This window comes from Salmo salar, chromosome ssa04 (genome assembly GCF_905237065.1).
Source record: "Salmo salar chromosome ssa04, Ssal_v3.1, whole genome shotgun sequence".
Classification (NCBI taxonomy): domain Eukaryota; kingdom Metazoa; phylum Chordata; class Actinopteri; order Salmoniformes; family Salmonidae; genus Salmo; species Salmo salar.
In genome coordinates, this window is record NC_059445.1 from 34,232,655 (window position 1) to 34,304,743 (window position 72,089).

Sequence of the window (72,089 nt, forward strand, 5' to 3'; positions counted from 1 at the left end):
TTACTATTATAAAAGTTTGATTACCTTTTGTTGTCTTCGTCAGAATGCACTCCCAGGACTGCTACTTCAATAACAAATGTTGGTTTGGTCCAAAATAATCCATCGTTATATCCGAATAGCGGCGTTTTGTTAGTGCGTTCCAGACACTAGCCGAAATGGTAAAGAAGGGTCGTGCGCATGGCGCAATTCGTGACAAAAAATTCTAAATATTCCATTACCGTACTTCGAAGCATGTCAACCGCTGTTTAAAATCAATTTTTATGCCATTTTTCTCGTAGAAAAGTGATAATATTCCGACCGGGAATCTCCTTTTCGGCAAACAGAGGAAAAAATCACAAAGACGGGGGCGGTCAGGTCACGCGCCTAAGCCCAGAGTCCCTTTATCGGCCACTTGAGAAAGGCGATAATGTGTTTGAGCCTGGGGCTGGGATGACGACATTCAGGTTTTTCCCGGGCTCTGAGTGCCTATGGACGACGTAGGAAGTGTCACGTTAGAGCAGAGATCCTTAGTAAAAGATAGAGATGGCAAAGAAGTTCCAGAAATGGTCAGACAGGCCACTTCCTGTAAAGGAATCTCTCAGGTTTTGACCTGCCATTTGAGTTCTGTTATACTCACAGACACCATTCAAACAGTTTTAGAAACTTTAGGGTGTTTTCTATCCATATGTAATAAGTATATGCATATTCTAGTTACTGGGTAGGAGTGGTAACCAGATTAAATCGGGTACGTTTTTTATCCAGCCGTGTCAATACTGCCCCCTAGCCCTAACAGGATAACTACCAAATTTAAGTATGTTATTGTTTCTCAATAGATAAGTGTATAAGTAAATGTACAGATTATAGAGTTTGTGCAAGCCTACTCAAACACTTTTTATAGCTACTGTTTACAGGCCTCCTGGCCCGTATAAAGCATTCCTCACTGTACTTAGAATATTGCAAAATGTGCTTTCACCAAAAAGCTATTTTAAAACCGGACATATCGAGTGCATAGAGGAGTTCTGTATCTATAATTCTTTAAATAATTGTTATGCTTTTTGTGAACGTTTATCGTGAGTAATTTAGTAAATTCTTAGTGAATTCGCCGGAAGTTTGCGGGGGGTATGCTAGTTCTGAACGTCACATGCTAATGTAAAAAGCTGTTTTTTGATATAAATATGAACTTGATTGAACAAAACATGCATGTATTGTATAACATAATGTCCTAGGGTTGTCATCTGATGAAGATCATCAAAGGTTAGTGCTGCATTTAGCTGTCTTCTGGGTTTTTGTGACATTATATGCTAGCTTGAAAAATGGGTGTCTGATTATTTCTGGCTTGGTACTCTGCTGACATAATGTAATGTTTTGCTTTCGTTGTAAAGCCTTTTTGAAATCGGACAGTGTGGTTAGATAAAGGAGAGTCTTATCTTTAAAATGCTGTGAAATAGTCATATGTTTGAAAAATAGAAGTTTTTGTATTTTTGAGGAATTTGTAATTCGCGCCACACCTATCATTGGATATTGGAGCAGGTGTTCTGCTAGCGGAACGTCTAGATGTAAGAGGTTAAACAGCTCTTTCTTGTCGGGACAGAGTATTTGTCACGTCCTGACCAGCAGATGGAGCTGTTGTAGTAGTTTTGGGGTCAGGACGTGGCAGTCTTGTGTGTGTGAATGTTCTGTGTTGGTCTTGTGACTCCTGATCAGGAACAGCTGGGGATCGTTGTTCCTGATTGGGAGTCATATATGTAGGAGTATGTTTGTCACTTGGTTTTGTGGGTAGTTGTTCTTGCACTGCGTTTTTGTATGCCTGTGAGACTGTTCCTGTCGTGAGTATCATTTAGTGTATTGTTTTTCCAGTGGATGCCTTACTCCTCTTTTTTTGAATTAAAAGAAAATGAGTATCCACAACTCTGCTGCATTTTGGTCCTCTCTACAACACCACAACATAATCTGTGACAGAACTACCCACCAAACCAGGACCAAGCAGCAGAGGAACGAGGAGGAAGGATGGACGTGGGCAGAGCTAAGGAGGAGCGTTTCCAGGGCGATGGAAGAGTTTAGGAAACTCGAGAGGCCGCCCCAATAATTATTTTTGGGGGGGGGGGCACAAGGGCAGTTTTGCGGGGCAAGAATGGAGCCCCAGGCCAGCTCCCCGCACTAGCATGGAGGTACGTGTTCCCAGTCTGGTACGTCCAGTACCAGCACCACGCACCAGGCTTCAAGTGCGTCAGCCCAGCCTCGCCAGTCAACAGTCACCAGAGCTGCCCGCCAGTCAACAGTCACCAGAGCTGCCCGCCAGTCGAAGGTCACCAGAGCTGCCCGCCAGTCGAAGGTCACCAGAGCTGCCCGCCAGTCGAAGGTCACCAGAGCTGCCCGCCAGTCGAAGGTCACCAGAGCTGCCCGCCAGTCGAAGGTCACCAGAGCTGCCCGCCAGTCGAAGGTCGCCAGAGCTGCCCGCCAGTCGAAGGTCGCCAGAGCTGCCCGCCAGTCGAAGGTCGCCAGAGCCGCCCGCCAGTCGAAGGTCGCCAGAGCCGCCCCGCCAGTCGAAGGTCGCCAGAGCCGCCCGCCAGTCGAAGGTCGCCAGAGCCGCCCGCCAGTCGAAGGTCGCCAGAGCCGCCCGCCAGTCGAAGGTCGCCAGAGCCGCCCGCCAGTCGAAGGTCGCCAGAGCCGCCCGCCAGTCGAAGGTCGCCAGAGCCGCCCGCCAGTCAGGAGCCGCCAGAGCCGCCCGCCAGTCAGGAGCCGCCAGAGCCGCCCGCCAGTCAGGAGCCGCCAGAGCCGCCCGCCAGTCAGGAGCCGCCAGAGCCGCCCGCCAGTCAGGAGCCGCCAGAGCCGCCCGCCAGTCAGGAGCCGCCAGAGCCGCCCGCCAGTCAGGAGCCGCCAGAGCCGCCCGCCAGTCAGGAGATGCCAGAGCCGCCAGACTGCCCGGAGCTGCCAGAGCCGCCAGACTGCCCGGAGCTGCCAGAGCCGCCAGACTGCCCGGAGCTGCCAGAGCCGCCAGACTGCCCGGAGCTGCCAGAGCGGCCAGACTGCCCGGAGCTGCCAGAGCGGCCAGACTGCCCGGAGCTGCCAGAGCGGCCAGACTGCCCGGAGCTGCCAGAGCGGCCAGACTGCCCGGAGCTGCCAGAGCGGCCAGACTGCCCGGAGCTGCCACAGTGGCCAGACTGCCCGGAGCTGCCAGACTGCCCGGAGCTGCCAGAGTGGCCAGACTGCCCGGAGATGCCAGAGTGGCCCTCCTGTCCTCCGGCCCAGCCCGAGGGGCCCTCCTGTCCTCCGGCCCAGCCCGAGGGGCCCTCCTGTCCTCCGGCCCAGCCCGAGGGGCCCTCCTGTCCTCCGGTCCAGCTCGAGTGGCCCGTCTGCCTGGCGCAGCTATCGGCGCCACCGAAGTGGGCGACGCGGAGGGTGGAGCAAGGTCCACGTCCTGCACCTGAGCCACCTCCAGGATAGGTGGGTTGGGGAGGGAGGGTGTAGCACAGTGCCGTCGTTGACGGCAGCCACCCTCCCTTCCCTCCCTTATTGTTTAGGGGTTATTGTTTATGGGTTTTGTTGGGGATTTTGTTTGTTGGTGTTTTCTGTTAGGTGCATTCCGGGTTCTGCACCTTGAGGGGGGGGGGTACTGTCACTTCCTGACCAGCAGATGGAGCTGTTGTAGTAGTTTTGGGGTCAGGACGTGGCAGTCTTGTGTGTGTGAATGTTCTGTGTTGGTCTTGTGACTCCTGATCAGGAACAGCTGGGGATCGTTGTTCCTGATTCAGAGTCATATATGTAGGAGTATGTTTGTCACTTGGTTTTGTGGGTAGTTGTTCTTGCACTGCGTTTTTGTATGCCTGTGAGCCTGTTCCTGTCGTGAGTATCATTTAGTGTATTGTTTTTCCAGTGGATGCCTTACTCCTCTTTTTTTTAATTAAAAGAAAATGAGTATCCACAACTCTGCTGCATTTTGGTCCTCTCTACAACACCACGACATAATCTATGACAGTATTGCCGCAGAGTCAATTAAACATTCTTTAATGAATTCGCCCTCAGCGAATGGCTTGCTATGTTTAGCAATTTTAGCTAGCTTTCACAATTCCGTCGTTTGCTGAATGCAGTTTTGGGAAAAGTCCTTGCTACTTTTGCAACTGAGAAAGCAACTCTTTCGATGCACTTGCCCTCTGCTCAGAAGACATATTCCTATATTTCTCTGCATGCTTCGTCTAGAAGTGTCGGGACAAGTTGTAGTCTTTCAAGACAGCGATGCTCTCTTTGCACACTAAGCACACAGCTTTCCCTGATACCTCAATAAAGAAATATTTCAATGTCCACTCTTGCTGGAACACCCTACATTCATTGTCTACTTTCCTTTTCTTTGAAATCTTTGAAAAACAAATTTTTGTGCAATTTCTAGCTAGCTACTTTTTGTAACTGTGACGTGTGTGTCAGCCTGTCAGTCACTGTCTGTCTTCGTGCAGTTATTATTTATACGTGCTTTCAAAATAAATGTCCCACAAGCGGTGGGAGTTAAATCATTACACAAAGGCAAATATTCATTTGGCTTTTAATTTGTATAGTAAATATGTTTTTCAAAACTTTACAATTGCAAATTCTTTATGTGATCTGAGCATGATTCTGCAGGCCGTATTGAATCAGGTCGCGGGCAGCATACGGCCCCCGGGCCGGCCTTTGCCCAGGGCTGAATTAGTGCCGCTTTTGACATGATCGATCACCACATTCTTTTGGAGAGATTGGAAACCCTAATTGGTCTACATGGACAAGTTCTTGCCTGGTTTAGATCTTATCTGTGGGAAATATATCAATTAGTCTCTGTGGATGGTTTGTCCTCTGACAAATCAATGGTAAGTGTCTGTTTTACTCAAGGTTCTGTCTTAGGACCCCTATTGTTTCACTATATATACACTGCTCAACAAAAATAAAGGGAACACTTAAACAACACAATGTAACTCCAAGTCAATCACACTTCTGTGAAATCAAACTGCCCACTTAGGAAGCAACACTGATTGACAATACATTTCACATGCTGTTGTGCAAATGGAATAGACAACAGGTGGAAATTATAGGCAATTAGCAAGACACCCCCAATAAAGGAGTGGTTCTGCAGGTGGGGACCACAGACCACTTCTCAGTTCCTATGCTTCCTGGCTGATGTTTTGGTCACTTTTGAATGCTGGCGGTGCTTTCACTCTAGTGGTAGCATGAGACGGAGTCTACAACCCACACAAGTGGCTCAGGTAGTGCAGCTCATCCAGGATGGCACATCAATGCGAGCTGTGGCAAGAAGGTTTGCTGTGTCTGTCAGCGTAGTGTCCAGAGCATGGAGGCGCTACCAGGAGACAGGCCAGTACATCAGGAGACGTGGAGGAGGCCATAGGAGGGCAACAACCCAGCAGCAGGACCGCTACCTCCGCCTTTGTGCAAGGAGGAGCAGGAGAAGCACTGCCAGAGCTCTGCAAAATGACCTCCAGCAGGCCACAAATGTGCATGTGTCTGCTCAAACGGTCAGAAACAGACTCCATGAGGGTGGTATGAGGGCCCGACGTCCACAGGTGGGGGTTGTGCTTACAGCCCAACACCGTGCAGGACGTTTGGCATTTGCCAGAGAACACCAAGATTGGCAAATTCGCCACTGGCGCCCTGTGCTCTTCACAGATGAAAGCAGGTTCACACTGAGCACATGTGACAGACGTGACAGAGTCTGGAGACGCCGTGGAGAACGTTCTGCTGCCTGCAACATCCTCCAGCATGACCGGTTTGGCGGTGGGTCAGTCATGGTGTGGGGTGGCATTTCTTTGGGGGGCCGCACAGCCCTCCATGTGCTTGCAAGAGGTAGCCTGACTGCCATTAGGTACCGAGATGAGATCCTCAGACCCCTTGTGAGACCATATGCTGGTGCGGTTGGCCCTGGGTTCCTCCTAATGCAAGATAATGCTAGACCTCATGTGGCTGGAGTGTGTCAGCAGTTCCTGCAAGAGGAAGGCATTGATGCTATGGACTGGCCCGCCCATTCCCCAGACCTGAATCCAATTGAGCACATCTGGGACATCATGTCTCGCTCCATCCACCAACGCCACATTGCACCACAGACTGTCCAGGAGTTGGCGGATGATTTAGTCCAGGTCTGGGAGGAGATCCCTCAGGAGACCATCCGCCACCTCATCAGGAGCATGCCCAGGCGTTGTAGGGAGGTCATACAGGCACGTGGAGGCCACGCACACTACTGAGCCTCACTTTGACTTGTTTTAAGGACATTACATCAAAATTGGATCAGCCTGTAGTGTGGTTTCCACTTTAATTTTGAGTGTGACTCCAAATCCAGACCTCCATGGGTTGATAAATTGGATTTCCATGGATTATTTTTGTGTGATTTTGTTGTCAGCACATTGAACTATGTAAAGAAAAAAATATTTAATAGGATTAGTTCTTTCATTCAAATCTAGGATGTGTTGTTTAACCTCTTACATCTAGACGTTCCGCTAGCGGAACACCTGCTCCAATATCCAATGATGGGCGTGGCGCGAAATACAAATTCCTCTAAAATCCGAAAACTTCAATTTTTCAAACATATGACTATTTCACAGCATTTTAAAGACAAGACTCTCGTTAATCTAACCAGAGTGTCCGATTTCAAAAAGGCTTTACAGCGAAAGCAAAACATTAGATTATGTCAGCAGAGTACCCAGCCAGAAATAATCAGACACCCATTTTTCAAGCTAGCATATAATGTCACAAAAACCCAGAAGACAGCTAAATGCAGCACTAACCTTTGATGATCTTCATCAGATGACACACCTAGGACATTATGTTATACAATACATGCATGTTTTGTTCAATCAAGTTCATATTAATATCAAAAAACAGCTTTTTACATTAGCATGTGACGTTCAGAACTAGCATACCCCCCGCAAACTTCCGGGGAATTTACTAACAATTTACTAAATTACTCACGATAAACGTTCACAAAAAGCATAACAATTATTTTAAGAATTATAGATACAGAACTCCTCTACTCACTCGATATGTCCGATTTTAAAATAGCTTTTTGGTGAAAGCACATTTTGCAATATTCTAAGTACATAGCCCAGCCATCACGGGCTAGCTATTTAGACACCCGGCAAGTTTAGCCTTCACCAAAATCAGATTTACTATTACAAAAGTTTGATTACCTTTTGTTGTCTTCATCAGAATGCACTCCCAGGACTGCTACTTCAATAACAAATGTTGGTTTGGTCCAAAATAATCCATCGTTATATCTGAATAGCGGCGTTTTGTTCGTGCGTTCCAGAAACTATCCGAAATGGTAAATCAGGGTCGTGCGCATGGCGCAATTCGTGACAAAAAAATTCTAAATATTCCATTACCGTACTTCGAAGCATGTCAACCGCTGTTTAAAATCAATTTCTATGCAATTTATCTCGTAAAAAAGCGATAATATTCCGACCGGGAATCTCCTTTTCGGCAAACAGAGGAAAAAACACAAAGACGGGGGCGGCCAGTGCACGCGCCTAAGCCCACAGTCCCTTGATCGGCCACTTGAGAAAGGCGATAATGTGTTTCAGCCTGGGGCTGGAATGACGACATTCAGGTTTTTCCCGGGCTCTGAGAGCCTATGGAAGACGTAGGAAGTGTCACGTTAGAGCAGAGATCCTTTGTAATAGATAGAGATGGAAAAGAGTTCAAGAAATGGTCAGACATGGTACTTCCTGTACAGAATCTTCTCACGTTTTGGCCTGCCAAATGAGTTCTGTTATACTCACAGACACCATTCAAATAGTTTTAGAAACTTTGGAGTGTTTTCTATCCAAAGCCAATAATTATATGCATATTCTAGTTTCTGGGCAGGACTAATAATCAGATTAAATCGGGAACGTTTTTTTATCCAGCCGTGAAAATACTGCCCCCTAGCCATAACAGGTTAGGTGTTCCCTTTATTTTTTTTAACAGTATACTATATTACTATATATTTCTAAGCAAACAGATGGAGGCAGGGCTTTGTCCTATAGAGCAATTTTTTTATGGAATGGTCTGCCTATCCATGTGAGAGACGCAGACTCGGTCTTGACCTTGACGTTTTTACTGAAGAATCATCTCGACACTCAATCATTGGACATACTGTAGTCTGGCCCACGGGTGCGAAGGTGAACGGCAAGGCACTGAAGTGACGAACCGGCCTCGCTGTCTCTGCTTGGCCGGCTCTCCTCTCTCTACTGGGATCCTCTGCCTCTGACCCTATTACGGGGGCTCAGTCACTGGCTCACTAGTGCTCTTCCATGATGTCCCTAGGAGGGGTGCGTCACGTCGTGCCAGGCTTTTTCACTCTACTGTGTCCCCCGACCCCCCCTGTCTCAGCCTCCAGTATCTATGCTGCAATAGTCTATGTGCTGGGGGGATAGGGTCAGTCTGTCATATCTGGTGAAATTCTTCTGTCTTATCGAGCGTGAACTTATGTATGTTCCCTTTAATTCGCCCATCTCGCTCTTTCTCTCTCTCCCCTCCGGAAGGACCTGAGCTTTAGGACCATGCCTCAGGACTACCTGGCCTGATGACTACTGGCTGACCCCGTCTTCAGTCCACTTGGTTGTGCTGTTGATCCAGTGCTGCTGATCCAGTTTCTGCTATTTTGTGGCTATGGAACCCTGACCTGTTCACCAGACGTGATACGTTGTTGTGCTGCTGCTCCATTTTTAACTGTTTTGCCTGCGGCTATGGAGCCCTGACCTGTTCACCAGATGTGCTACCTTGTCCCAGACCTTTTCGACCCTCTCCCTCTCTACCGCACCTGCTGTCTCGACCTCTGAAATCTCGGCTATGAAAAGCCAACTGACATTTACTCCTGAGGTACTGACCTGTTGCACCCTCTACAACCACTGTGCATATTATTTGACCCTGCAGGTTGTCTATGCATGTTTGTGCATCTTGAAGAACGATCTGGTCTTAATGGCCATGTACTCTTACAATCTCCACCCGGCACAGCCAGAAGAGGATTGGCCACCCCTCAAAGCCAGGTTCCTCTCTAGGCTTCTTCCTAGGTTCCTACCTTTCGAAGGAATTTTTCCTAGCCACCGTGCTTCTACATCCGCATTGCTTGCTGTTTGGGGTTTTAGGCTGCGTTTCTGTATAAGCACTTTGTGACATCAGCTGATGTAAAAAGGACTTTATAAATAAATGTGATTTGATAGGCATTTACAAAATGTACAGATTACAGAATAGATAGGCAATCACAAAATGTACAGCTACATAGATGGGCAATCACAAAATGTACAGATTCATGCACTGGCGTAACGCAGTCCAACCCCCTATGCGGCAGCCTATCGAATGGTTGATAGGCTTTCTGTGGTGCTAGGGCATGTAGCCTATAGCTTTGCTTTAACTAATGGATAAATGTTTATTGGTAGACCTATTTGGTCATACTTTTCTCTTGTGAAGCCTAATATTTCACAAAGCTTTACACAGTGTCTGCTGACTGGCGGCAATAATGTGTCTGCTGGCCAGCTGGCGGCAATAATGTAATTACTTATTCAGTAATTAAAGTTGGAAATTGCAGATTGTAAATTACATTTTCGATGAAACAGCATACTAATCAGCTACCAATTTATTTTTGGGAATACGCAACGGTCCTGTATAGCCTGCCTGAACCTGCATAACATGAGCCGTCCTCGCGCTCTCTCCCAGCTTAGATATAAAGTTGCAATGCGTAAAACCAGTCTATTAATGCCAAATAATACAGTCAGTCCACACTCAAAACACTAGCTTACTAGGGATTAATTCATTGTGCAGTGTTCATTGCTAAACTACTACATTTATACTGTTTATAGATAAACTTTTTATAAAAATTACACATCAAATAGCCTAACAATGACGAAAAAAGTAATCGGCTTGAGGATAAATAAAACCACTATTTATTGTCGATCTCAGCAGATTTTCTCTGGCATACACAAATGAGGCCGGAAATTTAAGGAGAATGAGAGGCTCTGTTAAATATGTTACAGAACTGCTGTATTTGAAGCATCGCTCCTTTGTGCCCACTACCTGATGTTGCTACGGAAATCAAGCATTATTTACCATCCCTGTAACTGTCACTTCTGCAGAAAGATTGTTTTCTAAACTAAAACTCATAAAGAACTATAGAAGCATTAGGTTCTCGGTCTGATATGCACTTTTGAACACCTGAGTAAGCTCCACTCATTGCATTAGCGCCATCGTAGCCTTGACCCCGGCATTTGTTCACCGATATCCTCTTACTTTCATTTACTTTCTTCCAAGGTCTCGAGGCACTTTTTCTGTCACATTCTTGAAGCACAAGAAACAAACAAAGTACATAAGGAAATTAAAAAGGTTTATGAATGACTTTTTGGAGGGTTACTGTCAAAATGATTGATTAAATAAAATAAAAAATAGACATGGTTGTAGGCCATTTGGAAGCTGTGGGGGTATCCAGTACACCAGTGGATTCATGGATGGACAGTCACAAAATGTACAAATAGAATAGATGTGCATGATTGGTGTCACAACGTCTACAGAAGGTGGTGCCTCTCCCCGTTCGGGCGGCGCTCGGCGGTCGTCATCGCCGGCCTACTAGCTGCCACCGATCTCCTTTTCATTTTCATTTGGTGATGTCTGTTTTATGTTAGCACCGGTTTTGAGTTAGTTTGTTAGTGGGGGTATTTAGTCTGTCTGTTTGGGATTGTGTGGGATTATTTGCGTCTACGTTTGTAAGGCTGGGGATTGGGTTTTCCTCTGCCGTTTATCTATTTTGGCATACGGGTTTCCTGGGCTGCGTCCCGACTCAGTTTGAGGGCTCTTGCCTATTACTGGATGTATTGTACCCTGCCTTGTATTTTGGCATTTTTTTGGACTGGTGTCTATTAAACGTTTTTTCACGTACCTTGGTCTCCTGCGCCTGACTTCACCCCTCCTGCATGTTAGAGAATCGTGACAATTGGAAGCCAAGTTTACAGACTGTTGATAGAAATGGAACAAATGTACAGTTGATTAGGGGGGAAAGTAAGATGGTGTGGAGTAATAAATAGTGGGGTACTTCCCGGTACCGAGACTCATGCGGACAGCAGTGAATGTGTAAATTCGGGTTACAAGAATGTCACTTATTCATAACACTTTTCGGTGTTTTGTAACTGATGTCTCTTTGCATTTATCAAATGGCGGGTGCACAGCGCACTGAATGGATGTGATAATTATTTTAGAGTGGAGTAACATGCACAGGTATCCTACAGCAGCCTTTTGAAGTAATTGTTTGACATTCCGATGGAATCATCATGACTGGTTGTGTTTATGCCGAATTAAAAGGTACCCTGTCAAAAAATGTCCCTACAAATTTACAGAATAATACGGTCACCAGAGTTGCCAGCTTCATACTGTAATTTTTCTTTACAGCAGAGATGCTGTAATATATTTTACAGAACTATTTTCTTACTGCATACATTACAGCATCCCTGCTGTAAATGTACAGTGATTCTGTAATGTTTTACAGTAAAGAAAATAGTACTGTAAAATACAAACAATGATATATGTCACACCGCTGAGAGCCAAGTGAACTGAATCACACAGGGTTGTGACAGCTAAGGAGGACACTGTGTCCCGGAGTTGTTGCCATTCATGCTCTCCCCATTGAGTAGACTATATCAAGGTGACATCTAGATGGCTACCAATATTAGTTATTTCTTGTGTAGGCTGCTATCCTACTTGAAATATAATCCTGGAAGGGAAATAAAATTGGCCACCGCAGGCGACACTGTGAAAAAATAGCTACTGCCGGCGACACTGTGAAAGGCTACACTGCACCTTAGGTCGGCAGTTACCTCGTTACAACACTGGTGCACCCATCATTCGCATCGGCTTTAGCGGTGCCCTCAATGTGGTTTATGTGTAAAATGCGGCTCGTCAATCCCCCCAAAAAACTTTTTGCTGGTATTAGGCGTATTAGAAACAAGCAATTTTCTCACGTAGTAATGTTGAAAAAAACGGTCATGAATCTGCACTCAGTGTATCCTCTATGGCATTCAGAGGCTGCGGTACACCGAAGCCTATCATCATTACAGCAATTATTGTCTGGGTGATGTTTTTCTATGTTGCACAGCAAGATATTTAAGAGCAATTTAGAGCAGACCGAAATGGCTTGTCCCAATTTGACCTATCTAACTAACTAGAGCTTCTTCGGGATCGGTGTCCCTTTCATGGGACGGTTGGGCAAACGTAGGCTAATGCGATTAGCATGAGGTTGTAAGTAACAAGAACATTTCCCAGGACATAGACATATCTGATATTGGCAGAAAGCTTAAATTCTTGTTAATCTAACTGCACTGTCCAATTCACAGTAGCTATTACAGTGAAAGAATACCATGCTATTGTTTGAGGAGAGTGCACAATTGTGAACATAAGTTATTAATAAACAAATTAGGCACATTTGGGCAATCTTGATACAAAATTTTGAACAGAAATGTAATGGTTCATTGGATCAGTGTAAAACTTTTCACATACACTGCTGCCATCTAGTGGCCAAAATTGGGCTGGAATAATACATTATGGCCTTTCTCTTGCATTTCAAAGATGATGGTACTTACTAAAGATGATGTATTATCTTTTACCAGATCTATTATGTTAAAAGTGTTTCCTTTCAAATGGTACCAATAATATGCATATCCTTGCTTCAGGGCCTGAGCTACAGGCAGTTAGATTTGGGTATGTCATTTTAGGCGAAAATTGACAAAAAAGGGCGGATCCTTAAAAGGCTCTAGCTAGCTAGCAAACATTACCCAGCTAGCTGGTTAACTAAGAAAACATGCAGTAATTCACCGTTGGCTTGCAATAAAAAATACTTAAACAAGTCAAAGTACCTACTCAGCAATAGTCTGAGCTTCATGTGTCTCACCTGACAGCATGAGGTTGACACCTGAAATTGATCATTTGAATATACAGTAGAAATACAGTACGTTAGAGTAATTTTTAAAGGAGGATTCCAATTCCAGTTAACAGTATTTTCAGCTTTTACCCATAATGCAGTGCAATCTACAACATTAATGCTGTAAAACACATTTATGGTATTTTACTGTGCATTCCACATGGTTTTACTGTTGAAATTACAGAAAAGTCTTAAAACAAGCTAAACAACAAATCTTTACTATCTTCACACGCAAGCACGTGCACACATTGGAGGTCCCCGCACTGGGAAGAAATTAAATCTACTTTCACCCCTGCAGTTGATATAATGACTACTCTACATGACAGTGTTAAGTGTCTGTTCCCAAGGAACACCTTGTTCTCATCATTATTGTTGTTACGAAGTTCACAATATTGCCCCCATGTGTCCCTGTAGATCTCGTTCCAATTCCTAATTTAGGTTGTGAAAAACACACGGACCTGGTCTTCTTGGATGAACTCCTCACACCCTGACAAAGGATCCCGTCTGTTGAGGGGTCTGAGAGGTTTCCCCTTCAAGTAAACCTGGATGGTTCTCTGTAGGAAAAAGAAACACAATTAAATAACACTGCAGTTCAAAATCAGAGTACAGTATCACCACTCTGGCACCAGTAACACTGTACCATGGAGTAATATAGCTCACCTAAGGCAAATACACACATATTGGTCACTCTCAGTGTTGCTGTGGTTGGGTACGGCTCAATGTTGGCGGTGAGGTAGGACCCCATATTTATTGTTTTGATGTCAAATCTGAGGACAAGAGTACAAAAGTAAATGACTATTCGTCATGATGCCAGAAAAAAAAAATGCAAAGCTTAATTTGAAATGATGACAACATACAATATCAGTCAAAGGTTTGGACACACCTACTCATTCAAGGGTATTTCTTTATTTTTACTATTTTCTACATTGTATAATAATAGTAAAGACATCAAAACTATGAAATAATACATATGGAATCATATAGTAACCAAACAGGTGTTAAACAAATCAAAATATATTTTATATTTGAGATTCTACAAAGTAGCCACCCTTTGCCTTGATGATAGCTTTGCACACTCTTGGCATTTTCTCAACCAGCTTCACCTGGAATACTTTTCCAACAGTCTTGAAGGAGTTCTTACATATGCTGAGCACTTGTTGGCTGCTTTTCCTTCACTCTGTGGTCCAACTCATCTCAATTGGGTTGAGGTTGGGTGATTGTGGAGGCCAGGTCATCTGATGCAGCACTCTATCACTCTCCTTGAGAAAAGCCCTTACACAGCCTGGAGGTGTGTTTTGGGTCATTGTCCTGTTGAAAAACAAATGATAGTCTCACTAAGCGCAAACCAGCTGGGATATCACTGCAGAATTAATTTCTTACCTGTATTTAACTAGGCAAGTCAGTTAAGAACAAATTCTTATTTCCAATGACAGCCTAGGAACAGTGCCTTGTTCAGGGGAAGAACAACAGATTTTTACCTTGTCAGCTCAGGGATTTGATCTTGCAACCTTTCGGTTACTAGTCCAATGCTCTAACCACTAAGCTACCTGCCACCCAGAATGCTGTGGTAGTAATGCTGGTTATGTGTGCCTTGAATTCTAAATAAATCACAGTCAGTGTCACCAGCAAAGCACCCCCACACATCACACCTCCTCCATGCTTCACGGTGGGAACCACACATGCGGAAATCATCCGTTCACCTACTCTGCGTGTTACAGACACATCGGTTGTAACCAAAAATCTCAAATTTGGACTCATCAGACCAAAGGACAGAATGTATTTGTTTAACACTTTTTTTGGTTCCTACATGATTCCATATGTGTAATTTTATAGTTTTGTAGAGAATAGTAAAAATAAATAAAAACCCTGGAATGAGTAGGTGTGTCCAAACTTTTGACTGGTACTGTATGTGTCCTGGCGGAATGACAGGATTACACCCTGATGTAGTATGCAGTTCACTGCCAAGCTATTGGACGGGTCCACAATCTCAGAAGATAAGTTTTTCCTCTCTCCCATAAATGATGAAAACACTGGTTTCAGGCCAAATTGAGTAGCCAGCCGAGCCACTCATTCCCTCATAAATGCATCGTATGGTATACCTTTGACCCTGCCACACGTATATTACAGGTTAGAGGCCTGTTTTCACTATGAGGTGTATGAACAATCTTCTGTGCGATATGAAGTCTGGAGACATCAGTCAGCATTTGCTCTTTGGGATTTCTCAAGTCTGTTGAAATGTAAATTAATAGTGAGGAACTTTTTTTAGTCTCTCTTTGTCTCCATCTCTCTTTCTTTCTCTCTTTCTCTCCTTCTCTAACTCTCTTTTTTCCAATTGTGCTTGTCACATAAGCCCTTTTTGGGGCCAGGAAAAACCCTGAATGTGACCTTTGTGTTAACCCAACAAAGACTGCCCTCTAGTGCACAACAACAGTGATATTACAAGTCAGGGGATGGCCCTTACAAGTGCCACCAGTGATTGTATTATACAGTTGAAGTCGGAAGTTTACATACACCTTAGCCAAATACATTTAAACTCAGCTTTTCACAATTCCTGACATATAATCCTAGTAAAAAATCCCTGTTTTAGGTCAGTTAGGATAACCACTTTATTTTAAGAATGTGAAATGTCAGAATAATAGAAGATAATTATTTCTTTCAGCTTTTATTTCTTTCATCACATTCCCAGTGGGTCAGAAGTTTACATACACTCAATAAGTGTTTGGTAGCATTGCCTTTAAATTGCTTAACTTGGGTCAAACGTTTTGGGTAGCCTTCCACAAGCTTCCCACAATAAGTTGGGTGAATTTTGGCCCATTCCTCCTGACAGAGCTGGTGTAACTGAATCAGGTTCGGAGGCCTCCTTGCTCGCACACGCTATTTCAATTCCGCCCACAAATTTTCTATAGGATTGAGGTGAGGGCTTTGTGATGGCCACTCCAATACCTTGACTTTGTTGTCCTTAAGCCATTTTGCCACAACTTTGGAAGTATGCTTGGGGTCATTGTCCATGTGGAAGACCCATTTGCAACCAAGCTTTAACTTCCTGACTGATGTCTTGAGATTTTGCTTCAAAATATCCACATCATTTTCCTACCTCATGATGCCATCTATTTTGTGAAGTGCACAAGTCCCTCCTGCATCAAAGCACCCCCACAACATGATGCTGCCATCCCCGGGCTTCACGGTTGGGATGGTGTTCTTCGGCTTGCAAGCCTCCCCCTTTTTCCTCCAAACATAACGATGGTCATTATGGCCAAACAGTTATATTTTGTTTCATCAGACCAGAGGACATTTCTCCAAAAAGTATGATCTTTGTCCCCATGTGCAGTTGCAAACCGTAGTCTGGCTTTTTTATGGCGGTTTTGGAGCAGTGGCTTCTTCCTTGCAGAGCGGCCTTTCAGGTTATGTCGATATAGGACTCGTTTTACTGTGGATGTAGATACTTTTGTACCTGTTTCCTCCAGCATCTTCACAAGGTCCTTTGCTGTTGTTCTGGGATTGATTCGCACAAAAGTACGTCCATCTCTAGTAGGCAGAACTCGTCTCCCTCCTGAGCGGTATGACAGCTGCGTGGTCCCATGGTGTTTATACTTGCGTACTTTTGTTTGTACAGATGAACGTGGTACCTTCAGGCGTTTGGAAATGCTCCCAAGGATGAACCAGACTTGTGGAGGTCTACCATTTTTTTTCTGAGGTCTTGTCTGATTTCTTTTGATTTCCCATGATGTCAAGCAAAGAGGCACTGAGTTTGAAGGTAGGCCTTGAAATACATTCACAGGTACACCTCCAATTGACTCAAATGATGTCAATTAGCCTATCAGAAGCTTCTAAAGCCATGACTTCATTTTCTGGAATTTTCCAAGGTGTTTAAAGGCACAGTCAACTTAGTGGATGTAAACTTCTGACCCACTGGAATTGTGATACAGTGAATTATAAGTGAAATAATCTGTCTGTAAACAATTGTTGGAAAAATTACTTGTGTCATGCACAAAGTAGCTGGGCTAACCGACTTGCCAAAACTATAGTTTGTTAACAAGAAATGTGTGGAGTGGTTGAATAACGAATTTTAATGACTTCAACCTAAGTGTATGTAAACTTCCGACTTCAACTGTATATTAAAACAATTATTTTTCTGCCAGGTAAATCCCTGAGTGTTAAAACATTATTTATTTATTTAATTGAAGATGCTGTTGGTGACAGAATCAAAGGGGGGAGTTAGCTTTGTTTTCAGATTTCAAAGTAGATGTCCTAACTGTCCTGCCAAAACTATAGTTTGTTAACAAGAAATTTCTGGAGTGTTTGAAAAACGAGTTTTAATGACTCCAACCTAAGTGTATGTCAACTTCCGACTTCAACTGTAGATGGTTATATGGGTACTTATCAAGGCTTTGTCTCTGTCTGAGCTCTTGTTCAGACACCAGTGTTACTGCCCCAGATGGCCGATACACTGCAGCATATCCAGGAAGACCAGGCTGAGGTTTTTCAGTATCTCTGTCGCTATAGGTCAAAATGGTGGCAACAGAGTCCAGAACACCCAGTCTTGCAACCATGCTTTTCTCCATTTTGTCCCCGTTCTTGTGGGCAAACTTTGCTGACTTTAGGTATTAGAGATAAATACTTACGATGATGATACCTCTCAAAGCAGTTGCGGTTGCCAATCATTTGTTATCCAAGCACCTCTATCTGTTCCCCTATACAGTGCATTCGGAAAGTATTCAGACCACTTGACTTTTCCACATTTTGTTAAGTTGCAGACTTATTCTAAAATGTATTGAGTTGTTTATTTCCCTCATCAATTTACACTCAATACCCCATAATGAAGGAGCAAAAACATTATTTAAAAAAAACTGAAATCACAATTACATAAGTATACATTTACATAAGTTTATCTGATCAGTACTTTGTTGATGCACCTTTGGCAGCGATTACAGCCTCGAGTCCTCTTGGGTATGACACTACAAGCTTGGCACACCTGTATTTTGGGAGTTTCTCCTATTCTTCTCTGTAGATCCTCTCAAGCTCTGTCAGGTTGGATGGCGAGCATCGCTGCACAGCTATTTTCAGGTCTCTCCAGAGATGTTCGATCGGGTTCAAGTCCGGGCTCTGGCTGGGCCACTCAAGGACATTCAGAGACTTATGCCGAAGCCACTCCTGCATTGTCTTGGCTGTGTGCTTAGGGTCGTTGTCCTGTTGGAAGGTGAACCTTCGCCCCAGACCTGAGGTCCTGATCACTCTGGAGCAGGTTTTCATCAAGGATCTCTCTGTACTTTGCTCCGTTCATCTTTCCCTCGATCCTGAGTAGTCTCCCAGTCCCTGCAGCTGAAAAACATTCCCACAGCATTATGCTGCCACCACCATGCTTCACCGTAGGGATGGTGCCAGGTATCCTCCAGATGTGACACTTGGCATTCAGGCCAAAAGCAGAGGTCTCCTCAATGAACATGCTGCTTGGCTCACTAAATGCTTAGGCAGAATGATGGTAGTACCCTATAATTTGGTCAGCTTCAACAGGGACAGTGTTCCTGACAACAGCATTGGGCATGATGCTCTCAATCACATCAGAGTTGAAGATAAAAGATAAATCAATAACAGTGAGGTATTATAACACCTCAAACTAATTTAATCTGCAAAAACATTGAACCAACCTACTGCTGCACTGGTATTCTACTGCGGAAAGCACCATGGTTCCTAATCTCTGGACCCCGGAAAAAGAGCCGTCGTCTAAGGACTAGGTTTTGGGCATTGTAATCAAAAGCAATCGGCTCAATCCTTGCCAGACATTCAGGACGTTGAAGGCTCACTTTAAGGAAATCTTGTGGAGTAATTTTCCCCACATTGGTGATGATGGACTGGATTCCTAATAGCTGGCTGTCATGTAAGAGTTGAGAATTCAATGAATCCTTGTGGCACTCACTAACTGGGACAAATGTATTCTGAAATGTTTTCATTGTTTTCCAGTATCTTCCCAACTAACCTTTCCACATCAAAGTAGTAGAATGTGGCAGGTGCGGCTGTGGCTGAAAATGGGACAGTTGTCTCCTCATTTAAAAAAAAATGATTTACTGTAATTTACACAAACGTTTTAGTTCAGTGTTATTCAAGAATTTAAATAGTCACACTTTAACTGTGATTTATTTGGAAGCTGTGTGCATGCCCCAAGAACAGTAAATCATGATTATATATACCGAACAAAAATATAAACAAAACATTGTATGGTTCATATAAGGAAATCAGTCAATTAGACCCTAATCTATGGATTTCACATGACTGGGAATACAGATGTGCAAAAACTGGGCCTCACAATGGGCCTCAGGATCTCGTCACTGTATCTGTGCATTCAAATTGCCATCGATAAAATAGAATTGTGTTCATTGTTCGTAGCTTATGCCTGCCCATACCATAACCCCCCCGCCACGATGGGGCACTCTGTTCAGCACGGTGACATCAGCAAATCGCTTGCCCACATTTTTACATTTACATTTACATTTAAGTCATTTAGCAGACGCTCTTATCCAGAGCGACTTACAAAATGGTGCCTTCACCTTATGATATCCAGTGGAACAACCACTTTACAATAGTGCATCTTAATCTTTTAAGGGGGGGGTTAGAAGGATTACTTTATCCTATCCTAGGTATTCCTTAAAGAGGTGGGGTTTCAGGTGTCTCCGGAAGGTGGTGATTGACTCCGCTGTCCTGGCGTCGTGAGGGAGCTTGTTCCACCATTGGGGTGCCAGAGCAGCGAACAGTTTTGACTGGGCTGAGCGGGAACTGTGCTTCCTCAGAGGTAGGGGGGCCAGCAGGCCAGTGGTGGATGAACGCAGTGCCCTTGTTTGGGTGTAGGGCCTGATCAGAGCCTGAAGGTATGGAGGTGCCGTTCCCTTCACAGCTCCGTAGGCAATCACCATGGTCTTGTAGCGGATGCGAGCTTCAACTGGAAGCCAGTGGAGAGAGCGGAGGAGCGGGGTGACGTGAGAGAACTTGGGAAGGTTGAACACCAGACGGGCTGCGGCGTTCTGGATGAGTTGTAGGGGTTTAATGGCACAGGCAGGGAGCCCAGCCAACAGCGAGTTGCAGTAATCCAGACGGGAGATGACAAGTGCCTGGATTAGGACCTGCGCCGCTTCCTGTGTGAGGCAGGGTCGTACTCTGTGAATGTTGTAGAGCATGAACCTACAGGATCGGGTCACCGCCTTGATGTTAGTGGAGAACGACAGGGTGTTGTCCAGGATCACGCCAAGGTTCTTAGCACTCTGGGAGGAGGACACAAGGGAGTTGTCAACCGTGATGGCGAGATCATGGAACGGGCAGTCCTTCCCCGGGAGGAAGAGCAGCTCCGTCTTGCCGAGGTTCAGCTTGAGCTGGTGATCCGTCATCCCACACTGATATGTCTGACAGACATGCAGAGATGCGATTCGCCGATTCACATGACACCATGCACGTGCAGTTGTGAGGCCTGTTGGGCGTACTGCTAAATTCTCTAAAACAACGCTTATGGTAGAGCAATGAACATTCAATTCCCTGGCAGCAGTAACTATACCAATTGTACGCTCCCTCAAAACTTGAGAGATCTGTGGCATTGTTTTGTTTTGACAAAACTGCTCATTTTAGAGTTGACTTTTATTTTCCCCAGCACAAGGTGCACCTGTGGAACAATCATGTTGTTTAATGAGCTTCTTGATATGCCACACCTGTCGGGTGGATGGATTATCTTGGCAAAGGAGAAATGATCACTAAGAAGGATGTAAACAAATTTGTGCACAACATTTTTAAGAAATATGATTTTTGTGCATATGGAACATTTCTGGAATCTTTTATTTCAGCTCATGAAACATGGTACCAACACTTTACATGTTGCATTTATATTTTTGTCCGGTGTATATAAACTCTTTGCAGACACTTTTATCCAAAGCGACTTACAGTACAGTGTATGCATATTCAATACACACACTGAACGCACTGACACTTGATGGAACATCCTCCTTTTTGAAGGTGTCATGTCTCAATATCTCCAGTAAGCTCGAAAAAGTGGCCTCTGGCAATCCTGATGTTTCAAAGAAGACACTTAATGTTGCCTCGTGAATGACTTCGATGGATAGGGTGCTGGCTAATAACACACAAACGTTTGGTTCTTCTGTCCTCGAGGGGACCTACATTTAATTTCCATTAAAAATCCTATTTTTGCTAACCCCTAACAAAAAACCCTTACCATAACCCTAACCCAAACATAACTCCTAAACCTAAACCTAACCACTAATCCATTACCCTTATCATAACCCTAATTGTAACTCTAAACCTAACCCCTAAGCTTAAAATAGTCTTTGTTCTCATGGGGACATGGGAAGTGTCCCCCCTCAAATGACTGCCTCGTCTGGTTCACCAACTACTTCTCAGACAGAGTTCAGTGTGTCAAATTGGAGGGCCTGTTGTCCGGACCTCTGGCAGTCTCTATGGGGGTACCACAGAGTTCAATTCTCTGGTCGACTCTTTTCTCTGTATATATCAACGATGTCGCTCTTGCTGCTGGTGATTCCCTGATCCACCTCTACGCAGACGACACCATTCTGTATACATCTGGCCCTTCTTTGGACACTGTGTTAACTAACCTCCAAACGAGCTTCAATGCCATACAACACTCCTTCCGTGCATGCTCTTCAACCGTTCGCTGCCCGCACCCGCCCTCCCGACTAGCATTACTACTCTGGACAGTTCTAACTTAGAATTTGTGGACAACTACAAATACCTAGGTGTCTGGCTAGACTGCAAACTCTTCTTCCAGACTCATATTAAACATCTCCAATCCAAAATTAAATCTAGAATCGGCTTCCTATTTCGCAAACAAAGCCTCCTTCACTCATGCCGCCAAACATACCCTTGTAAAACTGACTATCCTACCGATCCTCGACTTCAGCGATGTCATTTACAAAATAGCTTCCAATACTCTACTCAGCAAACTGGATGCAGTCTATCACAGTGCCATCTGTTTTGTTACCAAAGCCCCTTCTACCACCCACCACTGCGACCTGTATGCTCTAGTCGGCTGGCCCTCGCTACATATTCGTCGCCAGACCCACTGGCTCCAGGTCATCTGTAAGTCGATGCTAGGTAAAGCTCCGCCTTATCTCAGCTCACTGGTCACGATAACAACACCCACGCATAGCACGCGCTCCAGCAGGTATATCTCACTGGTCATCCCCAAAGCTAACACCTCCTTTGGCCACCTTTCCTTCCAGTTCTCTGCTGCCAACGACTGGAACGAATTGCAAAAATCGCTGAAGCTGGAGACTTATTTTTCCCTCACAAACTTTAAACATCAGCTATCTGAGCAGCTAACCGATCGCTGCAGCTGTACATAACCCATCTGTAAATAGCCCACCCAATCTACCTACCTCATTCCCATATTGTTTTTATTTACCTTTCTGCTCTTTTGCACACCAATATTTCTCCTTGCGCACCATCATCTGCTCATCTATCACTCCAGTGTTCATTTGCTAAATTGTAATTACTTCGCTACTGTGGCCTATTTATTGCCTTACCTCCTCACGCCATTTGCACACACTGTATATAGACTTTACTTTTTTTCTATTGTGTTATTGACTGTGCGCTTGTTTATTCCATGTGTAACTCTGTATTGTTGTTTGTGTCACACTGCTGTGCTTTATCTTGGCCAGGTCGCAGTTATAAATGAGAACTTGTTAAAATAAATAAAAAATAACGCAAAACAAAGTCATAGAATAAAAAAGAAAGCAGAGGGTGAATTTAACCTTCCAGACTTGGAATTGTATTAACTCGCCACCCAGGGTTTTTACTTGCGACATATGCACCAAAGGGGAACAATGGGTTGTATTGAAGATGCTCATCCCCAGAATCTTTTAACGTTTTCATTTTTTAAGAATAGAGCTAAGAACCTTAACAATGTCATAGTTAAGAACACTATAACAATATGGAAGAAAATGAAACGTAATCTACAAGAACATATATCACTCCATAAAAACACAACCCTATGGAACAATCTTTGGATAGCTTTTCAGAATTCACAGCTAAAGTGATATACATGGAAGACTAAAGGCATAGAAACCCTAAATAACTTGGTGATAGGAAATAAATGTAATTCCATGACAGAATTAAAAATCCATTTTGGACTGACCTATGTAGATATTTTTTAATACGTCCAACTTAAAAGTTTCAGATCAAGAAATGTCTATTTGAAATCTTTTGGACATCAGAGCAATCTCTATTTGCGTCAGAAAAGGATATTCATATGATAGGTAAGATATACAAAACCTTGCAGAGAGCCTATCCAACTTGGAAACAAGACTTAAAGAACTGATATTGGCACAAGATGGAGGGAATGTTGAAACTAACTAAATTACAGTTAACTTAAATGTACGCTTAATCCAGTATAAATTAATGTACAGAATTTATAACACGAGACAACATTCACAAATTCTACAGCACAACGACAGAGTAAAACTAACAATGACTCAATAATCCATTCCTTCATGGAATGCTATAAAGTCTATAAAGTTGGCTTTCAGAAGTTTTACAATGTAAATTAACTTTTAATCTGTCTGTCTGCATATTTCAAGACATGGCATATGAGGGTGCAGTGAGATAACCGATGGGTTGGACGATACTTTTGTTGTCAATTATCTTTAAAAAACGTGTACCTAAAAACTGGAAATCAACCAATCCTCCATCGTTAACATAATGGAAAGGTCAAATGCTTTATTATCTAAATGTTGAAAGTGCGTGGGCAATGGAGAGAAACAAAATGGTGCAGTTGGATACTGGAAACAGGAGACACAGGACTGTGAGACATGAGTTTGATCTTAGACACATGAAAAGTGGGATGTATACGGAGGGTACGAGGCAACAGAAGACAAATAGCAGAGGGGCCAATGATCTTGGAGATGGGGAAAGGGATGATAAACCCGGGGGGAAAGTTTGCGGGACTCCACCCAAAGGGGCAGATCTCAGGTGGACAGCCATACCTTCTGCCTGAGACAATACCGGGGTGCCGGGGTCCGGTGGCAGTCCGCTTGTCGTCGATACCTGGAGGTGGTCTTGAGAAAAGCCGACCGGGCTCTCTTCCAGGTACGTCGACAGCGGCGGACGAGCATCTTGGCCGAGGGTATGCCAACCTCTTCCTCTTGCTCCGGGAAGAGCAGGGGCTGTTAACCCAGGGAACGCTCAAAGGGCAAGAGACCAGGGGCGCTAATGTTTCATCCCTTCTCGACTGAGGTGAATTAATAAGTTATGCTAATTAGTAGCTACCACAGCCAGGTCAGCTCTAGCCTCTAGTTATCTGGCTATTATTACTATCTAACAGCAGTTGTTTGTATGGAAATTTGTTCTAGCCATTGTTTTGTTACGTTTCAGAAGTACATTTGCTGGAAGAAGAAGAAACTGTGTGACCTAGCATTTACTGTATAGGGGCGGGGGGGGCTAATAAATGCATTGCCATTAATTAGAAGGTACGGAAGAAATGTCAAGTTATGTACAGTATCACTAGATTTGTTTTAAGATTAAGGGTATACTGTGCAACTTTCATAAGGTCTGGATGCCTTATATGGAATACTGTATAACAAAAGGCGTCTGTATTGAAAACATGCCCGAGGAGATACTTATTTTATTTTTTTATATAACTAGGGAAGTCAGTTAAGAACAAATTCTTATTTACAATGACGGCCTACACCGGCCAAACCCGGACGACGCTGGGCCAATTGTGCACTGCCCTATGGCACTCCCAAACACGGCCTGTTGAGATACAGTCTGGATTTGAACCAGGGTGTCTGTAGTGACGCCTCTAGCACTGAGTGCCTTAGAACGCTGCACCACTCGGGAGGCAATCCCTAGCTGCTGGGCTGCTCAGTCCTGGACCTGGGGATTTGCTGTACTGTTGTCACTCTGGCCTTGGCCTAACAACCCAGAAACCCATAATGAATGTTTCGCTAAGATCCTAAAGCTGAGTGGGGTGTGTTGGGTTAGGGCACTACAGGGCAGTGGACCCCTATGGTCAGGGCAGGGTGACCCAGATATATTGTGTGCAAGTAAAAATAGCTCTACAGTGCTATTAGGCCTATGATATGAATTATATGGTGGGTGTACTGTTTCCGTGGGCTAATGTGTAGGTGTATGTGTGTTTTCATTCAACTTTTATTTTCCAAACCTTTCCCTTGAGACATTAAGAAAGATGGGTAGGAAGTTGTGTTGGGGAGAGATTTGACTAGACTGGTGGGGGTCGGGCGTGTAGGCGGCTCTGGTTGGCTGGGTGGTCTGGCTGAAATTTGATATAGAGGATGTCTTAAAGACAATCAAAAGTTGTCTTTGTACTTTATTTGTAAGAGTTGTTCATTTGTTAGGCTATTGGTTAAAGGTGCAACACAATATTGATTATTTAATTATCATGGATGTAGTTCAGTCTTATCATTCACTTAAATATATTTAATAATCTCTTACCTAGGTTGATGACTGTGGGCATTTTTGCTTACTTTTTGTCGTTGTAAATAGAGAGGGCTAGAAGGGCCATGGGTCATATTAGATTGTGTAGAAATGCAGGAAATGTGCTTAACATGCCCCAAAAAATGGGAGGGCCCCCAGACCCCTGCCAAGTTATGTCCCGATCTGCAAATAGCACTGCTGGGTGATTTAATAAGTCATAGTCAATCGATCGATAATATAATAATAATCTTAGCAAAAATGTTTATTTTTAATGTGCAATATGTAGAATCTATAAGAATAGAAAGGTCCAGAACTTTTGTGAAACATCACAGCACAGTTGAAAAATATATGGAAAATAGAAATCTAAACTGGATGGTGTTCAGAGATAGATGGAAGTGGTTGAGTGGAGCTGAAAGATGGGACTAAAAACAAACAAAAGATAACTCTTGTAAAATATTCTGTGTCCATAAAATGGATATAAACTCAGCAAAAAAAAGAAACATCCCTTTTTCAGGACCCTGTCTTTCAAAGATAATTCATACAAATCCAAATAACTTCACAGATCTTCATTGTAAAGGGTTTAAACACTGTTTCCCATGCTTGTTCAATGAACCATAAACACTTAATGAACATGCACCTAGGCAATTAAAGGCACAGTTATGAAAACTTATGACACTAAAGAGGCCTTTCTACTGACTCTGAAAAACACCAAGAGAAAGATGTCTAGGGCACCTGCTCATCTGCGTGAACATGCCTTAGGCATGCTGCAAGGAGGCATGAGGACTGCAGATGTGGCCAGGGCAATAAATTGCAATGTCTGTACTGTGAGACGCCTAAGAAAGCACTACAGGGAAACAGGATGGACAGCTGATCCTCCTCGCAATGGCAGACCACGTGTAGCAACACCTGCACAGGATCGGCACATCTGAACATCACACCTGTAGGACAGGTACAGGAGGGCAACAACAACTTCCCGAGTTACATCGGGAACGCACAATCCCTCCATCAGTGCTCAGACTGTCCACAATAGGCTGAGAGAGGCTGGACTGAGGGCTTGTAGGCCTGTTGTAAGGAAAGTCCTCACCAGACATCACCAGCAACAACGTCGCCTATGGGCAGCCACCGTCGCTGGACCAGACAGGACTGGCAAAAATTGCTCATTACTGACGAGTCGCGGTTTTGTCTCACCAGGGGTGATGGTCGGATTTGCGTTTATTGACGAAGGAATGAGCGTTACACCGAGGCCGGGACTCTGGAGCGGGATTGATTTGGAGGTGGGGGTCCGTCATGGTCTGGAGGGGTGTGTCACAGCATCATCGGACTGAGCTTGTTGTCATTGCAGGCAATCTCAACGCTGTGCGTTACAGTGAAGACATCCTCCTCCCTCACGTGGTACCCTTCTTGCAGGCTCATCCTGACATGACCCTCCAGCATGACAATGCCACCAGACATACTGCTCGTTTTGTGCTTGATTTCCTGCAAGACAGGAATGTCAATGTCAGCCATGGCCAGCAAAAAGCCCGGATCTCAATCCCATTGAGCACGTCTGGGACCTGTTGGATCGGAGGGCTAGGGCCATTCCCCCCAGAAATGTCTGGGAACTTGCAGGTGCCTTGGTGGAAGAGTGGGGTAACATCTCACCGCAAGAACTGGCAAATCTGGTGCAGTCCATGAGAAGGCGATGCACTGCAGTACTTATTCTTAGGGCTAGGCCTTTTTTTTCTCCACTTCCTGCCTGAATGACGTGCCCAATGTAACCTGCCGTAGCTCAGGCCCTGAAGCCAGTATATGCATATAATTGGTACCATTTGAAAGAAAACACCTTGTCGTTTGTAGAAATGTAAAAAATTATGTTGGAGAATATAACACAATAGATATGGTACGAGAAAATCCAAAGAAAAACCAACCAGATTTTTTGTTGTTGAGAGAGACCATCCTCTTAGAAATGCAAGAGAAATGTCATATTGAGAATTAGCTCCCTGGATGCAATTCCTATGGCTTCCAGAGAGTGTCAGCAGTCTATGTTCCAAGTTTCAGGCGTGTAACTTCAAAAACGAATAAGAAATATCAGTTTAGCAGAAGGACACAGTCTTGGAAATTCGTGTTTGCGTGCATCATGAAGACATTACGCATCTCCTAAAATCGGTTTCCTATTGAACATACTTCTTTCCATAAAAAATATTCTAGTTTGATTACATTTTAGCGTATCTGAGGAGTAAATAGAAACTCATTTTGACTTGTTGAAACAAGGTTTAAGGGTAGATTTTCAGATTCTTTCTCTGCACATCGATTACTTAAATCGATGGCGCCAACTAAACTGACTTTTTGGGATATAAAGAAGGATTTTATCTAACAAAAAGACACTACATGTTATAGCTCGGACCAATTGGATGACAAATCAGAGGTAGATTTTCAAAAAGTAAGTGAATATTATATATACTGCTCAAAAAATAAAGGGAACACTTAAACAACACATCCTAGATCTGAATGAAAGAAATAATCTTATTAAATACTTTTTTCTTTACATAGTTGAATGTGCTGACAACAAAATCATACAAAAATAATCAATGGAAATCCAATTTATCAACCCATGGAGGTCTGGATTTGGAGTCACACTCAAAATTAAAGTGGAAAACCACACTACAGGCTGATCCAACTTTGATGTAATGTCCTTAAAACAAGTCAAAATGAGGCTCAGTAGTGTGTGTGGCCTCCACGTGCCTGTATGACCTCCCTACAATACCTGGGCATGCTCCTGATGAGGTGGCGGATGGTCTCCTGAGGGATCTCCTCCCAGACCTGGACTAAAGCATCCGCCAACTCCTGGACAGTCTGTGGTGCAACGTGGCGTTGGTGGATGGAGCGAGACATGATGTCCCAGATGTGCTCAATTGGATTCAGGTCTGGGGAACGGGTGGGCCAGTCCATAGCATCAATGTCTTCCTCTTGCAGGAACTGCTGACACACTCCAGCCACATGTGGTCTAGCATTGTCTTGCATTAGGAGGAACCCAGGGCCAACCGCACCAGCATATGGTCTCACAAGGGGTCTGAGGATCTCATCTCGGTACCTAATGGCATTCAGGCTACCTCTGGCGAGCACATGGAGGGCTGTGCGGCCCCCCCAAAAAATGCCACCCCACACCATGACTGACCCACCGCCAAACCGGTCATGCTGGAGGATGTTGCAGGCAGCAGAACGTTCTCCACGGCGTCTCCAGACTCTGTCATGTCTGTCACATGTGCTCAGTGTGAATCTGCTTTCACCTGTGAAGAGCACAGGGTGCCAGTGTCGAATTTGCCAATCTTGGTGTTCTCTGGCAAATGCCAAACGTCCTGCACGGTGTTGGGCTGTAAGCACAACCCCCACCTGTGGACGTCGGGCCCTCATACCACCCTCATGGAGTCTGTTTCTGACCATTTGAGCAGACACATGCACATTTGTGGCCTGCTGGAGGTCATTTTGCAGGGCTCTGGCAGTGCTCCTCCTGCTCCTCCTTGCACAAAGGCGGAGGTAGCGGTCCTGCTGCTGGGTTGTTGCCCTCCTACAACCTCCTCCACGTCTCCTGATGTACTGGCCTGTCTCCTGATAGTGCATCCATGCTCTGGACACTACACTGACAGACACAGCAAACCTTCTTGCCACAGCTCGCATTGATGTGCCATCCTGGATGAGCTGCACTACCTGAGCCACTTGTGTGGGTTGTAGACTCCGTCTCATGCTACCACTAGAGTGAAAGCACCACCAGCATTCAAAAGTGACCAAAACATCAGCCAGGAAGCATAGGAACTGAGAAGTGGTCTGTGGTCCCCACCTGCAGAACCACTCCTTTATTGGGGGTGTCTTGCTAATTGCCTATAATTTCCACCTGTTGTTTATTCCATTTGCACAACAGCATGTCAAATGTATTGTCAATCAGTGTTGCTTCCTAAGTGGACAGTTTGATTTCACAGAAGTGTGATTGACTTGGAGTTACATTGTGTTGTTTAAGTGTTCCCTTTATTTTTTTGAGCAGTGTATTATATATGCATATATATATATATATATATATATATATGTGAATTTATGAAACCTGTGCCGGTGGAAAAATATTTTGATGTGGGGCGCCATCCTCAAACAATCGCATGGCATGTTTTCGCTGTAATAGCTACTGTAAATCAGACAGTGCATTTAGATTAACAAGAATTTAAACTTTCAGCCGATATAAGACACTTATATGTACCTAAATGTTTAAAATCCATAATATTTATGATTATTTATTTGAATTGCTTGCCTCCAGTTTCACCGGAAGTTGTCCCGCTAGCGGGACCACACCAGATACTGACTGTTACTTTTGATGACTGTTACCCCCCTTTGTTCAGGGACACATTATTGCATTTCTGTTAGTCACATGTCTGTGGAACTTGTTCAGTTTATGTCTCAGTTGGTGAATCTTTTTATGTTCATATAAATATTTATACATGTTAAGTTTGCTGAAAATAAACGCAGTTGACAGTGTGAGGATGTTTCTTTTTTGCTGAGATTAGTACTGTATGTATAAGAAGGATGTAGAAGCCTACAGTTTGTTGTCCATTAGTTTACTCCAATTAGGGGAGGGATGGTAGAGTTAGGGGAAAATAATAAAGGAAAATATATTTTTTTTAACTTATACAGTATACACTACCGTTCAAAAGTTTGGGGTCACTTAGAAATGTCCTTGTTTTTGAAAGAAAAACACATTTTTTGTCCATTAAAATAACATAACATTGATCAGAAATATAGTGTAGACATTGTTAATGTTGTAAATGACTATTGTATCTGGAAATGGCAGATTTTTTAAAATGGAATATCTACATAGGTGTACAGAGGCCCATTATCAGCAACCATCACTCCTGTGTACCAATGGCAAGTTGTGTTAGCTAATCCAAGTTTATAATTTTAAAAGGCTAATTGATCATTGGAAAACACTTTAGCAATTATGTTAGCACAGCTGAAAACTGTTGTTCTCATTAAGAAGCAAACATTAGATTATGTCAGCAGAGTACCCAGCCAGAAATAATCAGACACCCATTTTTCAAGCTAGCATATAATGTCACAAAAACCCAGAAGACAGCTAAATGCAGCACTAACCTTTGATGATCTTCATCAGATGACAACCCTAGGACATTATGTTATACAATACATGCATGTTTTGTTCAATCAAGTTCATATTTATATCAAAAAACAGTTTTTTACATTAGCATGTGACGTTCAGAACTAGCATACCCCCCGCAAACCTCCGGTGAATTTACTAAATTACTCACGATAAACGTTCACAAAAAACATAACAATTATTTGAAGAATTATAGATACAGAACTCCTTTGTGCAATCAAGGTGTCCGATTTTAAAATAGCTTTTCAGTGAAAGCACATTTTGCAATATTCTGAGTACATAGCCCAGCCATCACGGCTAGCTATTTAGACACCCACCAAGTTTAGCCCTGACCAAACTCCGATTTACTATTAGAAAAGTTTGATTACCTTTGGTGTTCTTCGTCAGAATGCACTCCCAGGACTGCTACATAAATAACAAATGTTGGTTTGGTCCAAAATAATCCATCGTTATATCCAAATAGCGCCGTTTTGTTTGTGCGTTCAAGACACTATCCGAAGTGTAAATAAGGGTCACGAGCATGGCGCATTTTGTGATAAAAAAATTCTAAATATTCCATTATCGTACTTCGAAGCATGTCAACCGCTGTTTAAAATCAATTTTTATGCCATTTTTCTCGTAAAAAAGCGATAATATTACGACCGGGAATCTGCGTTTAGGTAAACAGACGAAAGAAAACAAAGTATGAGGTTGACTCAGGCACGCGCCTGAGTCTCACAGTACTGTAACCAGCCACTACCCAAATGCGCTACTTTTTTTCAGCCAGAGCCTGCAAAGCCACGATTCAGCTTTTTGCCGCCTTCTGAGAGCCCATGGGAGCCGTAGGAAGTGTCACGTAACAGCAGAGATCCTCTGTAATGGATAGAGATAATCAAGAAGGGCAAGAAATTGTCAGACAGGGCACTTCCTGCATGGAATCTTCTCAGGTTTTGGCCTGCCAAATGAGTTCTGTTATACTCACAGACACCATTCAAACTGTTTTAGAAACTTTGGAGTGTTTTCTATCCAAAGCTAATAATTATATGCATATTCTAGTTTCTGGGCAGGAGTAGTAACCAGATTAAATCGGGTATGTTTTTTATCCGGCCGTGTCAATACTGCCCCCTAGCCCTAACAGGTTTTAATGAACCACTGGTGCTGTAAATGGTTAGTTAACTGATATCCTAGCTACCTAGTTAAACATTGGTAATCTGAGCATTTTAGACCATATCATTTCTGAAGAGGTACCATTTCAGAATGAGGCGTGCTGTAGCTCTGCTGGTGTTGCTATTCTGTCTGTCGAGGGCATGTGCTCAGGAAAGGAGGAGAGTGGAGGAGTCAGAGAATGACATCACAGAGTGACAGTAAAGAGGTAGAGAGCAGGGTGAGAGTTTCAGATTAAGAGCCAAAGGCCTGAGGCTATAGAAACAACCCACAAATGACTGGCCAGGCCACCACACACACACATGCAATACACTCATCCCCCCCCTACATGCCACTTACTCATTCACATTTAGGGAAGATCTAGGCCTGTGTTCACAAAGTGTCTCAGGGTAGCAATGATGATCTAGGATTACTAGTCAGGTTCCCCTTGTCCATTTAATCAGCAGATGCAGCTGCTATCTCAGCACTGTTCAGCACTGACCGGTCCCCTGATTGAGTTATCATTATAGGAAAAGGCACATTTAACAAATTATTGTGTAGATGATTTCTCTTTATATTGCGTTGTTGTGTCCATGTTTGACGTTTTGTTACAGGGAAAATCATGGAACGTAGCCTATATTTAATGTTGTACAACATTTGCAACCACAGTGTTTTCATGAGACAAGTGCACGTGTCTCTCCCCTCTATTCTATCAAGGGACACATCCTGTCATCCTGATTCAGACTCTTCACACCTTTTTCTTTATACCACAGTGCACAAAATTATTCTAGAAATGTCCAATATTTTTCATGCCCTAACCTATGCACACCTAAAACTCAGATATCAGATATGTGCTTTAATGGGTAGAAACAATGATTTTGGGGGGTTCTTATCAATAATTTCAGAAAAAGGCCTATTTATTCCATTTCAATTGTATGTAGTAGCCTGTTAAATTCCACTAGATGGCAGTAAGGAGCAGCAATTAACCCTGGAGTTTAGTTTAGCTGGTAGTTTAGCTTTATTTTTTATTTTATTTATTTCACCTTTATTTAACCAGGTAGGCAAGTTGAGAACAAGTTCTCATTTACAATTGCGACCTAGCCAAAGATAAAGCAAAGCAAATTTATGGTTATGTTGGTAGCTTGAATATGTTACATTCAATACAATGATAAGTAGGAGTGACACACAAGGAGTGACACACAAGTCCAATCCTGGAGTGTCTTAACAAAATTAAACCAATGTATTTGTATAATACCATTTTTTTGAAATATTGTATTAAAATATGCAAATGAGGCAAAATCTCATTATACAAATACATTCTTCTGGACACTGGATGAAGTCAACCTAAAAATGTTGGTTTAATTTTTTTAAGACACTCCAGGATTGGACTTGTCCACAGCAGATTGTGGGTAAATACTTTTTTCATCTTTCTATCTGTAAAATACAGTACTAAAGACATGTACAGAAAATGTATTTTTGCCGCATTTTTCTAAAGAAAATGTAATCTAGAAAAAAACTATTACAACATATCAACAATTCCCTCTAGGCAAGTCTGGAGAATATATCCAAAGATAACCACACGTAATTTAGTGAATGAAGAAAAATATTTTTCCGTGTGGGAATATAGTCCAATTTGTAACACTCTATGAAATTAGCTTTTAAATTATGTGTAATTTAATGTAGTCAGCTTTACAATTATTGATGTATGTTCATTTTAAAGTGGTTAAAAATCATTAAAAAGTTGATGACGGTAATATGATAAACTAAAGAATATATACAAGTGTTTTACATTTTTATGTTTACTTTTTGAAAACACTAATACTCCCAAGGTTATGAGACTCTAAATTGAGCTCAGGTGCAACCTGTTTCCATTGATCATCCTTGAGATGTTTTTCTACAACTTGATTGGAGTCCACATGTGGTAAATTTAATTGATTGGACATGATTTGGAAAGGCACACACCTACAGTTGAAGTCGGAAGTTTACATACACCTTAGCCAAATACATTTAAACTCAGTTTTTCACAATTCCTGACATTTAATCCTAGTAAAAATTCCCTGTCTTAGGTCAGTTAGAATCACCACTTTATTTTAAGAATGTGAAATGTCAGAATAATAGTAGAGAGAATGATTTATTTCAGCTTTTATTTCTTTCATCACATTCCCAGTGGGGCAGAACTTTACATATACTCAATTAGTATTTGGAAATTTTCTATAGGATTGAGGTCAGGGCTTTGTGATGGTTTTGGAGCAGTGGCTTCTTCCTTGCTGAGTGGCCTTTCAGGTTATGTCGATATAGGACTCATTTTACTGTGGATATATCAACTTTTGTACCTGTTTCCTCCAGCATCTTCACAAGGTCCTTTGCTGTTGTTCTGGGATTGATTTGGACTTTTCGCACCAAAGTACGTTCATCACTAGGAGACAGAACTCGTCTCCTTCCTGAGCGGTATGACAGCTGCCTGGTCCCATGGTGTTTATACTTGCATACTATTGTTTGTACAGATGAACGTGGTACCTTCAAGCGCTTGGGAATTGCTCCCAAGGATGAACCAAACTTGTGGAGGTCTACACTTATTTTCTGAGGTCTTGGCTGATTTCCTTTGATTTTCCCATGATGTCAAGCAAAGAGGCACTGAGTTTGAAGGTAGGCCTTGAAATACAGCCACAGGTACACCTCCAATTGACTCAAATCATGTCAATTAGCCTATCAGAAGCTTCTAAAGCCATGACATAATTTTCTGGAATTTTCCAAGCTGTTTATAGGCACAGTCAACTTAGTGTATGTAAACTTCTGACCCACTAGAATTGTGATACAGTGAATTATAAGTGAAATAATCTGCCTGTAAACAATCGTTGGAAAAATTACTTGTGTCATGCACAAAGGAGCTGTCCTAACCGACTTGCCAAAACTATAGTTTGTTAACAAGAAATTTGTGGAGTGGTTGAAAAACGAGTTTTAATGACTCCAACCTAAGTGTATGTAAACTTCCGACTTCAACTGTATATAAGGTTCCACTGTTGACACTGCATGTCAGAGCAAAAAGCAAGCAATGAGGTCAAAGGAATTGTCCTTAGAACTCCGAGACAGGATTGTGTCGAGGTACAGATCTGGGGAAGGGTACCAAAGAATGTCTGCAGCATTGAAGGTCCCCAAGAACACAGTGGCCTCCATCATTCTTAAATGGACAAAGTTTGGAACCACCAAGACTCTTCCTAGAGCTGGCCGACCGGCCAAACTGAGCAATCAGGGGAGAAGGGCCTTTGTCAGGGAGGTGACCAAGAACCAGATGGTCACTCTGACAGACTTCCAGAGTTCCTCTGTGGAGATGGGAGAACCTTCCAGAAGGACAACCATCTCTGCAGCACTTCACCAATCAGACCTTTATGGTAGAGTGGCCAAACGGAAGTCACTCCTCAGTAAAATGCACATGACAGCCCACTTGGATTCTCTGGTCTGATGAAACCAAGATTGAACTCTTTGGCCTGAATTCCAAGCGTCGCGTCTGGAGGAAATCTGTCACCATCCCTATGGTGAAGCATGGTGGTGGCAGCATCATGCTGTGGGTAGGGCTGTTGTGGTGACCATATTACTGCCACACCGGCGGTCACGAGTCATGAAGGCCGTCAAATTCTACGTGACCGTTTTAGGCTTCTCCAAGCTCTGATGCTGCTAATAGTAAATAGTAGCCTACAAAACTTGCTAACTGCCTGGTACTCAGCACTCTATTGTCCCTCTAATCACTCTGACATCAATGCAAATGTATTCAAAAATCTAATCAAACACTTCATGAGAGCTCATGTTGCACAACATTTCTATAGGCTATGCATTTGCGTGAGAAAACGGAGTGATGGCCTCTACTAAAAAGAGGATGATCCCATCAGCTTTCTATAGGCTAGGCCTACTAAATTTATTTCTCAACATTCATACTATTAAGCACATTGCTTATATTTACAACAGGAATATAGCCTACCTGGCTGGCATGAAAATGAACCACGCGAAAAGTGTCCTCCATTTGCTGTTTAAGTGCATAGATTACATGTATTTTTTCATGCAGCCCCTGTTTCGATACAGGTGCATGATAATGGTCCATTCTATATCAAAACACATTTCACACATATATATTATTTAGTATATGTAAAGACAAGATTAAATCAAGAATAGTCTGATGGATGACAATATTAGCCTATCACTTTTGAATGATATATTATTATATTATCACTTGTGAATAATGCCCAGCATAAGAAAGATGCCTGTTTTTTGCTACTTTTTCAAATCATTGTCACACACCTCATGTAGCCTAGCCCATAGGCCTATATGTTTTGTATCACAACTAAAGTGGCCAAATAAATTCTTAAAATGCAAAACATTAATCCGCTTTACAAGGGTTATTAATTTTTCATTTAACTAGGCTGTCACGTCCTGACCATATGTTATTTTCTATGGTAGAGTAGGTCAGGGTGTGACAGATTTTTTTCCCCCTATGTTTTCTATTTCTATGTTTAGGTTCTAGTTTTGTATTTCTATGTTGGGGTTTTGTTTGGGATGATCTCCAATCAGAGGCAGCTGGTCCTCATTGTCTCTAATTGGAGATCATACTTAAGTAGGGGTTTTTCAACCAGGGTTTTGTGAGTGATTAATTTTGAGTTGTGTATGTGTCTCATTTTTTTTTTTTCATTGTGTATTTATGTATTGCATAGTTTCACAGTATAAATAAAATGTGGAATGACACACACACTGCACTTTGGTCCTCTTCTCCCTTCGACATCCGTGACATAGGCAAGTCAGTTAAGAACAAATTCCTATTTACAATGATGGCCTACCCTAGCCGAACCCAGACGACGCTGCAGCCCTATGGGACTCCCAATCACAGCCGGATGTGATACAGCCTGGACTCAAACCAGGGACTGTAGTGACGCCTCTTGCACTGAGATGCTGTGCCTTAGACCCATGTGCCACTCGGGAGCCCATAAACTGCGCATGAGTTTCAAGTTTGGGGAAAATCATTTTCACCATAATTTAATTTTTTATTTTTATTTCACCTTTATTTAACCAGGTAGGCAAGTTGAGAACAAGTTCTCGTTTACAACTGCGACCTGGCCAAGATAAAGCAAAGCAGTTCGACACATATAACAACACAGAGTTACACATGGAGTAAAACAAACATACAGTCAATAATACAGTAGAAAAATAAGTCTATATACAATGTGAGCAAATGAGGTGAGATAAGGGAGGTAAAGGCAATAAATAGGCCATGGTGGCGAAGTAAATACAATATAGCAATTAAAACAATGGAATGGTAGATTGACAGTAGATGAGTGTGCAAAGTAGAAATACTGGGGTGCAAAGAGCAAAATAAATAAATAAATAAATACAGTAGGGGAAGAGGTAGTTGTTTGGGCTATTTATAGGGCTATGTACAGGTGCAGTGATCTGTAAGCTGCTCTGACAGCTGGTGCTTAAGGCTAGTGAGAGAGATAAGTGTTTCCAGTTTTCAGAGATTTTTGTAGTTCTTTCCAGTCTTTGGCAGCAGAGAACTGGAAGGAGAGGCGGCCAAAGGAGGAATTGGCTTTGGGGGTGACAAGTGAGATATACCTGCTGGAACGCATGCTACGGGTGGGTGCAGCTATGGTGACCAGCGAGCAGAGATAAGGCGGGACTTTACCTAGCAGGATCTTGTAGATGATCTGGAGCCAGTGGGTTTGACGACGAGCATGAAGCGAGGGCCAGCCAACGAGAGCGTACAGGTCGCAGTGGTGGGTAGTTTATGGGGCTTTGGTGACAAAATGGATGGCACTGTGATAGACTGCTTCCAATTTGTTGAGTAGGGTGTTGGAGGCTATTTTGTAAATGGCATCGCCAAAGTCGAGGATCGGTAAGATGGTCAGTTTTACGAGGGTATGTTTGGCAGCATGAGTGAAGGATGCTTTGTTGCGAAATAGGAAGCCAATTCTAGATTTAACTTTGGATTGGAGATGTTTAATGTGAGTCTGGAAGGAGAGTTTACATTCTAACCAGACACCTAGGTATTTGTAGTTGTCCACATATTCTAAGTCAGAACCGTCCAGAGTAGTGATGCTGGATGGGCGGGCAGGTGCAGGCAGCGATCGGTTGAAAAGCATGCATTTAGTTTTACTTGTATTTAAGAGCAGTTGGAGGCCACGGAAGGAGAGTTGCATGGCATTGAAGCTCGTCTGGAGGGTTGTTAACACAGTGACCAAAGAAGGGCCAGAAGTATACAGAATGGTGTCGTCTGCGTAGAGTTGGATCAGAGACTCACCAGCAGCAAGAGTGACATCATTGACATATACAGAGAAGAGAGTCGGCCCAAGAATTGAACCCTGTCGCACCCCCATAGAGACTGTCAGAGGCCCGGACACCAGGCCCTCAGATTTGACACACTGAACTCTGTCGAAGAAGTAGTTGGTGAACCAGTCGAGGCAATCATTTGAGAAACCAAGGCTGTTGAGTCTGCTGATGAGGATGTGGTGATTGACAGAGTCGAAAGCCTTGGCCAGGTCAATGAATACGGCTGCACAGTACTGTTTCTTATCGATGGCGGTTAAGATATTGTTTAGGACCTTGAGTGTGGCTGAGGTGCACCCATGACCAGCTCTGAAACCAGATTGCATAGCGGAGAAGGTACGGTGGGAGTCGAAATGGTCAGTGATCTGTTTGTTAACTTGGCTTTCGAAGACCTTAGAAAGGCAGGGTAGGATAGATATAGGTCTGTAGCAGTTTGGGTCAAGAGTGTCCCCCCCTTTGAAGAGGGGATGACCGCGGCAGCTGTTTTCCAATCTTTGGGAATCTCAGACGACACGAAAGAGAGGTTGAACAGGCTAGTAATAGGGGTTGCAACAATTTCGGCAGATCATTTTAGAAAGAGAGGGTCCAGATTGTCTAGCCCGGCTGATTTGTGGGGGTCCAGATTTTGCAGCTCTTTCAGAACATCAGCTGACTGGATTTGGGAGAAGGAGAAATGGGGAAGGCTTGGGCGAGTTGCTGTGGGGGGTACAGTGCTGTTGACCGGGGTAGGGGTGGCCAGGTGGAAAGCATGGCAAGCCGTAGAAAAATGCTTATTGAAATTCTCAATTTTGGTGGATTTATCGGTGGTGACAGAGTTTCCTATCCTCAGTGCAGTGGGCAGCTGGGAGGAGGTGCTCTTATTCTCCATGGACTTTACAATGTCCCAGAGCTTTTTTGAGTTTGTGTTGCAGGAAGCAAATTTCTGCTTGAAAAAGCTAGCCTTGGCTTTTCTAACTGCCTGTGTGTATTGGTTTCTAACTTCCCTAAAAAGTTGCATTTCACGGGGGCTGTTCGATGCTAATGCAGAACGCCACAGGATGTTTTTGTGTTGGTTAAGGGCAGTCAGGTCTGGAGAGAACCAAGGGCTATATCTATTCCTGGTTCTAAATTTCTTGAATGGGGCATGATTATTTAAGATGGTGAGGAAGGCATTTAAAAAAAATAACCAGGCATCCTCTACTGACGGGATGAGGTCGATATCCTTCCAGGATACCCGGGCCAGGTAGATTAGAAAGGCCTGCTCGCTGAAGTGTTTCAGGGAGTGTTTGATAGTGATGAGTGGAGGTCGTTCAACCGCTGACCCATTACAGATGCAGGCAATGAGGCAGTGATCGCTGAGATCTTGGCTGAAAACAGCAGAGGTGTATTTAGAGGGCAAGTTGGTTAGGATGATATCTATGAGGGTGCCTGTGTTTACGGCATTGGGGTTGTACCTGGTAGGTTCATTGATAATTTGTGTGAGATTGAGGGCATCAAGCTTAGATTGTAGGATGGCCGGGGTGTTAAGTATGTCACAGTTTAGGTCACCTAGCAGCACGAGCTCTGAAGATAGATGGGAGGCAATCAGTTCACATATGGTATCCAGAGCACAGCTGGGGGCAGAGGGTGGTCTATAGCAGGCGGCAACGGTGAGAGACTTGTTTTTAGAGAGGTGGATTTTTAAAAGTAGAAGTTCAAATTGTTTGGGTGCAGACCTGGATAGTAGGACAGAACTCTGCAGCCTATCTCTGCAGTAGATTGCAACCCTGCCCCCTTTGGCCGTTCTATCTTGTCTGAAAATGTTGTACTTAAGGATGGAGATTTCAGAGTTATTGGTGGTCTTCCTAAGCCAGGATTCAGACACGTCTAAGACACCCAGGTTGGCAGAGTGTGCTAAAGCAGTGAATAAAACAAACTTAGGGAGGAGGCTTCTAATGTTAACATGCATGAAACCAAGGCTTTTACGATTACAGAAGTCATCAAAAGAGAGCGCCTGGGGAATAGGAGTGGAGCTAGGCACTACAGGGCCTGGATTCACCTCTACATCACCAGAGGAACAGAGGAGGAGTAGAATAAGAGTACGGCTAAAAGCCATGAGAATTGGACGTCTAGGACGTCCGGAACAGAGAGTAAAAAGAACAGGTTTCTGGGGGCGATAAATAGATTCAAGGTATAGTGTACAGACAAAGGTATGGTAGGATGTGAATACAGTGGAAATAAACCTAGGCATTGAGTGATGATGAAAGAGATATTGTCTCTAGAAACATAATTGAAACCAGGTGATGTCATCACATATGTGGGTGGTGGAACTGAAGGGTTGGATAAGGTATAATGAGCAGGGCTAGAGGCTCTACAGTGAAATAAGCCAATAAACACTAACCAGAACAGCAATGGACAAGGTATATTGACATTAAGGAGAGGCATGCTTAGCCGAGTGATCATAAGGGTCCAGTGAGTAGTGAGGTTGGTTGGGGTCACGGCGATTCAGACAGCTAGCCGAGCCATGGGTAGCAAGCTAGCAGAAGATGGAGGTCTGTTTTTAGCCACCCCGTGTGTTTCCGTCGGTAGATTAGTGGGTTCTGTGTGGTAGAGGGAACCTATCCAATTGTCAAAATAGTTATAGTTATAGTGGCCCAAGAAGATTGTTCGATAGACCTGTTCAGATAGCAGCCAATATGCTCAAGACAGCTAACAATTAGCGGGCTCCGCATTGGCAGTAAAACGGGTCCAGATAGGTGATTGTAGCCCAGGAGTGGCTGATGGAACTTTTCAGCTGGCTAACTCCGGGATAATTGGTGTTTGCTCCGGAATCGACGTTAGCCAATAGTCACTCGGATAGCAGCTAGTTAGCTGCAAGATCCAGGTGTAAATGTGCAGAGCTTGCGGTAGAAATTCGGGGATATGGAGAGAAAATTGGTCCGGTATGCTCTGGTCTGAGTCGCGTTGTACAAAACTGCCGATAGCTTTACGAGGTGAATAATACTTTAAAAACATTTTTTTTATCAGCACCACATTTGTTGAGGCGGGTTGCAGGAGAGTATTTTGAAGTTGAGTTTCTAGAAAAAATATACAAAAAGATATGCGAAGAAAAAGACTAAAATACATAAAATACATACACACGGGACAAGACGAGGACAAAGGATGTCTGACTGCTACGCCATCTTGGAAACCTTGAAGAAGCTATAGAAATAGAATATAAACGCAATAGAAGCGTTGTTTCTTGTACTATTGTCTCTTGTGTCTTTAGAGATAAAAAAAATGCACGTTTAAAATGAAAGCATTACATGCATAATTGTGTTTGCGTCACTTTTGATAATGGTGTTTTCCGCTAATGGAATATTTGCGTTTATAACCTAATACTATGTGCGCATTGCTGCGTTTATAATGTGAAGAAGTAGCCAAATAGTTTATCAACATTTTAAGCTAAACGTTCTGCTATGTTGCGTCTGCTCTGTTGCTAGTGGTTGAATTAATTTGGGATCTATCCTATCCCACAACTGTCCTAGACTATGTTTGGAATATTTATTTATCGCACAGAATAGAATTTGGCGACCTTTGTACTATGGGGGATAGTAGAATGACATAGGCTAGTGCTTTTGCTGTTCATTAGGCCTACTCGTCTTGTCGGCTGATGAAAAGTAAATATGGACAGTATTTCCAATATCTTCAATATGCACCTCGGAATTGGATAGAGAGAAAGATCCGATCACGTGATGGAGAGCCATGTGAGTGAGAGGTGACTCGGCACTTAAGAAGAAGGGCACAACGGCCACTGGCCGCAAAAGGCATGGATTTTTTTTATGGGATGCCACCGTGAAATTCTAGGCATTATCAAATGCTTGTCAAATTATGAATGAGTGAATGATGCAGTGTACAGCCTGCGCAAAAAACAAACCAGAGCTCATGCCTTTCAAGCAACTCTTTTCAAATCATCATTAGAGTCGCATCATGCAGCCTTACCTATTTCTTTGTTAACTGGCATAGCCAGATCAGGACCTAACATAAGGACAACTCAGAGTATGCTATTCTGTTCTTCTGAAATAGACTACATTTTCTTCATATCATGTTTCTTTAGACCTGTCTAAAATAAATAATGGATTTATTGTGAAGGTGTAGGCTATATTACATGGATTTATTACACTTTTTAAAATATAGATGTTCCAAAGGTCTGCGTCAGTGGCAGCCAGGAGATGATAAATGTGTTTTTGTTTATTAACGGTCAATTACCGTAAGACCGACAGTTATTTACTTGACAATCACCGGCTGATGAAATGTTGTGACCACCACAGCCGTAGCTGTGGGGATGTTTTTCAGTGGCAGGGACTGGGAGACTGTTCAGGATCGAGGGAAAGATGAAAGGAGCAAAGTACAGAGAGATTTTTGATGAACGCCTTCCTACAGGACAACAACCCTAAGCACACAGCCAAGACAATGCAAGAGTGGCTTCGGGACAAGTCTATGTCTATGTCCTTGAGTGGCCCAGCCAGAGCCCAGACTTGAACCCAATCGAAAATCTCTGGAGAGACCTTAAAATAGCTGTGCAGCAACGCTCCCCATCGAAACTGACAGAGCTTGAGAGACTCTGCAGAGAAGAATGGGAGAAACTCCCCAAATACAGGTGTGCCAAGTTTGTAGTGTCATACCCAAGAAGACTCGAGGCTGTAATCCCTGCCAAAAGGTGCTTCAACTAAGTACTGAGTAAAGGGATGGAATACTTATGTAAATGTAATATTTCAGTTATTTTTTTTAAATACATTTGCAAAATGTCTAATAACCTGTTTCTGCTTTGTCATTATGGGGTATTGTGTCTAGATTGATGAGGGAAAAAACTATTTAATACATTTTAGAATAAGACTGTAATGTAAACATTTTGGGAAAAAGTCAAGGGGTCTGAATACTTTCCGAATGCACTGTATATGGCAAATTATGGCTGGCCTGGCATTGGTTACAATATGCCACAATAGCAATGTTGCCAGTTATATGAGGGAATAGTAAAACTATTTGGACAAAGCTATCTTAAGGTGCACATGATGGAAGTTAGAGGTAAATCAGAATTATTTAATGGAGAAAAATAAATGACTAAAATGAATGTCACTAAAACTAGACTAAAATTGTGCAGAGTTTTAGTCGACTGATAATAACTAAAACTACGAAGGATGAAATTACTAAAATAGGACTAAGTCTAAAAGGTTTTTTAGTCAAAAGACTAAAAGTTCATCTAAAATAGCTATCAAAATTAACACTGTTTAGCATGTCATTTGAGGCATTGGTTGGATATTTCATTCCATTTCTTGACACACACACACTACACCATATCAGACTGATAGTGAAGCAGAGCAGCTCTGGATCCACCTCAGAGTATTGTTGTGAATAGCTGGAGATCTGCTGTAAACAGTGAAAGGACATAGCTAGTAGCCTATCTGTAGTCTAGCAATAGATACTGTTGTTTTGGCTGTATGCCATCTTTGAATATGATTACCAATGGTTAGCTAGGTAGCTGAGATATATCAGTTAGCGGCTAACCATTTACAGTAACAGTAGTTCATTAATAAATCAATAAACACTATCATTGTTGTGGCTAGTTTACATAACTAACCTTAAATCTGAAGTAGAAATGGAGAATTAATCAACTTATCTTGGCATTAAAGCTAGAATCTGTGGTTGAAACAATACCATAGTGACACCCCGCCTCTGTTTTGGTAAAAAGCTGAGGGATGTGCCTGGAAAGATTGAACCACTATCACATTCATAGACAGAGCTATGGATGCAAGGACTGACCATCCATGATATCAAAATGATAGTTTTAACCATGTTTTGAGTCTATACGGTGTTGTTGTTTACATTTACATTGTTTTCAAACATTGGAGTTAAACAATGTTCTGATGGGGTACGACAGTTGGAACTAAGATCATGAGGCATCAGTTATATTCTTCAAGAATCAATGGGTATAATTAATTTAGAAATACAACTAAGGATTTTAGCTTTAGTAGATTCATTAATAGCTGGTCGTTCGTTCTATCGGTACGGTTGCTAGAGATGCAACCCAGTCGTTCAGTTTTTTTGTTCTGTATCTATGGACCCAGTTGTTCATTCTAAATGTTCCATTGCCATACTGGCTGGCAACGTTCTTATCCCTTGCTTGCTAGCTAGCCAACTACGAGTAATTTACAGTCACGTCAAAAAGTGCAGCCAGAATAACAGCAAAGTAGCCACATTTGCATTTCTTTAAGCTGTTTTCTAGTTACATTTATTTGGATGCACCCATAACAATGAGCTAATGAGGCGTGATTTCGCCGGGCATAGAAAATGTGCTCACTCATCAGGACACTGTTGTTCAGAGGAGCTACCCAACAACACAGCTAACACAATCAATAAAAAATATTCCAGCTGATTCATGATTTTGACTGGCTGAGAAACGTTGCCTGCCTGTCTGTTTCGTCCCAACTCCCGACACATTCATTACTATGGGGCAGCTGGAATCAAATTTGAATATTGAAACAATGTTGCAAATGTCGGAGAGACACACAGCAAGGTTTATATAAATCTCCGCTGTTGAAAACTATATGTTAGTCTAAAAGAAATGTGAGATAATGTCTAGATGCTTTTTATAGTGGATATCAAATTTATAAAGTGCCTGGCTGGGCTGATGAGACAGTGGATTGCGCAGTCAGATGGAACAGAGTAAATAGGCATTTTAACATCATAGATTTAGCCGGTGGTAACTTGTGGAATAGACACCGGCTGGAATGCGGTTTTAACCAATCAGTATTCAGGATTAGACCCACCCATTGTATAATAGATAATAGTTTAGTAGAGTGAAGTTAGATGGGTGAACCTGTCACGAATCCCACCGAAGGTGGCTCCCCTGCCTGCTCGGGCGGCGCTCGGCGGTCGTCGTCACCGACCTACTAGCCGCCGCTGATCCTTTTTTCCTTTTCGTTTGGTTTGTCTTATTGGTTGCACCTGTTCCTCATTTGTCTTTTGATTTTGGTTATTTAAGCCTGGTTAGCCCGCCCAGTGTTGTGCGGGATTATTTAGCGTCAGGTTGTGTTTTGTATTTGGATGTGCTGGCGATCTACTACTGTTCTATTTTCATGCATGCTGTGCACCTGTTGTTTGGGCACTTTGCATTTTTCACGCCCGTTGTGTTGGCGTCGATCGTGTTGTGTTTTTATTGAATAAACACACAGTTCCTCACCTCTGCTCTCTGCGCCTGACTCCTACCACCACTCCTAGCAACGACTGACAGAATCCCGCACCAGCTATGGAGTCAGCAGGAGCAGCCTCCCCTCCTCTCCCATCGATGGAGGAACGGGTCCTTCACCATACCACCATCCTCCATCGAATCGGCTCAGCGATGGAGCAGATGATGGAGAGGATGGACCGATGGGAGAGGAGTGGCCTCCCTACCGCATCCCCAGCACCAACTCCTCCTCCACCATCTACCCCTCCACCGACGTCCGGACCCGGAGCCCTACGCCTGGCTCTCCCCAGGGAGTACGATGGAGCGGCGGCGGGGTGCCAGGGGTTCCTGCTACAGTTGGATTTGTACCTGGCTACCGTTCATCCAGCTCCCTCCGGAGAGGAGAGCGTAAGCGTCCTCGTCTCCTGCTTAATGGGACGTGCCCTGGAGTGGGCCAACGCAGTGTGGTACGGCCCAGACTCGGCAAGGGATCACTACCCTGAGTTCACCCGCCGGTTCCGGGCCGTGTTCGACCACCCAGCAGAAGGCCGGGCGGCGGGTGAAAGGCTGTTCCACCTGCGTCAGGAGACGAAGAGCGCACAGGACTTTGCTCTGGAGTTCCGGACCTTGGCTGCTGGAGCGGGGTGGAACGACAGGGCCATGATGGACCACTATCGGTGTAGCCTCCGGGAGGACGTCCGCCGTGAGCTAGCCTGTCGGGACACTACCCTGTCGCTAGACGAACTAATCGACATGTCCATTCGTCTTGACAATCTGCTGGCTGCGCGCGGGCGTCCAGACGGGGCCCTGTTGGTTCCACCTCCAGGTCCTCCAGCTCCCATTCCTATGGAGCTAGGGGGGGCCGCGTCCAGGGGAACCGGAGGAGGAGGCTCCCCTTGTATCCAGTGTGGTCGGAGAGGACACACTACCGACAGGTGCTGGGGGAGCTCCTCTGGGAATCGGGATGGCAGGCGGAGCACTCCTCGTCCATCTCAGGTGAGTAAGCACCAACCTCACCCAGAGCTCCCTGTTGGTCACATGTTCGTTTTAGTAATTTTCCCCTTGTTTTCTCCCTCTTTCCAGCATAAGGCGCTAGTCGATTCAGGCGCAGCTGGAAACTTTATGGATCGTGGGCTCGCATTAAGGCTAGGGATTCCCCTGGTGTCATTGGACCAACCTTTCCCCGTGCACTCCTTAGATAGCAGACCATTAGGGTCAGGACTGGTCAGGGAGGCCACGGTGCCACTGGACATGGTAACGCAGGGGGATCATGGGGAACGGATTAGTCTCTTCCTCATTGATTCTCCTGCGTTTCCGGTGGTGCTGGGGATTCCCTGGCTGGCCAATCACAATCCCAATATTTCGTGGAGACAGGGGGCTCTCAGAGGGTGGTCAGAGGAGTGCTCAGGCAGGTGTAAGGGAGTTTCCATCGGTGCGACGACGGTGGAGAGTCCAGACCAGGTTTCCACTGTGCGCATTCCCTCAGAATATGCCGATTTGGCTATCGCCTTCTGTAAAAAGAGGGCGACCCGATTACCACCTCATCGACGAGGGGATTGCGTGATAAATCTCCAGGTAAACGCTGCACTTCCCAGGAGTCACGTGTACCCATTGTCACAGGAGGAGACGTTGGCTATGGAGACATATGTCACGGAATCTCTGAGACAGGGGGTATATTCGGCCCTCCATGTCACCCGTCTCCTCGAGTTTCTTTTTCGTGAAGAAAAAGGATGGAGGGTTGCGTCCGTGCATTGATTATCGAGGTCTAAATTCCATCACAGTAGGGTTCAGTTACCCACTACCTCTCATCGCTACGGCGGTGGAATCATTTCACGGCGCGCGTTTTTTCACGAAACTGGACCTCAGGAGCGCGTACAATCTGGTGCGTATCCGGGGAGGAGACGAGTGGAAAACCGCATTTAGTACCACATCGAGCCACTATGAGTACCTCGTCATGCCGTACGGGTTAAAGAATGCTCCAGCTGTCTTTCAATCCTTTGTTGACGAGATTCTCAGGGACCTGCACGGACAGGGGGTGGTGGTGTATATTGACGACATCTTGATTTATTCCGCCACCCGCGCCGCGCATGTCTCCCTGGTGCGCAAGGTGCTTGAGCGACTGCTGGAGAATGACCTGTACGTCAAGGCTGAGAAATGTGAGTTTTTCAAATGAGCCGTTTCCTTCCTGGGGTATCGCATTTCCACCTCGGGGGTGGTGATGGAGGATGACCGCGTTAAAGCCGTGCGTAATTGGCCGACTCCGACCACGGTAAAGGAGGTGCAGCGGTTTTTAGGGTTTGCCAATTACTACCGGAGGTTTATCCGGGGCTTTGGTCAAGTTGCTGCTCCCATTACCTCACTGCTGAAGGGGGGTCCGGCGCGCTTGCGCTGGTCAGCATAGGCGAACAGAGCGTTCAGTCGCCTGAAGGAGCTGTTTACCGTCGCTCCAGTGCTGGCTCATCCGGATCCCTCTTTGGCATTCATAGTGGAGGTGGACGCGTCCGAGACTGGGGTGGGGGCCGTGCTATCACAGCGCTCGGGCACGCCACCCAAACTCCGCCCGTGCGCTTTCTTCTCTAGGAAGCTAGGGCCGGCGGAGCAGAACTATGATGTGGGGGACAGGGAGTTGTTAGCTGTGGTCAAGGCTCTGAAGGTGTGGAGACATTGGTTTGAGGGGGCAAAGCACCCTTTCCTCATCTGGACTGACCACCGTAATCTCGAGTACATCCGGGCAGCTAGGAGACTGAATCCGCGTCAGGCCAGGTGGGCCATGTTCTTTACCCGTTTCTGGTTCACCATCTCTTATCGGCCAGGTTCACTGAACACGAAGGCCGACGCACTGTCCCGCCTATATGACACCGAGGAGAGGGCCATCGATCCGGCTCCCATTCTTCCGGCGTCGTGTTTGGTAGCTCCGGTGGTGTGGGAGTTGGACGCGGAGATCGAGCGGGCGTTAAGGTCGGAACCTGCACCATCGCAGTGTCCGACAGGGGTTCAGTACGTACCGCTTGGTCTCCGTGATCGATTGATTCGATGGGCCCATAATCTCCCCTCTTCGGGTCACCCTGGGATCGAGAGGACAGTGCGGAACCTGAGGGGGAAGTACTGGTGGTCCACCTTGGGTAAGGACGTGCGGTTTTATGTTTCCTCCTGCTCGGTGTGCGCTCAGAGCAAGGCTCCTCGACACCTGCCTAGAGGGAAATTACACCCCCTTCCCGTTCCACAGCGGCCGTGGTCACACTTATCAGTGGACTTCCTCACTGACCTTCCCGTATCACAGGGGAACACCACTATCCTGGTCGTTGTGGATCGGTTCTCGAAGTCCTGTCGTCTCATCCCGTTGCCCGGTCTCCCCTACGGCTCTGCAGACTGCGGAGGCCCTGTTTACCCATGTCTTCCGGCACTATGGGGTGCCCGAGGACATCGTTTCTGATCGGGGTCCCCAGTTCACGTCCAGAGTTTGGAGGGCGTTCATGGAACGTTTGGGGGTCTCGGTCAGCCTGACCTCGGGTTTCCACCCCGAGAGTAATGGGCAGGTGGAGAGGGTGAACCAAGAGGTGGGTAGGTTTCTAAGGACGTATTGCCAGGACCGGCCCAGAGAATGGGCGAGATACGTGCCATGGGCAGAAATAGCCCAGAATTCTCTACGGCACTCATCAACCAACATGTCACCGTTCCAGTGCGTGTTGGGCTACCAGCCGGTCCTGGCTCCATGGCACCAGAGCCAGACCGAGGCTCCTGCGGTGGAGGATTGGGTGCAGCGCTCGAAGGACACCTGGAGAGCCGTCAAAGACGCACTTACAAAGGCGAGTGGACGGCAGAAGAAGAGCGCTGACCAGCACCGCAGTGAGACCCCTGTGTTTGCACCAGGGGATCGAGTCTGGCTCTCGGCTAGAAACCTGCCCCTCCGCTTGCCCTGCCGGAAGCTGGGCCCGCAGTGTGTAGGGCCGTTTAAAGTCCTGAGGAGGATAAACGAGGTGTGTTACCGGTTACAACTTCCATCTTACTACCGTATTAACCCCTCGTTTCATGTGTCTCTCCTCAGGCCGGTGGTGGCTGGTCCCATGCAGGAAGGTGAGGTGCCGGAGGTTCCTCCCCCCCCGCTGGACATTGGGGGGTCCCCGGCGTATAAAATATGCGCCATTCTGGACTCCAGACTTCGGGGGCGGGGCCTACAGTACCTCGTCGACTGGGAGGGGTACGGGGGGGAGGAGAGGTGCTGGGTACCCAGGAGGGACATTTTGGACCCTCCACTACTGAGGGAGTTCCACCGCCTTCATGGGGATCGCCCTGCGCCTCGTCCTCCGGGTCGCCCTCGAGGTCGGTGGCGGCGCTGCGGGAGCCGCGCGTCAGGAGGGGGGTACTGTCACGAATCCCACCGAAGGTGGCTCCCCTGCCTGCTCGGGCGGCGCTCGGCGGTCGTCGTCACCGACCTACTAGCCGCCGCTGATCCTTTTTTCCTTTTCGTTTGGTTTGTCTTATTGGTTGCACCTGTTCCTCATTTGTCTTTTGATTTTGGTTATTTAAGCCTGGTTAGCCCGCCCAGTGTTGTGCGGGATTATTTAGCGTCAGGTTGTGTGTTGTATTTGGATGTGCTGGCGATCTACTACTGTTCTATTTTCATGCATGCTGTGCACCTGTTGTTTGGGCACTTTGCATTTTTCACGCCCGTTGTGTTGGCGTCGATCGTGTTGTGTTTTTATTGAATAAACACACAGTTCCTCACCTCTGCTCTCTGCGCCTGACTCCTACCACCACTCCTAGCAACGACTGACAGAACCTTTATTTTGAAGGGACAGGAAGTGTTGGCTGTGCATTTGGTCAATAACAGGCATTCCACATTTAATACCACCCACATGTGAAAATCTAAATATAATTTTTTGGTTGTTGTTTATTTGCAAAAATGAGAACAAAAAAAACAACAAAAAAACAAGCAAAAACACTAAAACCCCCGAAATAATAGATTGTGATAACGTTGCCGATTGCTCCGTTTTAACACAGAAAAGGAATTAACCACACGTACATGGACCTCATATATTTGTTATATTTGGTATTAGAACACGTCAAATAACAATACTATATGCTTTTAAACAATTTAATTCTGAAATCTATAATCAAAATATATACACTGATGTCATTTTATTGATTTTTTTTCTCACATTTTCTCAAAATCGCAAATTTGTTTGACACTGGAAGTATGATAGATAATGACAATTTTAAAATGTCAATGTGGCCTGTCTAGACACTTGTACTAACTTTGTTGACACCGCATTTCATGCATTTACATCAAACAGAATTTGTTCTGTGGCACATTTTGATATATACTAAATATAGTACAACCAAATATTAAAATAAGTTTCTTATTGAAAGATGGGAATCTGTAGGATTACCCATTGAGCACAAATTATGACCACATTTCCACTATCTTTCTTAAACTATCAGTATTTATTTATTCTATATAGCTGAGCATCTCTCTATCGTCTTCTTGAAATGCACTTTGAAGTAAATCTCAACAATTTATTGACCACCAATATTAGACCACTATACAAAAAGCCCTAAAATTGCTGAAATAAGTAGTCAATGAGAGAATATTAGATTAACTGATAACTGACACAGACATGGTGGCGTAGCAGGAAGTTTGGAATGACGTGAACTAAGCGGTTCAAATCCCAGGTGAGGATATGCTGAATAAGAAATTCTGTATAAATTAACATGCACAATGTTATCATGTACACTGAGTATACCAAACTTTAGGAACACCCTGCTAATATTGAGTTGCACCCCCCTCCCTTTTGCCGTCAGAACAGCCTCAATTCTTCAGGGCATGGACAGTTGTATCATGTTGGCTGGATGTCCTTTGGGTGGTGGACCATTCTTGATACACAAGCGAAACTGTTGAGTATGAAAAACCCAGCAGCATTTCAGTTAAGTGATGCCAGAGAAGCCGGTGTTTGGAGAATATATTGGCATGGGTGCTGTTAGGCCCGAAACGAAGTGGCAACACTGGCAACCATGTTCTGTATATTTTTTTGTGGGACACTAATGGAATATTGTCCTAACCCTCAGAAAACTAAATTGGTTCTCAGGAGGTTTTTATAACAGACATGTTCCCCTAACTAACGTAAAACGCGACACTCAAACATCTGGGGAACATTATGGGCTACATTACGTAAATGTTCTCTCACCCTAGAATTGTTAGCTGGGATGCCTGGAATGTTTCATGCCAGGCGTCCTTGTGGTTGGTGGAACAGCGGGGGATTGAACACAGGTTCTGTTATATTGCCATGCTGGCATTCTCTCTCTTTACATCCTGGAATAGTGAGCTTTCTCTTGGAGTTGGAGATTTGTGATTTGTGTATAATGATTTATTTGACATAGGCTACGGCCATACAGTAACCTGTTTGAGTTGCATAATAAACCGTTTAATTCGAGAACACGATCCACTGTCCTGGATATTCTTTTATTCATAATATATCGAGGTCATTACATTGGTGTCAGAAGCAGAAACAAAAATGGAGGTAGTTAGCTGACTAACATTATGGTGGCTAGGTAGCTACGTGGATTACGGTAGCTGAGAAAAAGGACTGATAATACTTTGTGGTAGTCTGAGAGTAAAGGAGGAAGAGAAGGCACATTGGGAAGCTTTTCATGCCCAGTTTCAACTGTTAGCTCAATCACGCGAGTGGTCAGTTGAAGATTAGGCACTTCAGCTAGCTTTGTGCCTCACGGACGATGCTCTGTTCTGTTTGATATTAATTAGCCCGGAGGACAGACGTGATTATGAGGCTTTAGTTAGAGCACTGAAGAGGCGTTTTGGACATTGTTTACAACCCGGGCTGCTGTGCTCCGAACTGACTAATAGATGCATGCGGCCAGGGGAGCCACTATGTGTGGTAGCTAATGATTACAGAATGCCTTGGAGATGTATATGAAGAGGGAGATTGTGTGGGCTGGGGTTTCAGTGGGGGTGTGTGGAAATACACCCACTTTCCGGGCTGTGGTGCAAAGCAGCCCAGAGCCGTAAAAGCCTGCATGGGTGGCTGAAATAACTTAACTCATTCGTGCTGTAGCACTACAGATGGCATGCAACACACTAACTGCACGCAACACACGCTCTGGCCCCATGGTCTGTTGGGGTTGTGGAAAAGTCAGGCCATCTGCACAGGGATTGCCCCATGTCCCCCAGGGCCCAAGGAAACGGCGCAGTGTCCGTATAGATAGTGCAGTGTGGACCCCTGGCTCTCTTTCCCAATCCCCACCATTGTCAGGAGGAGCCCAATGGCACAGACAGGGGAGCAAGGCTCCACTTCCCCCAGATGTGTGCTGGACCTGTGTTGGGGACTTTTTTCATGTCCCTGCCACTGTGGAGGGAGTGCCCTGCTCTGCCCTGGTGGACACTGGGTCCACAGTCACCCTGGTGAGGCCAACATTGTACCAGGTTGGACACAGTTCAAGCCCACAACTGTGCAGCTCCACATAGTCACAGGTAAGCTGGCACCCATGAAAGGGAAGGGGATAATGACTCTGACACTAGGGGGCTGGACTGTGCATCATCCTGTGTGGGTAGTGCCTGTACAGGACCCCTGTATCCCTGGGGTTGGACTTTCTTAAGAGCACAGACTTCCAGCTAGACCTAGACAGGGGCACATTGAGCTTCCAGGGAGGGCCTGCAGTCACTATGCCCCCCCCCCCCCCCAATGTCACATCCCAATAGCCCTCTAACGCAGGCAGTAAAAGCAGCAGAGACCAATGGCCCTCCCCATATCTATGTATGACTTTCCCCCAGCCCCTCTGTCACCTGCCCACCATAGCTGTCCCTCTCCCCCAGAGAGGGGGACAGGTGTCCTTCTTAGGGCACAAAGTGGGGGGAGAGAGCATCAGCACCATGGAGGACAAAGTGTGGGCTGTCCGAGATTGGCTCACCCCCACTGACCAGCAGCAGCTGAAGAACTTCCTGGGTGTGGCCTCATAGTACAGGAGGTTTGTAAAGGGATTATCTGGTGTCACTGCTCCAATAAACCACCTGCTGTCGAAGAACAAGACCTTCACGTGGACAGTGGAGTGCCAGGAGTCCTTCACAACCCTTCAGCATGCACTGGTCAAGGCCCTCGTGCTGCAGCCCCCCCCCCAGACCCCACCTTGCCCTTTATCTTGGAAGTAGACGCAAGCAATGTGGGCATGGGTGGGGTGCTGGCCTAGGTGGGGCCAGAGGAAGAGAGAAGGTTGTGGTGTACTTCAGCAAGACATTCAACAAACACGAGCGCCGCTGCTGTGGAGGGGTCCGTCAGACACTTCAAGTACTACCTGGTGGCCTGTACTTCACGGTAAGGACTGACAAGTCTGCTCTACAGTGTCTCATGTCTTTCAAAGAGCCAGAGGGGCAGGTTGCACGCTGGTTGGAGGAGTTTCAGCCATACAACTTCACAGCGTGCAACAGGCACACCACTCCAACACCGACACCATGTCCCGCAGTCCCTGTAGTACAGATGGGTGCCGCAACTGTGAGCTGAGAGAGGCCCGTGAGAGAGAGCTGTGTGCAGAGGAGGCATTCTATGCCTCAGTATGCAAAGTGTGCGTGCCTGTCTGCTGTGAGCTGCAGGCTGTAGACGTGGCTGAATGGAGGCAGGAGTAGGTCACAGGCCTACAGAACGTGCTACAGTGGGTGGAGGCTCAGCAGAGGCCACCATTGTCACGAAAACCCTCCGCCGCCTCCGAAAACGGACCTCGGCGATGGCATTCGAGTGGCCCTCTGATTGCACTGCTGTTCCCCTGGGCCAGAGTACGGCAGGAGACACCAGGACCGTCTGGAGATAGCTCACACCTTCGACACAGAGCAGCTGGTAGATGCAGGTTTGAGGCAGAAAAGGAACTATGATGTGAACATCCAGGGAAGGCACTTTAAGGCTGGGGAGCTGGTCTGGGTCTACAGCCCCCTGAGAAAGAAAGGCCGATGCCCCAAGCTTGACTGTCACTGGGCGGGGCTCTGCAGGGTCTTGGGGAGGTGGTGTACGGGGTCTAGCTATCTCCCGTGGTGAGAAAGATGGCACTGCACTGGGACAGGTTAGCCCATACAGAGGGGCCGCTTCTCCTCCACAAACCCCAGGGACCCCCACAATCCCTCCCTCTGGCAATGACATTCCCCAAACTCCCACACCCAGGCCCCACAGACAGGTTTCCAGATGGCCCACTCACCCAATCTCCACTGTGCCACTGCATGGTTCCCAAGAGCCATGGACTGTATGCCCTGTTCCGACTGTAGCCCCTGTTCCCTTATCCTTTTCTCCCATGTCCCTGCCTCCACCCCCTGTGCCCCAGAGGGACAACCCCCTACATTCTGTTGTTGTGTGGTTATCAGGGCACATTTACGAGTTACTCAAGGTTTCGCAGGGTCCAGCAACCCAGACCCCTGCTGTCTGCCAATCAAAAGAATACCTGGAATGTTTCGTGCCAGTGTCACGCTCTGACCTAGGAGAGCTGTGTTTTCTCTGTTTAGCTAGGCCAGGGTGTGATAGGTGGGTGGGCATTCTATGTTTTTGTGTTCTATGTCTTGGCTGGGTATGGTTTCCAATCAGAGGCAGCTGTCATTCGTTGTCTCTGATTGGAAGCCATACTTAGGTAGCCTGTTTTTCCCTGTGTTTTCGTGGGATCTTGTTTTTGTGCAGCTGTGTTTATGCTGCCCCAGAACGCCACGTTTGTTTCAGTTTCACCTGTTCTTGTTTTGTTCGGGTTCACTAATAAAATATGTGGAACTACCGGCACGCTGCGCCTTGGCTGATTTATGACAGGGAATTCGAAGACAGCACGCGTGACAGCCAGGCGTCCTTGTGGTTGGTGCAACTGCGGGGGGCTGGACAGGGGGATAGACACAAGTTTGGTTATATTGCCATGCCGGTCATTGTTCTATCTTTCCATCCTGGATCAGTGAGATGGCTCTCAGAGTTGGTCATTTGTGATTTGTGTATAGTGATTTATTATAGCCTGTTCGAGTTGCATAATAAACCGTTTGATTCGAGAATGCGATCCACTGTTCTGGACATTCTTTTATTCATAATCTATTGAGGTCATTACAGTATGTAATAATTTAAGATAACTATTTTGCCTGTTCATGCTCTGGTCTGAATCGTTGCCTACCCAGGGAGATAGAAATTTTTTGCAATGTTACCCGTAATGTTCCCCTAATGTTTGAGTGTCTAGTTTTCTGTTAGTTAGGTGAACATTCTATCTATGTTAGAAAAACCTTCTGAGAACCTTTTTAGCATGTTTTGGTGTTAAAGTTAGGAGAACATTCCCTTAATTAAAGGAAAACTCCACCCAAAACGATATTTTGGTAGTTGTTTCATTAGTCCATGGTTGATATAGTCCCAAAACGTTTTGCATGTCAGCAATCAAGTTTTTAAGACATATAACTTTCAAAATACAGAAATAAAAGTGGAATGATGCATCTTGCATTATATGATGCTGTGCATTTGATCAGAAATTTGTATATTTACAGTAGCATGTCTGTACATTATTACATTTGCCATTTAAGCAATGATGATGCCAGTTATACCAAAACAATACACAAAACAATGTTCCAAGTTTATTGTGGAAAAATAGACAAATTGTTAAATAATGATAATTAATATATTACTTACAGTTTTATACATTTCATGAGTAACATAGTAATATAACGAGTTACTGTCTTCAAATATTGTAATATTATTACAGTTACTTTTGCAAGTAACCCATATATTACAGTGGTTCTTCCTTTAAAAGTTTTGAGCTTATGCCACAACCGTTTGTGGTAAATGGTGGCAGATTGTGGTAAATTGAGTCATTCTGGCAACAATGGCTGACACTTAAATAGCGTGCCATAGAATTCCTCGGCACCCCGCGAGCTGTGCCGCAGTGCGCCGCAACTTTTAAAGGACCTCTGTACTTTCAGAAGCATATCTTTACCGGCGTGTTATATATTTTCTAAGTCTTAATTCATGCTGTAGGCCAGCAGTTCCCAAACTTTTCACAATCCTGTACCCCTTCAAACATTCAACCTACAGCTGCGTACCCCCTTTAGCACCAGGGTCAGCGTACTCTCAAATGTTATTTTTTGCCATCATTGGAAGCCTGCCGCACACACACTATATGATACATTTATTAAACATAAGATTGAGTGTGAGTTTTTGTTATAATCCGGCTCACGGGAGGTGACAAAGAGATCTTATAGGACCAGGGCACAAATAATGATATAATAATAATCAATAATTTTGCTCTTTATTTAGCCATCTTAGATATAAAACGTTATTTGTTAATCAAAAATTGTGAATAACTCACCACAGGTTAATGAGAAGGGTGTGCTTGAAAGGATACACATAACTCTGCAATGTTGGGTTGTATTGGAGAAAGTCTCAGTCTTAAATCATTTTCCACACACACTCTGTGCCTGTATTTAGTTTTTATGCTAGTGAAGGCCGAGAATCCACTCTCACATAGATACGCGCTTGCAAAGGGCATCAGTGTATTAACAGCGCGATTTTCCAAGACAGGATATTCTGAGTGCAGCCCAATCCAGAATTCTGGCAGTGGTTCCTTATTAAAAAAAAAATTCACAGAGCCGCCTGTCGCAATTTCGACGAGGCTCTCTTGTTCAGATATCGTTACGTGGACTGGAGGCAGGGCATGAAAGGGATAATGAATCCAGATGTTTGTGTCATCCGTTACGGGATAGTACCTGCGTAATTGAGCAGCCAACTCACTCAGGTGCTTTGCTATATCACATTTGACATTGTCCGTAAGCTTGAGTTCATTTGCACACAAAAAAATCATACAATGATGGAAAGACCTTTGTGTTGTCCTTGTTAATGCATACAGAGAAGAGCTCCAACTTCTTAATCATAGCCTCAATTTTGTCCCACACATTGAATATAGTTGCGGAAAGTCCCTGTAATCCTAGATTCAGATCATTCAGGTGAGAAAAAACATCACCCAGATAGGCCAGTCGTGTGAGAAACTTGTCATCATGCAAGTGGTCAAACTAGTGAAAATGATGGTCAGTAAAGAAAACTTCAATCTCGTCTCTCAATTTAAAAAAAAGTGTCAATACTTTGCCCCTTGATAACCAGCGCACTTTTGTGTTGTAAAAGTGTTACTCTGTATCATTGTATAGTGCAGAAAATACACGAGAGTTCAGGGGCCTTGCTTTAACAAAGTTATTCACCATTTTCACTGTAGTGTCCAAAACGTCTTTCAAGCTGTCAGGCATTCCTTTGGCAGCAAGAGCCTCTCGGTGGATGCTGCAGTGTACCCAAATGGAGTCGGGAGCAACTGCTTGCACGTGCGTTACCACTCCACTATGTCTCCCTGTCATGGCTTTTGCACCATCAGTACAGACAACAACACATCTTGACCACCAAAGTCCAATTAATGTCACAAAGCTGTCCAGTACTTTAAAAATATCCTCTCCTGTTGTCCTGGTTTCCAGTGGTTTGCAGAAGAGGATGTCTTCCTTAATTAAACCCCCATAAACGTAACGGACTTATACCAGGAGCTGTGCCAGGCTTGCGAAGCAGTAATTGTTTCAAAACATCTCCTGCCATGTCACCGTTGTGTCGTGAAACAGTGTTGTTTGATGAAGGCATTTTCTGTATAGTTTTTTGGCCTTTTCCCCCAGGATTGTCCCAGCCATATCTGCGGCAGCAGGAAGAATTAAGTCCTCCACAATAGTATGGGGCTTGCCTGTCCTAGCCACTCGGTAGCTCACCATATAAGACTCTTCTAGCCCCTTCTTATTAACCTGTTATGGCTAGGGGGCAGTATTTTCACGGCTGGATAAAAAAACGTACCCGATTTAATCTGGTTACTACTCCTGCCCAGTAACTAGAATATGCATATAATTATTGGCTTTGGATAGAAAACACTCCAAAGTTTCTAAAACTGTTTGAATGGTGTCTGTGAGTATAACAGAACTCAAATGGCAGGTCAAAACCTGAGAGATTCCTTTACAGGAAGTGGCCTGTCTGACCATTTCTTGAACTTCTTTGCCATCTCTATCTTTTACAAAGGATCTCTGCTCTAACGTGACACTTCCTACGTCTTCCATGGGCGCTCAGAGCCCGGGAAAAACCTGAATGTCGTCATCCCAGCCCCAGGCTGAAACACATTATCGCCTTTCTCAAGTGGCCGATCAAGGGACTGTGGGGTTAGACGCGTGCCCTGGCCCCGTCTATGTGCCCTGGCCCCGTCTATGTGATTTTTCCTCTGTTTGCCGAAAAGGAGATTCCCGGTCGGAATATTATCGCTTTTTTACGAGATAAATTGCATAAAAATTGATTTTAAACAGCGGTTGACATGCTTCGAAGTACGGTAATAGAATATTTAGAATTTTTTTGTCACGAAATGCGCCATGCGTGCGACCCTGATTTACCATTTCGGATAGTGTCTGGGACGCACGAACAAAACGCCGCTATTCGGATATAACGATGGATTATTTTGGACCAAACCAACATTTGTTATTGAAGTAGCAGTCCTGGGAGTGCATTCTGACGAAGACAACAAAAGGTAATCAAACTTTTATAGTAAATCTGATTTTGGTGAAGGCTAAACTTGCCGGGTGTCTAAATAGCTAGCCCGTGATGGCTGGGCTATGTACTTAGAATATTGCAAAATGTGCTTTCACCAAAAAGCTATTTTAAAATCGGACATATCGAGTGCATAGAGGAGTTCTGTATCTATAATTCTTAAAATAATTGTTATGTTTTTTGTGAACGTTTATCGTGAGTAATTTAGTAAATTGTTAGCAAATTCTCCGGAAGTTTGCAGGGGGTATGCTAGTTCTGAACGTCACATGCTAATGTAAAAAGCTGTTTTTTGATATAAATATGAACTTGATTGAACAAAACATGCATGTATTGTATAACATAATGTCCTAGGTTTGTCATCAGATGAAGATCATCAAAGGTTAGTGCTGCATTTAGCTGTCTTCTGGGTTTTTGTGACATTATATGCTAGCTTGAAAAATGGGTGTCTGATTATTTCTGGCTTGGTACTCTGCTGACATAATCTAATGTTTTGCTTTCGCTGTAAAGCCTTTTTGAAATCGGACAGTGTGGTTAGATAAAGGAGAGTCTTGTCTTTAAAATGCTGTGAAATAGTCATATGTTTGAAAAATTGAAGTTTTTGTATTTTTGAGGAATTTGTAATTCGCACCACGCCTATCATTGGATATTGGAGCAGGTGTTTCGCTAGCGGAACGTCTAGATGTAAGTTAATGGAATCTGTTGCTTTTATACGTCTTACTACTCAAAAGTCATCTTAATTCGCGCTCAAAAAACTCCTGTGGCTTATTTTTCTAATTGGCATGTTTTGTTTCTAAATGTCTGCACAAGAGTGAAGATTTCAATGAGTTTTGAGATAGTTATTTTGCACATATAACACACTGTGGCTTAGGAAAGTGTCACGTCCTGACCCTTGTAAGAGGTCATTTGCCATAGTAGAGTGGTCAGGGCGTGACACTTGGTTGTTTTGGGTGGTTTTGGGTTTTCTGTTTATATGTGGGGTTTTTCTAGATTTCTATTTCTATGTTTTGTTTTCTTTGTTTTGGCTGGGTATGGTTTCCAATCAGAGGCAGGTGTCTTTCGTTGTCTCTGATTGGAAGCCATACTTAGGCAGCCTGTTTTTCCTTTGGGTTTTGTGGGTAGTTGTTTTCCGTTTTGTCAGAGTGTACCTTACGGAACTGTTGTCGGTCGTTTTATTGTTTCGGTTCAAGTGTCTTCATTAAAAGTTTAAAAATGAGCACTATACACGCTGCGCCTTGGTCTACTCATTTCGACGCCTGTGACAGAACTACTCACCACCAACGGACCAAGTGTCACGACTACTGCCGAGGGCGGTTCCTCTCCCTGTTTGGGTGGCGCTCGGCGGTCGTCGTCACCGGCCTACTAGCTGCCATCGATCCCTTTTTCGTTTTCTGTTAGTTATGTCTTTATGAGTTACACCTGTTTTCCATTAGTAATTAGTTTTATTATTTAAGCCCGCCTCTCCACCTGTTCTGTGTGCGGGCTTGTTACGTGTCGTCACTTTGAATGTTTTGTGGTACATGTATTTTGGACTTCGGGGTTATTGTTTCGCCCTGTTGTGTTTGGACATATTTCCTCGGTTTTCAGTACTTATTAAATTACATATTGTACCAAACATTTTCCTGTTTCCTGCGCCTGACTCCACACCCACGAAGCCCAAAGTGTTACAGAAGCCCGCACCATAGAAATGGAGTCAGCAGAAGCAGCCACCACTCCTCTACCATCGATGGAGGAACGGGTCCTCCAGATGATGGAGAGAATGGATCGATGGGAGAGGAGTGGTCTCCTCCGGTTCACCCGACGAGCTCACCTCCTCCACTCCCTTCCCTGTCTGGATCTGGGGCACTACGTTTTACGCCTCCGAGGGAGTATGATGGAGCAGCGGCAAGGTGCCAGGGATTCCTATTACAACTTGAATTATACCTGGCGACCGTGAGGCCGACTTCCTCGGGGGAGGAGAGCGTGAGCCTCCTCATCTCCGGCTTAACGTGCTTAACGAGCCGAGCATTGGAGTGGGCCAACGCTGTATGGAATGGACCCGATTCCGCACGAAACAACTACCCTGAGTTCACCCGCCGTTTCAGGGCCGTCTTCGATCATTCCCCGGAAGGAAGAGTGGCGGGTGAACGACTGTTTCACCTTAGGCAGGAGATGAGGAGCACGCAAGATTGTGCCCTAGAATTCCGGACTTTGGCGGCTGGAGCTGGGTAGAATGACAGGGCCCTAATAGATCACTACCGGTGTAGCCTCAGGGAGGACGTCCGCAGGGAGCTAGCGTGTCGGGACACTACACTCTCCCTAGATGAACTGATCGACATGTCTATACGACTGGACAATCTGCTGGCTGCCAGCGGGCGTTCAGAGAGGGTCCTGTCAGTTCCAGCTCCTAGCCTGCCTGCACCCATTCCTATGGAGCTCGGGGGAACTGCATCAAGGGGAACCGGAGGAGGGCGCCCCACCTGCGCCAATTGTGGTCGACGAGGACACACGGCCGACCGGTGCTGGGGTGGGGTCCCTCTGGGAGTCGAGAGGGCAGGCAGAAGACTCCTCGTTCATCCCAGGTGAGTCAGCACCACACTCACCCAGAATCCTCTGTTGGTCACGTGTTTGTCTTAATTTTTTTCCTTGATTTTGCTCCCTTTTCCCAGCATAAGGCGCTAGTCGATTCAGGCGCAGCTGGGAACTTTATGGATAGCGGACTAGCCCTTACCTTGGGAATTCCACTGGTACCGTTAGATTCCCCTTTCCCCGTACACTCCTTAGATAGCCGACCATTAGGGTCAGGGCTAATCAGGGAGACCACAGTGCCACTGGACATGGTAACGCAGGGGAATCATAAGGAACAAATTAGTTTCTTTATTATCGACTCACCTGCGTTTCCAGTGGTGCTGGGGGTGCCCTGGTTAGCTAGTCACAATCCTAAGATTTTGTGGAAACAGGGGATTCTCCAGGGATGGTCAGAGGAGTGTTCAGGTAGATGTCTAGGTGTTTCCATCAGTGCCAAGTCGGTGGAGAGTTCAGACCAGGTTTCCACTGTGCGCATTCCCCCTGAGTATGCCGATTTGGCTCTCGCCTTCTGTAAAAAGAAGGCGACTAAATTACCACCTCATCGACCGGGGGATTGTGCGATAGACCTCCAGGATAACGCTGCGCTTCGTAAGAGTCACGTGTACCCATTGTCCCAGGAGGAGACTGTCACAAAATAAGTCATACTCGTCGTTGAAAATGTCATACAGGAGAGAGAAGGACCAAGGCGCAGCGGAAGTGTGGACACTCATTCTCTTAATTGGTAAATGAAAAAAAGCATCCACAGGGAAAACAAAACAATGAACGGTACTCACGATTTACAACAGTTTTGCAGGCTCTCGAAAACGCAGTGCAAAAACAATTCCCCACAACCCCAAAGACAAACACACACACCTATATAGGACTTCCAATCAAAGGCAACTATACACACCTGCCTTCAATTGGAAGTCCCAATCATCAACCCAACATTTAACAAACACAAACCCCCTGCCACATCCTGACCAAGACTAAGCAAAACGCCCTCTGCTGGTCAGGACGTGACAGTACCCCCCCCCCTCAAGGTGCAGACTCCGGGATGCACCTTAAAAAAGAAAAAACACAAGAAAATCCCCAATACCCCAACAAAACCAACAAACAATAACCCCTAAACCATAAGGGAGGGAAGGGAGGGTGGCTGCCGTCACCGACGGCACTGTGCTACACCCTCCCTCCCCAACCCACCTATCCTGGAGGTGGCTCAGGTGCAGGACGTGGACCTCGTTCCCCCTTTGGCGTCGCCCACTTTGGTGGCGCCGCTAGCTGCGCCGGGCAGACGTGCCACTCGGGCTGGGCCGGAGGACAGGAGGGCCACTCGGGCTGGGCCGGAGGACAGGAGGGCCCCTCGGGCTGGGCCGGAGGACAGGAGGGCCCCTCGGGCTGGGCCGGAGGACAGGAGGGCCCCTCGGTCTGGACCGGAGGACAGGAGGGCCCCTCGGGCTGATCCTGACTGACGGGCCACTCTGGCAGCTCCTGACAGGCAGGGCACTCTGGCAGCCCCGAACAGGCGGGCCACTCTGGCAATTCGGGGCAGTCTGGCCACTCTGGCAGCTCAGGGCAGTCTGGCCACTCTGGCAGCTCCGGGCAGTCTGGCCACTCTGGCAGTTCCGGGCAGTCTGGCCACTCTGGCAGTTCCGGGCAGTCTGGCCACTCTGGCAGTTCCGGGCAGTCTGGCCCATCTGGCAGTTCCGGGCAGTCTGGCCACTCTGGCAGTTCCGGGCAGTCTGGCCACTCTGTCAGTTCCGGGCAGTCTGTCCACTCTGGCAGTTCCGGGCAGTCTGGCCACTCTGGTAGTTCCGGGCAGTCTGGCTACTCTGGCAGTTCCGGGCAGTCTGGCCACTCTGGCAGTTCCGGGCAGTCTGGCCACTCTGGCAGTTCCGGGCAGTCTGGCCACTCTGGCAGTTCCGAGGAGTCTGGCCACTCTGGCAGTTCCGGGCAGTCTGGCCACTCTGGCAGTTCCGGGCAGTCTGGCCACTCTGGCGGCTTCTGACTAGCGGGCGGCTCTGGCGGCTCCTGACTAGTGGGCGGCTCTGGTGACGTATGACTGGCGGGCAGCTCTGGTGACGTATGACTGGCGGGCAGCTCTGGTGACTGTTGACTGGCGGGCAGCTCTGGTGACTGTTGACTGGCGGGCAGCTCTGGTGATTGTTGACTGGCGGGCAGCTCTGGTGACTGTTGACTGGCGGGCAGCTCTGGTGACTGTTGACTGGCGGGCAGCTCTGGTGACTGTTGACTGGCGGGCAGCTCTGGTAACTGTTGACTGGCACTCCAGTCTTGCCCCGTCAACCAGCCCTTGTGCCCCCCCCTAAAAAAATCTTGGGGGTGCCTCTCGGTCTCCCTTACCCGTCGTGTCTCCCAGTCCTCGCCAGCCTTCTTCCGCTGCTTGGTCCTGGTTTGGTGGGGAATTCTGTCACAAAATAAGTCGTACTCGTCGTTGAAAATGTCATACAGGAGAGAGAAGGACCAAGGCGCAGCGGAAGTGTGGACACTCATTCTCTTAATTGGTAAATGAAAAAAAGCATCCACAGGGAAAACAAAACAATGAACGGTACTCACGATTTACAACAGTTTTGCAGGCTCTCGAAAACGCAGTGCAAAAACAATTCCCCACAACCCCAAAGACAAACACACACACCTATATAGGACTTCCAATCAAAGGCAACTATACACACCTGCCTTCAATTGGAAGTCCCAATCATCAACCCAACATTTAACAAACACAAACCCCCTGCCACATCCTGACCAAGACTAAGCAAAACGCCCTCTGCTGGTCAGGACGTGACAGAGACGTTGGCTATGGATACATATGTCACGGAAGCTCTGGAGCAAGGGTACATTCAGCCCTCCATTTCACCTGTCTCCTCGAGTTTCTTTTTCATTAAAAAAGGGGGGAGGTTTGCGTCCGTGCATTGATTATAGAGGTCTCAATTCTATCACAGTGGGGTTCAGTTACCCGCTACCTCTCATTGCTACCGCAGTGGAATCATTTAACGGAGTGCGTTTTTTCACGAAACTGGATCTCAGGAGCGCTTATAATCTGGTGCGTATTCGGGAGACGAGTGGAAAACCGCATTTAGTACCACATCGGGCCACTATGAGTACCTCGTCATGCCGTATGGGTTGAAGAATGCTCCAGCCGTCTTTCAATCTTTTGTGGATGAGATTCTTAGGGACCTGCACAGGCAGGGAGTGATTGTGTATATCGATGATATCCTTATATACTCCTCCACACGCGCCGAGCATGTGTCTCTAGTGCGCAAAGTGCTTGGTAGACTGCTGAAGCATGATCTATACGTCAAGGCTGAGAAATGTGAGTTCTTCAAAAAAGCCATTTCCTTCCTGGGTTATCGCATTTCCACCTCAGGGATGGTGATGGAGTGTGATCGTGTTAATGCCGTGCGTAATTGGCCGACTCCCACCACGGTGAAGGAGGTGCAGCGGTTTTTGGGTTTTGCCAATTACTACCGGAGGTTTATCCGGGGTTTTGGCCAAGTTGCGGCTCCCGTTACCTCACTTTTGAAGGGGGGACCGGTGCGTTTGTGGTGGTCGGCTGAAGCGGACAGAGCCTTCAAGCAGTTGAAGGCGCTGTTCACTGATGCGCCCGTGTTGTCGCACCCGGACCCCTCTTTGCCGTTCATAGTGGAAGTGGACGCATCCGAGGCTGGGGTGGGTGCCGTTCTATCACAGCGCTCGGGTGTGCCACTGAAACTCCGCCCCTGCGCTTTCTTTTCTAAGAAGCTCAGTCCGGCGGAGCGTAACTATGATGTGGGGGACCGTGAGTTGTTAGCTGTGGTTAAAGCTTTGACTGTGTGGAGACATTGGCTTGAGGGGGCTAGACACCCTTTTCTCATCTGGACTGACCACTGGAACCTGGAGTATATCCGGGCAGCCCGGAGACTGAATCTACGTCAGGCAAGGTGGGCCATGTTTTTCACACGATTTCAGTTCAGGATGTCATATAGACCAGGCTCTATGAACACTAAGGCTGACGCGCTGTCCCGCCTCTATGACGCTGAGGATAGGCCCATCGATCCTACTCCCATCCTTCCAGCCTCTAAGCTGGTAGCACCAGTAGTATGGGAGGTGGACGCGGACATTGAGCGGGTGTTGCAAATGGAGCCTGCGCCTTCAAATTGTCCTACCGGTCGTAAATACGTTCCGCTTGGTGTTCATGATCGATTGATTCGAAGGGCTCATACACTACCTTCGTCGGGTCATCCTGGGGTGGCGAGGACAGTGCAAGGCCTTAGGGGGAAGTACTGGTGGCCCACCTTGGCTAAGGACATGAGGTTTTATGTCTCTTCTTGTTCGGTATGCGCCCAGAACAAGGCTCCTAGGCACCTTCCTAGAGGGAAGTTACAACCCCTCCCCGTTCCACAACGGCCGTGGTCTCACCTGTCGGCAGACTTTCTTACCGATCTTCCCCCGTCTCAGGGAATACCACGGTTCTGGTAGTTGTGGATCGGTTTTCTAAGTCCTGCCGTCTTCTCCCATTGCCCGGTGTCCCTACGGCCCTACAGACTGCGGAGGCTCTATTCACCCATGTCTTCCGGCATTACGGGGTGCCGGAGGACATCGTCTCTGATCGGGGTCCCCAGTTCACGTCCCATGTATGGAGGGCGTTTATGGAGCGTCTGGGGGTCTCGGTTAGCTTGACCTCCGGTTATCACCCCAAGATCAATGGGCAGGTGGAGAGAGTGAACCAGGAGGTGGGTAGGTTTCTGCGGTTGTACTGCCAGGACCGGCCAGGTGAGTGGTCGAGGTATTTACCCTGGGCTGAGGTGGCGCAAAATTCACTCCGCCACTCATCCACTAACATGTCGCCTTTCCAGTGTGTCTTAGGCTACCAGCCGGTCCTGGCACCATGGCATCAGAGTCAGACCGAGGCTCCTGCGGTGGAGGATTGGGTACAGCGCTCCAAGGACACCTGGAAAGCTGTGGAGGAAGCTGTGCAGGAGAAAGGCAAAAGAGGAGCGCTGACCGCCATCGCAGTGAGGCTCCCATATTCGCACCGGGAGACAGGGTCTGGCTCTCGACCCGAAACCTGCCCCTCCGCAAGCTGGATCCGCAGCGTGTAGGGCCCTTCAAAGTCCTGAGGAGAATAAACGAGGTGTGTTATAGATTAAAACTCCCTTCTTATTATCGTATTAACCCCTCGTTTCATGTGTCTCTCCTCAGGCTGGTGGTAGCTGGTCCCCTACAAGACGGTGAGGTGCCGGAGGTCCCTCCGCCCCCTCTGGACATCGAGGGGGGCCCGGCGTATACAGTACGCTCCATTCTGGACTCAAGACGCCAGGTGGGGGGCCTGCAGTACCTCATGGACTGGGAGGGGTACGGTCTGGAGGAGAAGTGCTGGGTCCCAGTGGGGGACATACTGGATCCATCATTGTTAGTTGATTTCCATCCCCTCCATCCAGATCACCCTGTGCCTCGTCAACCTCAGCACGCTGCGGGAGCCACGCGTGGGGGGGTACTGTCACAACTACTGCCGAGGGCAGTTCCTCTCCCTGTTCGGTTGGCGCTTGTCATCACCGGCCTACTAGCTGCCATCAATCCCTTTTTCATTTTTCTGTTAGTTATGTCTTACATTTTACATCATTTAGCAGATGCTCTTATCCAGAGCAACTTATAGTAGTGAATGCATACATTTCTTTAAATATTTTTTGCGTACTGGTCCCCCGTGGGAATCGAACCCACAACCCTGGTGTTGCAAACACCATGCTCTACCAACTGAGCCACACGGGACCATGAGTTACACCTGTTTTCCATTAGTAATTAGTTTTATTATTTAAGCCCGCCTCTCCACCTGTTCTGTGTGCGGGTTTGTTACGTGTCGTCACTTTGTATGTTTTGTGGTACATGTATTTTGGACTTCGGGGTTATTGTTTCGCCCAGTTGTTTGGACATATTTCCTCGGTTTTCAGTACTTATTAAATTACATATTGTACCAAACATTTTCCTGCTTCCTGCGCCTGACTCCACACCCACGAAGCCCAAAGTGTTACACCAAGCAGCGTGCATTCTCCAGGAGGATGAGCAGGATCAAGCAGTATGGTTCAGAGGAGTGGACCTGGGAGGAGATCCTAGATGTGGCAGGACACTGGACAAGGCCTGGGGAGTATCGCCGTCCGCAATGGGAGATAGAGGCAGCGAAGGCGGAACGGCGATACTGGGAGGAACGGCTAGGCAAGCAACAGGAGGCCGAGAGGCAGTGGCAAAACATTTTTTTTGGGGGGGGGCACACGGATAGATTGGCTAAGGCGAGGTTAAGAGCTGAGCCAAATCCCCGTGCTTACCGTGGGGAGCGAGTGACTGTAGAAGCACCGTGTTATGCGGTGGTGTGCACGGTGTTGCCCATGCACACTCACAGCCCGGTGCGCTTGGTGCAAGCTCCTCACCGTTGCCGTGCTAGAGTTGGCATTCAGCCAGGAAGGAGTGCGCCAGCTCAGCGTTCCTGGTCTCCGGTGCGTCTCCTCGGCCCAGGTTATCCTGTGCCAGCTCTACGCACGGTACCCCCAGTTCGCCAGCTCAACCCAGTGCGGCCTATTCCAGCTCCCTGCCCTTGCCGGGCTATAGTCAACATCGAGCCAGGACGGGTTGTGCCAGCCCTCAGCACCAGACCTCCAGTACGCCTCCAAGGCCCAGTATACCCTGTGCCTGCTCCGCTCACTCTCCCTCCAGTGCGCCACCATATTCCAGTAAGTCCTGTGCCTGCACCATGCACTCTCCCTCCAGTGCGCCACCATAGCCCAGTACGCCCTGTGCATGCTCTGCGCACCCAGTCTCCTGTGCGTCTCCCCAGTCTGGTGAGACCAGTTCCAGCTCCCCGTAGGAAGCCTCCAGTGATAATCAATGGTCCGAAGCCTCCAGTGATAATCCATGGCACGAAGCCTCCAGTGATGATCCATGGCCCGGAGCCTGTAGTGATAATCCATGGCATGAAGCCTCCAGTGATGATCCATGGCCCGGAGCCTGTAATGATAATCCATGGCACGAAGCTTCCAGTGATGATCCATGGCCTGGAGCCTGTAGGGATGATCCATGGCACAAAGCCTCCAGTAATGATCCATGGCACAAAGTCTCCAGTGATGATCCATGGCACGGAACCAGTAGTGATGATCCATGGCACGGAGCCTGCAGAGACGGTCCCCTGTCCGGAGCCTCCAGCGACGCTCCTCAGCCCGGAGCCTCCAGCGACGCTCCTCAGCCCGGAGCCTCCAGCGACGCTCCTCAGCCCGGAGTCTGCACCTTTGGGGGGGGGGGTACTGTCACGTCCTGACCTTTGTAAGAGGTCATTTGCCATAGTAGAGTGGTCAGGGCGTGACAGGTGGTTGTTTTGGGTGGTTTTGGGTTTTCTGTTAATATGTGGGGTTTTTCTAGATTTCTATTTCTATGTTTTGTTTTCTATGTTTTGGCCAGGTATGGTTTCCAATCAGAGGCAGGTGTCTTTCGTTGTCTCTGATTGGAAGCCATACTTAGGCAGCCTGTTTTTCCTTTGGGTTTTGTGGGTAGTTGTTTTCCGTTTTGTCAGAGTGTACCTTACGGAACTGTTGTCGGTCGTTTTCTTGTTTTGGTTCAAGTGTCTTCATTAAAAGTTTAAAACTATACACGCTGCACCTTGGTCTACTCATTTCGACGCCTGTGACAGAAAGGCACTATTCCCAATATAAGTGAACCCCAAATCAATGTAGTTCTCATCATATTTGTGCCTCTTCGATGGTCCAACGTCCCTGTCTGTTGTTCGGTGCTTTCCGGGGTAAGGGGGCAGTAGCTCTACGGCTGCATCAGATTCACAACTGTCAGTGTCCATAATAGCTGAGTTAACAACAAATGTAGAATTACTGATGCTAGCATTGGATGTTCTCGTGGAAGCAGAACAACTTGTGTGGTCGACAGGTGCAGGTGTAGTACTGCTGGTAGTTGCAGTACTACCAGTAGAGCTGGTATGTGTCCCTATGGACACAGGCCTTACTGTTCTTAACTATTTATCCATTTTCGAGCAAACGGAATGAGCAGCAGCTACGTTTGGCTACATACGGACTGTTAGTGGAATTCCTGTGAAAGAGTAACTGTTAATGTGATTGGATGTTAATTATTTAACTAGGCTACCTGTGTTTGACATTGTGTTGTTCTTTTGCTGAACACTAGACGTTTGTTACATTTTATTTTTGGCAGTGAAACGAGGCTACCCAGGCGGAGGAAAAAAAACTCACCCAAATGTATAGCCCGTTAGAAAATATAAAGGACTGTTTGAAAATGTGAAGAATTTTTTATTCTTTTTTAAATAACTTTTGTTTTGTATTTGATTTTTTTTTTAAATGTGAATCACATTTTTATTTGGCGTACCCCCGACGGCATTGCGCGTACGTACCCCAGTTTGGGAATACCTGCTGTAGGCTAACTTGTTTCCAATAGTCTATCGTAAAGCCGAAAATCAAAGAAAGATGGCATCTGTGTTGTTACACTGCTTAACGTTTTCCTTGTGGTAATGCTCCCATTATTTTGAGTTAAATGAGAAAAAATATCTCTTTGTCCAGAAACACCACATCAAACCTGAAAAAACATCTGGAGGTCACTCACAAAGGCACAATGCTGAAAGCCAAAGTTCTAGAAGTGGATGAAATAGGAGAAATCTATGCACACTATGGTAATAAACAAATATTATTTCCAAGTGTTCTAACGAAATTTCCATATGAAAAGTTGAAATGTCTGATAAATGCTATTCAAACAGCAATAATGACATTAACATATATTGCTAAAAATGCGAGAGTAGGGTGACTCCTCTAGCCAGTCTCACACCCAGGCCACCAGCACCAATGACAAACACCCTAACCACTGTCACAATAAGGAATATCCCCAGGGTATGTGCTTATTAGGCCCTGTCCAGAACAAAATCTGTCCAGAAGTAAATCTCAGCCCTGTTAAAATATTTGATTGATCATAGTGATACAGGAGTATCATTAAAACAGGCTAATTAACATGCCACACCAACATTAGACAACTATACAGAAAGCCCATCAATTGCTGAAATAAGTAAATAAAATCAATAATGAGAGAATGGTCAGATTAACTGATACCTGACAAAGACATGGTTGCGTAGCAGGAAGATCGGAGTCCCGCGAACTAAGATGTTGTGAGTTCAAATCCCAGGTGAGGACATGTTGAATAAGAATTACTGTATAAATGAACATGCAAATGTAATCATGTCTGTCAAATATGTATGGTGAAAGCACTGAATTTTAAAAGCACTGTGTGCGTGAGTATCCCAAACCTTGCCAACAGGCAAAGAGCAATGAGTGGATCAGTGGTTCACCAATCAGGGCCTCGGCAAAAGACATAATGTGTAATTATTTATTTTTGCACACATAAATGTTCGTGCAATGTTCCCATAAAAATGTGTCTATTACTGATGCTAGCATTGGATGTGCACTATATATATATATAAAAGTATGTGGACACCCCTACAAATTAGTGGATTCGGCTAGTTCAGCCACACCCGTTACTGACAGGTTTATAAAATTGAGCACACAGACATGCAATCTCCATAGACAAACATTGGCAGTAGAATGACCTTACTGAAGAGCACAGTGGCTTTTAACACATTTCTGCCCTGCTAGAGCTGCCAGTCAACTATAAGTGCTGTTATTGTGAAGTGGAAACGTCTAGGTACAACAACGGCTCAGCCAAGAGGTGGTAGTCCACATTAGCTCACAGAATGGGAGTGCTGAAGCATGTAGCGTGTAAAAATCATCAATCCTTGTTTGCAACACTCACTAAGGAGTTCCAAACTGCCTCTGAAAGCAACGCCAGCACAAGAACTGTTCGTCGGGAGCTTCATGAAATGGGTTTCCATGGCCGAGCAGACGCACACAAGCCTAAGATCACCATGTGCAATGCCATGGGTCGGCTGGAGTGGTGTAAAGCTTGCCACCATTGGACTCTGGAGCAGTGGAGTGATGAATCACGCTTCACCATCTGGCAGTCCAACGGACGAATCTGGGTTTGGCGGATGCCAGGAGAACGCTACCTGCCCGGATGCATAGTGCCAACTGTAAATGTTGGTGGGGCTGTTTTTCATGGTTCAGGCTAGGCCTGTTAGTTCCAGTGAAGGGAAATCTTAACGCTACAGCACAGAATGACATTATAGACGATTCTGTGCTTCCAACTTTGTGGCAACAGTTTGGGGAAGGCCCTTTCCTGTTTCAGCATAACAATGTCTCTGTGCACAAGCGAGGTCCAAAAATAAATTGTTTGTCGAGATCAGTGTGGAAGAACTTGACTGGCCTGCACAGAGCCCTGACCTCAACCCCATCGAACACCTTTGGAATGAATTGAAACGCTGACTGAAAGCCAGGCCTAATCGCCCAACATCAGTGCCTGACCTCACTAATGCTCTTGTGGCTAAATGGAAGCAAGTCCCCTTAGCAAAGTTCCAACATCTAGTGGAAAGCCTTCCCAGAAGTGTGGAGGCTGTTATAGCAACAAAGGAGGGAACAACTCCATTTTAATGCCCATGATTCTGAAATGAGATTTTCGACGAGCAGGTGTCCACATACTTTTGGTTATGGAGTATCCATATCCAGGCTATCTGCAATGACGTTCGAACCTACCTATCTGTTCATTTTTAAATGCCAAATCAGAACAGAACTGAACCATAAAAAGTGAAGCAGTATTGTACGGTACAGTTCAGTACCCAGGTAAAAAAAAACTATGATTATCCCAAGGTTGGGAAATTAATTTGGTCCACTATGTATATGTATATATACAGTACCAGTCAAAAGTATGGACACACCTATCTTGCTCTATAGAATGTCCTTCCAAGGTCGTAATTACATGGCTTTCAGAGTGTTTCGTATTGGAAAATACTATGTATTTTATATACACAGTACCAGTCAAAAGATTGGACACACCTTCTCATTCAAGGTTTAT